This window comes from Ranitomeya imitator, chromosome 2, assembly GCF_032444005.1.
Source record: "Ranitomeya imitator isolate aRanImi1 chromosome 2, aRanImi1.pri, whole genome shotgun sequence".
Classification (NCBI taxonomy): Eukaryota; Metazoa; Chordata; class Amphibia; order Anura; family Dendrobatidae; genus Ranitomeya; species Ranitomeya imitator.
The window spans coordinates 534,059,906-534,123,705 of NC_091283.1; the positions used below are offsets into that span (position 1 = coordinate 534,059,906).

At 43.2% G+C, this 63,800-nt stretch overlaps 1 protein-coding gene across 2 annotated transcripts; it reads left to right on the forward strand.

Annotated features, from left to right (window-relative positions):
- Positions 1-10,583: 10,583 nt before the first annotated feature.
- LOC138664860 (amine oxidase [copper-containing] 3-like) lies at positions 10,584-57,308 on the forward strand. Of its 2 annotated transcripts, none has more exons than XM_069751869.1 (4): positions 10,584-12,250; positions 45,637-45,922; positions 53,074-53,203; positions 54,526-57,308. In XM_069751869.1, the coding sequence occupies exons 1-4, from the start codon at positions 10,669-10,671 to the stop codon at positions 54,811-54,813; spliced, it is 2,286 nt and encodes a 761-aa protein (XP_069607970.1). In that variant the 5' UTR covers positions 10,584-10,668; the 3' UTR covers positions 54,814-57,308. The 2 variants fall into 2 exon arrangements, with proteins under 2 accessions (XP_069607970.1, XP_069607969.1); XM_069751868.1 differs by lacking the exon at positions 10,584-12,250 and adding an exon at positions 37,353-38,962.
- Positions 57,309-63,800: the final 6,492 nt, after the last annotated feature.

Below are 63,800 nucleotides of genomic sequence, written 5' to 3' on the forward strand. Positions count from 1 at the left end.
ACAAACATATACAGTGAGGGATATAAGTATTTGATCCCTTTCTGATTTTGTAAGTTTGCCGACTGACAGACATGAACAGTCTATAATTTTAAGGGTAGGTTAATTTTAACATTGAGAGATAAAATATCAAAAATAAAATCCACATCTTTTTTTGTGAATTTAGCATTCCTGTGAATCACTGACCTAATATTTAGTTGTACACATATCACATATCTATGTTGCATAAAGTCAACCAACTTCTGGCACCTGTCAACTATTATTCCAGCGCAGGATACTTTGAATACATCTCACAATTTTTTCGCATTCGTTGGCTTTGGCTCAAAAACAGCATTTTTCATGTCCTCCCATAAGTGTTCTATCCGATTAAGGTCCTGGGATTAAGGTGGCGACTCCATAACCTCAATTTTGTTGGACTGGAACCAAGATTTTGCTTTCTTACTGATGTGTTTAGGGTCATTGTCTTGTTGAAACACTCAGTTCAAGGGCATATCCTCCCTCAGCATAAGGCAACATGAGTTCTTCAGGTAATTTAATATATGCAAAATGGTTCATGATCCCTGGCATGCGGTAAATAGGTCCGTAAGAGAAACATGCCCATGTTTCACGGTCTTCAGAGTGTACTGTGGCTTTAATGCAGCAGAGTTTGGGGGTTGTCTTAACGAACTGTCTGCCTTGGACCCAAAAAGAACAATTTTACTTTCATCAGTCCACAAAATGTTTCTCCATTTCTTCTTTGGCCAGTTGACGTGTTCTTTGGCAAATTGTATTCGCTTCAGTACGTTTTTGTTTTTTTTAACAGAGGGACATCTTGTTAAGAGATTAGCGTAACACAAGCGTCTTCTAAATGTCACAGTACTCACAGGTAACTTGAGACTGTCTTTGATCATCTTGGAGCTGATCATTGGCTGAGCCTTTGCCATTCTGGTTATTCTTCCATGTATTCGAATAGTAGTCTTCCGTTTTCTTCCGCGTCTCTCTGGTTTGGCTTTCCCTTTCAAAACATTGGAGATCATTTTAGCTGAACAGCCTATCATTGCCTACACTTCTTTATCAGTTTTACCTTCTCCGATCAACTTTTGAATCAAAGTACGCTGTTCTTCTGAACAATATTTTGAACGACCCATATTTCTCAAGCTTTCAATGAGAAACGCATGTACAACATGTCCTGGCTTCACCCTTAAATAAGGGCCACCTGATTCACATCTGTTTCATCACAGAATGATTGACCTCACTAATTGAACTGCACACTGTTATTATTTTGAACACCCCCTCTTTCAATTAATTATTCTAATACACAGACTGAAAATCATGCAGATCATGAATGCGAAGTCTGTTGGTTTTCTTAGAATATACTGCGCCAATTGGTAAATGTTTGACTTGTGGTAATATAATTTACACCAAAATCAGTGATTAATCTCGTAAGTCATATTAACCCCTTTCTGTCCGTGGACGGAATAGTACGTCCGAGGACAGAACCTCCGCTTTGATGCGGGCTCCGGTTGTGAGTTCTCTTTCCAGACAGATACCACCTGCTGTCTCAGAGTCCCCTCTTGCATCAAGATACATGCTTTCTACACCTGGCAGCCTGGATCCTGAGAGGCAGATCCTAAGCTCCCAAGGACTATCAGACAGGGTACTAACTATGCAGGCAAGCAGAAAGCCGGTAACTTCAGCCATCTATTCCAAGATATGGAAGAAATTCTGCTCATATGTAGGGAAATCCATTGCAGAATCATCCCATCCAGATATTTCTAAAATCCTAGAGTTCCTCCAGATAGGATTTGAGAAAGGACTAAGGCCTAGCATGCTAAGGGTACAGATCTTGGCCCTTAGCATCTTTCTAGACTTCCCTATAGCAGACCACCCATGGGTTATGAGGTTTATTAGAACTGTTACTAAGTTGAGACCCACAATCATGAAAACTGTTCCACCTTGGGACCTAAATCAAATGCTAGATTCCTTATGCAAACCTCCCTTTTAACACCAGGAAGAAGCTAGCATCAACTTTCTCTCCATGAAGACGGCGTTCTTGGTGGCATTCACCTCTGCAAAATGATTAGGGAAGATCCAGGCATTATCATTAAGGGATCCCTATCTGCAGATCCTAGAGCAGGGGTCCCCAACTCCAGTCCTCAAGGCCCACCAACATGTCATGTTTTCAGGATTTCCTTAGTCTTGCCCAGGTAATAATTGCATCACCTGTGCAATGCAAAGGAAATCCTGAAAACATGACCTGTTGGTGGGCCTTGAGGACTGGAGTTGGGGACCCCTGTCCTAGAGGACCAACTAATATTTAGGCTCGACACTTCTTTCCTGCCGAAGGTAGTATTAAAGGCAAATTAGAACCAGTAGATCTTTCTGCCATCTTTTTGTCAGCTCCCAAAGAACGAAAAGGAAAGATTATTCCACACGCTGGACATAAGAAGATCAGTGATGCATTACGCGGAAGTTACAAATTCCTTGATACAGTATGCAGGAAGGAATAATTACAAGAAAGCCTCAAAGGCGACCCTATCCAGATTGATTGCTTCAACCATTTTTCCGGCATATGAATCAGAAAAGAAAGAACCCCCACTTAACATTAAGGCTCACTCCAAATGTCATGAGAGACAACTTGGGAAAATAGGAATTAGTCCTACTTGTATTTGTATTTCCAGGCATCCATCATTCATGACAGCATCATTACATTCCCTCCCCTGAATTCTGAATGCTTATGTGAAGTTAACATTTCTTTGTAAGAATTCAATAAAATGGAGTTGCATCCATCCTAGTGTGGTAATTGGTAAAAACACTGAGGGTGAAGTGGTGGTGGTGGGCTTTTAACCTCTCAAATGTTTCCTATCTCTAGGGGGATGAGTAGGACTACCTCCTGCCGTGCGGTCACGATTTACTCCTGAAAATACAGTTACTGGAAGGATTAATTCCTATTTTTCAGTAGCATCTAGTCAACGTACTTAATTCTGATTATTAAGTGTATATCTTGATACCGTGTTAGCCAGTAGATAGAAAAATAACATTATGGACATGAAATTACTTGTGTTAAAGGGTAGCTTCAAATCTAAGAGAGACAGAAGAGTATGGGAATATAAACTGATGACGACCTTTGACTGTCTTAGTGCAGGAATGAATGTGTCGCATGGATTTATGTCTTTTTACATCAACTAAGGAACTTGCCCCTCAGACTATGAGGGGTCATCACAACAGAACCAGACCCCAATCAGAGGACAATAAAACATTCCTTATCTAAGAACTGGTCCAATATTTATGGACATAACTGTTTATCACTCATGGTAATTCTGCTTCATGTCACCTGTCTTATCCATGTTTTTTTTTCTGTGCTATGTTGTGCATAAATATGTAATTCTTCAGAATTTCTTTTAGTCTTTGCCTGATGAAGAGACCTGTGTTGTCTCGAAAGCTTGCAATTTGTTTCCATCTTTTCAGTTAGCCATTGAAAGGTATTATAACGGTCAGAGCAGGGGAAAGAGAGTGGACCCTCTGGACCGTGGAAAGACCTACCCCTGGGCGAGCGGACCTAATGATGATCCGACCCCTATACAGGGACCATCAGGGGCAGGCCCAAAGGTCACTTACCCATGGTGGAAGTACCAAGAAGGACGGCTCCAAAAAGGAAGGAAGGAGAGACAGAAGGCTTTGAGAGTAGGCTCCAACAGGGGACCCGGGTAGACTGAGGACTGACCGGAGAGCAAGAAAGCCAGAACGGAGTGAGGCTGTGGAAAACAAAAGGTGACGTTAGAAACAAGGAAAGGGAATAACAGAAAACTAGAGGGGGATCCTAAAGAGACTAAAAGGAACAAAAACGGAGGAAGCAAAGCCAAGCACAGAACCAGATGGAATTGAGTACAAAGCACTAGCACAGGAAGGAAGGGCCAGAAGCACTAGCAAAGCTATGACAATCAGGCACCTAGATGCAGGGCAGACTGCCTCTTATAGCAGAGGCAGAAGCAGGATTGGCTGCTGGAATTACTGACCTTGGTGACCCCAGGAAGAAGAATTAGAAAAGATGCGCCTGCGCCTTCTGGAGAATCCAGAGCGCCTGCGCAGACACAGCATTCCCCCAGGGGAGCAAGGCACCGGAAGTGAAGGGGAGGCATTGGCGCACCCGGACCCAGAAGTAGAGCGCCGGGAACGCGCCGCTGCAGGGAAGGAGAGAGCGGCGTGCGCAGACAACAGAGCGACTGGAGCGCGCAGCAGCGGCAGCAGACACCACAGCAGGGAAGTAGGAGCGGACGCGCCCGGGCCCAGCAGCAGGAAAGCGGCGACGCGCAGCAGCGGTAACAGTTATCAACCACTGAGGACTCTCGATTCTAAATATTTTAATATTAAGTGATAACAGTTAAAGGGGTTGACCAGGCTTAGCATAAAGTCTGCCTTCATTCTGTGACTGCAGACCAAGATCAAGCGATCATGCAACCGCAGGTATGTGATATGTATACTCCCAACTTCATTCCTACTAGACGTGCGCAGCCTCACTTGTATTGAGCAAGGATGCAAATGTCTAGTAGGAATGTGGTCCGAAGTATGCATATCGCATATTTGCAGTCACAAGACTGGACTCACTGCTGGTACCAGAGAATCCTCACAGTGTGCGCTGCGCACGATGAGAGAATTCACGAGTTTGCAGTCAAATAGTGATTATATACAGTACAGACCAAAAGTTTGGACACACCTTCTCATTTTAAAGATTTTTCTGTATTTTCATGACTATGAAAATTGTACATTCACACTGAAGGCATCAAAACTATGAATTAACACATGTGGAATTATATACTTAACAAAAAAAATGAAACAACCGAAAATATGTGTTATATTCTAGGTTCTGCAAAGTAGCCACCTTTTGCTTTGCACACTCTTGATGAGCTTCAAGAGGTAGTCCCTGGGATCAACAATCTTGAAGGAGTTTCCAGAGATGCTTAGCACTTGTTGGCCCTTTTGCCTTCACTCTGCGGTCCAGCTCACCCCAAACCATCTCGATTGGGTTCAGGTCTGGTGACTGTGGAGGCCAGGTCATCTGGCGTAGCACCCCATCACTCTCCTTCTTGGTCAAATAGCCCTTACACAGCCTGGATGTGTGTTTGGGGTCATTGTCCTGTTGAAAAATAAATGATGGTCCAACTAAACGCAAGCCGGATGGAATAGCATGCCGCTGCAAGATACTGTGGTAGCCATGCTGGTTCAGTATGCCTTCAATTTTGAATAAATCCCCAACAGTGTCACCAGCAAAGCACCCCCACACCATCACACTTCCTCCTCCATGCTTCACCTTTTCTGTGTCGCACTGGGAACCAAAGATCTTAAACTTGGACCATTATGTTATGCTGTAAGAATCAGGCTGCACTCGGATGTCACCCGAGTGCAGTCCTATAGTGAGTGTGACAATTCACAGGAGGAAAACGGGAAGTGGACCCTCTAGACCGCGACGACGAACCCCTCACGGACGAGCTGACCAGATGGACCGCCCCCTATACACGGAGAGTTAGGGGCAGGCCCGTGAGGGACTATCGCCATGGAAGCTGGAGGACCAGGACGGGAGAAGACCAAGAAGAGGCGGAGATAGTAGGACCACAGAGTTATGCTATAATAATCAGGCTGCACTCAGATGTCACCCGAGTGCAGTCCTATAGAGAGTACTGCAGAGACTCAGGACTGATGGGTACACTGCAGCAGTACAGGGACTGGCGGAGGAACTGAGGAAAACGCAGAGGCTAGCAGGATACAGGAGGAACACAGGATTGGCAGGACTCGGCAGGAACACAGGACTGGCAGGACACGGCAGGAACAAAGGACAGACAGGCTAAACCTAAAGTCAGAGGGGAAGCGAACTTCACAGAGACTAAGAGCGGCCAGGAACACCTGAAGGAAACAAATGATAACCAGGCACACAGGGACAGCAGGAAGCAGTTTAAATACCTATAGGCAGGGTAGCACTTCCAGGTAACAGACCTCCAGTACCATAGAGAGGACAATAAGGAGAACCGACCTGAGGGTATTAGTCCTCCAAGACCATAGAGTAGACAGAAGATCAGAAGTGCACACGCGCAGCACTGAACCTGGTATGCGCGCGCGCACGAGAAGCAGAGTCCGGGAGCGAGCGCGGAGAAAAAGACGCTGACTGGGGAGGCGGCAGCAACGGTATGACACATCCCTGTGTTCCCTGTGTTCTTTAGCCCAAACAAGTCTCTTCTGCTTGTTGCCTGTCCTTAGCAGTGGTTTCCTAGCAGCTATTTTACCATGAAGCCCTGCTACACAAAGTCTCCTCTTAACAGTTGTTGTAGAGATGTGTCTGCTGCTAGAACTCTGTGTGGCATTGACCTGGTCTCTAATCTGAGCTGCTGTTAACCTGCGATTTCTGAGGCTGGTGACTCGGATAAACTTATCCTCAGAAGCAGAGGTTACTCTTGGTCTTCCTTTCCTGGGGCGGTCCTCATGTGAGCCAGTTTCTTTGTAGCGCTTGATGGTTTTTGCCACTGCACTTAGGGACTCTTTCAAAGTTTGCCCAATTTTTCGGACTGACTGAACTTCATTTCTTAAAGTAATGATGACCACTCGTTTTTCTTTACTTAGCTGCTTTTTTCTTGCCATAATACAAATTCTAACAGTCTATTCAGTAGGACTATCAGCTGTGTATCCACCAGACTTCTGCACAACACAACTGATGGTCCCAACCCCATTTATAAGGCAAGAAATCCCACTTATTAAACCTGACAGGGCACACCTGTGAAGTAAAAACCATTTCCGGTGACTACCTCTTGAAGCTCATCAAGAGAATGCCAAGAGTGTACAAAGCAGTCATCAAAGCAAAAGGTGGCTACTTTGAAGAACCTAGAATATAAGACATATTTTCAGTTGTTTCACACTTTTTTGTTAAGTATATAATTCCACATGTATTAATTCATAATTTTGATGCCTTCAGTGTGAATGTACAACTTCCATAGTCATGAAAATACAGAAAAATCTTTAAATGAGGTGTGTCCAAACTTTTGGTCTGTACTGTATGTATATACCCAATAACCTGGGAGCAGTATATTGATCTGTATAAGAACATAGATTATAATGGGTGTGCGTGTATACGTGTCTCCGGTATGTGTGCAAATTGTCACCACACATACTGGAAACGCTGACATGTGAAGGGGGACCTTACTGTGCATCTGTGCAACCTCCGTGCCTGCTGCCATCAAATCTATTTGCAGGTCTTAAGGCAGCCGATGCTAACGTTTTTCTGCCATGACCCTGTTTTGTAGCCAATGTTCATTTTACTTGAGACGACCCATAAACTGTGTATGTGGCTCTATAGCTGCAGCATAGTATTGCTTAAACTTTGTGTCATTCATTACTGTTACCAGCAGGGGCAGTACAGTACCAAACAAAGTTGTAAAATTCAGCTCTCTATTGCATACAAGTCAGTATGATGAGAAATTTCATAGCAAGTTGTTCACATGTGGAGATAGGTCAAAGGTCTCATACATAATTAACTATCTCTCATAGCCAGAGATAAGTGATAATTACCGCTCTGTACTACTGCAAATAAGTAAATTACATAATTGTACAAGAAATTTGAGGTAAGCGCAGGGTTAGGCCTCATTAAAAGGTTTGTGGGGGCTTTTTTACAACTGAGAAATTATCTATTTTTTTCTTTTGTTCAATCCATATTTCACTTTTGTCTAGGGTTGAGCGAACCCAAATGTAAAGTTCAGGATTCGTGTCTGGTGCCAAGTTCTGAACACAGACTTTTCCCAGAAGTTCATTTTTCTGTTTGGGTTCAGTGTCAAATAAAGTTTGGCTGCACTTTAGCTTTTCAACAATAAACAAGATTTTAGGTTGTGGGTACTTCCCGAGCCACCACAGCAATGCCAAGTACTGGCATGGCTGTGATTGGCCGGCACAACATGTGACCTTGGCTGCATAAATCATGGGTGGCGGGTGCCATTGTGCTCTGACAAGCATAGGGACAGAGCGCTGCTCAATTGAGGGACAGTGTAAAATAGATTTAAAAAAATGATGTGGGGTCACCCCTATTTTTAATAACCAGCCAAAGAAAAGCAATATCTATAGACCTTCCCAGTCTATTAATATCATCCCTGAGCTGTTTGCTGTGCCTTCACTGGTCATTAAAATTTAGAGAGGACCCTAAAAACATGACATCAGAAAGCTGGGGACTGATATTAATAGATTGGGAAGATCCATGGATATTGGCCCCTTCCAACCCTCAGTCACCGCAGAAATGGCGCTGGAGAATAGCCTCGGCTCTTCTTGATTGCCCTGGTGTGGTGGCAATCAGGGTAATAGTTTTGAAGGTTGAGGTCTGCTGGAAGCCCAAGGGTTGGTAATGAAGAGATTTCTATCAGACACCACCAGTACCCTATATTTCAAAAAAAAACTTTTTACTGTGTGCTGATTTGAATAAATGCTCCCTGACATTCCCTGGTTCACCCATTTATTAAAAAAGAATCCCCTCAGCTCTGACATAATCCATTGTGGTCCCACAACGTCCAGCTATTCTCTGCTGCAACCTATTGAGCGTTGTCCTCAGAACGACGCTCCATAGGTCACTCCTGGTCATGTCTTACAGATGATGACTTTACTAATATCATCGCACATGAGACATGACCGAGAGTGACCTATGTAGCCTCATTCTCAGAATAATCCTCCATAGCTTGCAAAGGATAATCACTGGACGTCGTGGGAACTAAAATTGATTATCATGGAGCTGTGAGTATTTTTTTTTTCCGTGTGCTTTTTAACCCCTGGGCTTCATGCTAGTTGACATTACACAGTTGACATCAACCCCCAAAATGATTACCCTGATTGTCCTGGTGTGGTGGCAAAGTGCCAGAATTGGTGCATCTAATGGATACGCCATTTTTGGGGAGGCTGAGGGCTAGTCTTATTAGGCTGGGAAGAGGCTAATATCCATGGCCCTTCCCAGCCTACTAGTATCAGCCCCAAGCTGTCTGCTTTATCGTAGATGTGTGCTGGACTAAAGTTAGTCCGCAACCGACGAACCCAAACATCCATGAATCTGCTCATCTATAGTTTTGTCTTTTGCTTTTCTTATATGAAAAAACAAATCCAAACTTCTAACTATTGAACAGTAAGAAACAAACTTGTATGGTATCCGTTTGCTGTTCGTTTTTCGCCACTGTGGTCAAATACCACTAAGGATAACGTGCAAGAGTTTGTATGTTCTCCGTGTGTTTGTGTGGGTATCCGATTACACTTCAAAGACAAACTGATAGGGAATTTAGATAGTGAGCCCCAATGGGGACAGCGATTGTAACATAAGTGAGGGAAAAAAAATACATAAATATTGATTAGTTATATTACTTCCCTATGTATTTTCAGAGTGTATATTTTCCAGTGTTGCCACTAACAAGAAGATAGCTTCTCTTAAATATGTCTGAAAGGCCTTCTGTTCTTTCGAAAAACTTTACATAAATCAATAGTACAAGAGAGCATAAGAAACATTGAAATATAGCTAATCAGGTAAATATGATTCTTTCTCCACTTACGAGAGTCTTCTTTCCCTCCTCCTCCGCCATCCACACTCTTAAAAATAAAAACAGCTTAAATACATATTTCTAAAAGCAAAATCAACTGCTAGCACAGTGAGGTTCCAGGCTACACCTGCTATTATACTATATGGAGAGGAGTGAAGAGCACCCAGCACAGTGACAAACAGGCAGACTCATCCTATTGCATCTTCAAGTAACTGTTTAACTTCACTCCAGTGCTGCAGTCACAGCTACACAGCTAAGTACTGCTGTATAATGCTTTCAATGCTGCTGCTTCTCTCTGTGTGTTACAAAGGCAATGGGAACATTATAGCAGCTAGCCCCCGCCCACTTGCTGGGAAAAGCGGCTTAAAAAATGTAAGATACAAGTCAAATAATGGCCAGAAACCGTGTTCCTCATGAACTCACACAACACACCACAGCCTATTCTGAAAGGTTAGCTGAAACAACAGGTAAATTTGAAAGAGTTGTAAGAAAATGATAATTTAGTGGGAGCATAAAGTAAAACAGATTGTAAAAACGATTCCTTGTACTTGTTCGCTGCTCTCCTCACTTACATTCAGACAGTTTTTTATCCCCCCCTGCACTTGATGAGAGGCAGATGCAGAGAGTGTCATAAACATTGTTGGACATCAGGTTCTAAAGGATTTTGCACGACCATTCACAGAATTTATGGCAACAGCTGAATGAACAAAAGTAACTTTTAATATATTTCTTTATAAGCAGGGACATAGTTAAACTGGACTGACATGATATAATATGTATAACATTATGGATGCGGACTTTACACTAAAAATAAAAAGACATTTAACACTGTTTTAAAACAAAATTTATTTGTGAGTGATTTAATCCTAAGTACATTGTTGTATCCCTTAATGTTTCCTACATCTTCACGTTTCAAGACTGTATTTGTAAAGTCACGGCTGGATAGGTTACAGACTAGGGTTAATCAAAAAGGATAAAAACAAATCACATAATCTATTCTTCAGCATCTAGTTCCTTTCCTCCTCCCAGTTTTCTTGTAGGATCCAGCAAGTTAAATAGGCAGGATTGAGTGGTAGAAATTTCTTCTTAGCCAAGGCACGGAGTTCAAACCCTTACACTGGAGGACCCGATGGTTTAATGCAAGGCAAACATGAATGTTAAAATAGTCACTACGCTTCTGATCCTGGCAGTTGTCACAATTTTAGCTTTAGTTTCTGTACTTCTCTTTGGATCCAGATTGAAATCTTGTAATTCTGGGAATCAGAAAACATCTGTTTTCAAGCACAGTGATCAGAGTTTGGTGTTTGCAGACCTAACACCTGAAGAACTGGCCCAGGTAGTGGATTATCTTAAGAAGAGCATCAATGAGAATCTAGTGGACATCTCTAATGCTGACCCTTCTTCCAACTGCATATATTCGGTGGAACTACTGCCTCCCAGCAAGCAGGATGCTTTATCTTACCTGGACAAAGGAGGACCTAAACCCCGGAGAGAAGCAATGGCTGTTGTTTATTTTGGAAGTCATTCAGAACCTGAAATTAAGGAGTTTGTGGTGGGACCTCTTCCAAATCCTACATACAGGAATGATGTTACACTTCAGAGATATAAAAACAAACTACTTTATCATCGTAGACCAGTCATTGGCAGCGAGTACAATCAAATACGAAAGCACCTTCTTTTTAAAGAATACAGCAAGGCAAAAAGTTTCCTCAAGGAAGTATTGGGCCATAATGAATCCAACACTGAATCTCTCACTGCTTTGACTGGTGCTCCAAGAGGTTTTGTATCTGGAGAGCGGAAAACCTGGTTTGGTATCTTCTTTAACACACAAGGTAGTGGATATTTCCTGCATCCAACTGGGTTAGAAATTTTATTGAACCATAAGGACCTTAACTATAGTAAGTGGAGTGTGGAAAGAGTGTTTTATAATGGTGAGTACTTTGAGAGTTTGTCTAAATTAGAGGAGAAATATAAGAAGGGACATTTGAAGGTAGTGAAATTGAAAATGCCACATCTTGAGAATAACATCGCTTCTCTGAAATCCCCAAAAAGTTCAGTCTCTGATATTCCTAGGCAGTATGAACCACAAGGTGCTCGATATAGCGTGAAGAACAACCAGGTGCTCTTCCAACACTGGAGTTTTGCATTTGGGATTAATGTAAATAGAGGACTCAGGTTATATGATATCAAGTTTAAGGGGGAAAGGATAGTGTATGAGCTTAGCATCCAAGAAACTATCTCTGTGTATGGGTCAAATGCTCCTACTGGAATGACAACAAGGTACATGGATGGACACTTTGGCATTGGTCGTTCTTCCTTCCAGTTGGTTCGTGGCATTGACTGTCCCTATTTTGCTACATTCATAGATACCCATTACTTGCTTGACTCAGACAGCTCTGTTCTTAACAAAGGATCCATTTGCATATTTGAACTCAACTCCGGTATTCCTTTGAGACGGCATTTCTCAAGTCTTGGATCTTCTTACTATGGTGGATTGGCCAACACTGTTTTGATTATTAGAACCATTGCCTCTATTGGAAACTATGATTATGTGTTTGACTTTATGTTCTATCAAAATGGAGCTATTGAGTCAAAAGTTCATGCAACAGGATATATAAGTACAACTTTTTTCACGGATGCCGGGCTGCAACATGGAAATAGAGTGGGGCCTCATACTCTGGGGACCATCCATACACATTTTATAAACTATAAGGTGGACATGGATGTTGGAGGTAAGGAAACTTCTCTCTTTATATATTTAACCTCTTAATCCTTAATCTTTTAACAATCAGTAGATGCTTCACAACAACTTATCATCCAAACCGAAAGTAGAGCTTATTTTGGCTAAAGCTAAAAGGCAACACTTGTGCCAAAAGAAGATTAGTGTTTTCATATTGTGATCTTGCATCTAATGACTGTCAATCAATGCGGTTTCACTGTGACCCATGACCTACCACAACAGGATCATCTAACATGCTACATTGCCACAAGTGTCAAGGCAATTTGCCTGCGACTTATTATTTTTGTGCGACTTGATTGCAACTTGCCTGAATTTTACTGCCAAGTAGCAGCTCTAGAATATTTGCTCAGCAATAACTCACAGACCAGCTGCAAAAATATTCTTGGTTGGCAAGTTTCCTGAGATTTCCTGTCACAAAACCAGAGTTGTGGTTTAGTTCTAGCCTTACTGCATTGGCAGCAACATCAGGGTTAAACTTCAGTAATGAAATAGACAATATTATTGGTATCACAATTCCCCTGTATTCCCTACATGAGAGAGCAGCCAAGTGACCACAAGCTTCCGATTTATTGCCCACTCATGCTGGGAAAACAGGTGAATCGTGACCGTGTGCACATTGCACACAGTCACAATTTGGCAATCTGCAGTCACATAGAGTGACTGCAGATATTTGCCCACAGCCTGGGAAAATCTTTTAAATGTGCAAAATGAGAAAAGATACTGCTTTTAGCTTTCAACCTAAAGAGATATAGGAAGTTGGGACAGATATAAAGTGCAGATTCTGTACACTGGACAAGGCTTTTGGATGTAGGAGGAATCTAAAGAGGCATTATGATCCTGTCACCCAGCCAAAATAAGTGTTAATAAATATATAACTACTGTAAGGTAAGCAAAGTAAGTAAAGATGCCCCTATTACTACCAAGTAGATGAAGCCGAGAAACTTGTCGTTAGTCTGCAGTATATTTAACTTTTAAAGGTTTACCATTCATGACTTTCTGTTCTCTAAGAGCCTGCGCTTGATAAAAAATACTATCAGTGTTAGGCTATGTGCACACGTTCAGGTTTTTTCACGTTTTTTCATGATAAAAACGCTATAAAAACTCATTAAAAATGCATACATTATACATCCTATCATTTAGAATGCATTCTGCATGTTTTGTGCACATGATGCGTTTTTTTCCACGAAAAAACGCATCGCGGTAAAAAAAATCAGCATGTTCATTAATTTTGCGGATTTTCAGCGTTTTTCCCGCTATTCTATGCATTTGGGGAAAAACGCATCAAAAACGCGGAAAAAAACGCATGCGGATTTCTGGCAGAAATGTCCGGGTTTTGTCAGGAAAATTTCTGCAAGAAATCCTGACGTGTGCACATACCCTTACTCTCTCCCAGAGTCCAGCACTTCCTCTCTGTCACTGCGGCAGTATCTGCTTACTGGCTACAGTGGTGATGATATGACTACAGTGCACATCACTGCTGCAGCCAGTCACTAAGTATAGCACACATCAATGCAACAACTAATCACTAAGCTCTGCACATATTGTTGCAGCGATGCAGTTACTCATGAGCGATGACGTTACTGACATCATCGCTCATGAGTGGGAGTGACCTATGGAGCCTTGTTCTTAGAACAAATCTCCATAGCTTGCAGTAGAGAATCGCTGGATGTCATGGGAACCACAATGTATTATGCCAGATCTGTGGGGATTATTTTTTAATTATAAATGGTTGAACCAAGGAATGTGTCAGGGAGTCTTTATTCAAATAAACTTTTTTTTGTGTGTGTTTATTTTTAAATATGGATTTAGCAATGGGGGTTTCTGATAGACACCACTACATTGCTATCCCCTGGGCTTGATGCTACCTGACATTACATAGGTGACATCAACCCAAAAAACTATTACCCAGATTTCCATGGTGTGGTGGCAATCAGGAAGAGCCAAGGCTAAGTACCAGAATTGGTGCATCTAATGGATGCCTCATTTCTGGGGTGGCTGAGGGCTGGTCTTATTAGGCTGGGAAGGGGCCAATGTCCATGGCCCTTCCCAGCCTATTAGTATTAGTCCCAAGGTATCTGCTTTACCTTACTGGTTGTTAAAAGTAGGGGACCCCATGTCATTTTTTGGGAGTCCCCACATTTTTAATCAGTAAAGCAGACAACTGGAGGCTGATGTTAATAGGCTGGGAAGGGGACAATACCAATTCTAATAAGATAAGACCAGCTCACAGCTGTCTGCTGGACTAAAATTTGGATGAAACCAACGAACCCAAACATCCACGGCTCGGCTCATCTTGACTTTCGTTTTTGGATTTGTTTTTCATATAAGAAAAACAAAACTACCTATTGAACAGTCAGAAACAGATTGCACAAAAATAAAATGTTTATGGTATCCATTTGCTGTTCAGTTTTCACCACTGTGGTCCTGGGTTCAAATCCCAGCAAGGATAACATGTGCAAAAGTTTGTATGTAGTGATGAGCGAATATACTCGTTACTCGAGATTTCTCGAGCATGCTCAGGGGTCCTCCGAGTATTTTTTAGCGCTTGGAGATTTAGTTTTTCTTGCCGCAGCTGAATGATTTACATCTGTTAGCCAGCATAAGTACATGTGGGGATTCCCTAGCAACCAGGCAACCCCCACATGTACTTATGCTGGCTAACAGATGTAAATAATTTAGCTGCGGCAAGAAAAACTAAATCTCCGAGCACAAAAAAAATACTCGGAGGTCCCCCGAGCGTGCTCAAGAAATCTCAAGTAACGAGTATATTCGCTCATCACTGTTTGTATGTTCTCTTTGTGTTAGTGTGGGTATCCTTCCACACGTCAAAGACAAACTGATAGGGAATTAAGATAGTGAGTCGCAATGGTGACAGTGATGATAATATACATGAGTGAAATAAAAAAAAATACATAAATACTGATTGGTTGTATGACTTGCCTATGTATTTTCAGTTTGTACATTTGCCAGTGTCACCACATAGCATGTAACTAACGTCTCCTAAATATGTCTGCAAAGCTTTCTGTTCTTTCAGAAAACTTATACATAAATAGTACAAGTGAATAATGGAAACATTGAAATATATCTAATTAGAGAAATATGATTCTTTCTCCACTTATGAGAGACTTCATTCCCTCCTCCTCACTTCCTGAGCTCACCATTCCAGTCCCACTCAAAAAAAAAGGCATCCATATTGCTCAAAGCAAAATGATTTGCCAGCACAGTGAGGTAAGAGGCTACACCTGCTATTATGCCAGGGCAGGACTGGCAATTCTGGCAAATACCAGTAGGACCAATCCCTGTAGTGGGTCGCTTGATCAAGCAGCATGCATGTTAGGCATCATTAACTTGCCTTGCTGCACAGCTGAAACCAGCAGGACTAGGGGTGACGCGATATGTTGTTCCGTGCAGCCCCTTGGCACTGCTGATTTAATTTGTGCAGCGCTATCGTGTGTACAAGCAGCAGTTTTAAGCCTCCCAGCAGGCACCATTTAAAGAAGTTGGTCAAGTGCCGACCTGACCATGCCAGAATTGCAGATATGCCCACGCTGCAAGATGTGAGGGAGGGCATGTCTGCTAATCTCACGTCAACTGTCAGGCTGATTCCATGGAGAGGAGCTTCTTAAACAAGGTTAGCAGAGTGAGAGTGCCAGGGGGCTGGGGCAGGAGGTCTCTTAGGGTACCGTCACACTATAACATTTTGATCGCTACGACGGTACGATTCGTGACGTTCCAGCGATATCGTTACGATATCGCTGTGTCTGACACGCAGCAGCGATCAGGGATCCTGCTGAGAATCGTACGTCGTAGCAGATCGTATGGAACTTTCTTTCATCGCTGGATCTCCCGCTGTCATCGCTAGATCGGTGTGTGTGACACCGATCTAGCGATGCGATCCAGCAATGCGTTCGCTTGTAACCAGGGTAAACATCGGGTAACTAAGCGCAGGACCGCGCTTAGTTACCCGATGTTTACCCTGGTTACAAGCGTTAAACTAAAAAAAAACAAACAGCACATACTTACATTCTGGTGTCCGTCAGGTCCCTTGCCGTCTGCTTCCCGCACTGTGACTGCCGGCCGTAAAGTGAAAGCAGAGCACAGCGGCTGTGCTTTCACTTTCACTTTACGGCCGGCAGTCACTGAGTGCGGGAAGCAGACTGCAAGGGACCTGACGGACACCAGAATGTAAGTATGTGCTGTTTGTTTTTTTTTAGTTTAACACTTGTAACCAGGGTAAACATCGGGTAACTAAGCGCGGTCCTGCGCTTAGTTACCCGATGTTTACCCTGGTTACCCAGGGACCTCGGCATCGTTGGTCGCTGGAGAGCTGTCTGTGTGACAGCTCCCCAGCGACCACATTACGATTTACCTACGATCACGGCCAGGTCATATCGCTGGTCGTGATCGTAGGTAAATCGTATAGTGTGACGGTACCCTTAGGCTACTTTCACACATCAGGTTTTCAGTGTCAGGCTAAATCCGGCGAATGTTGGAAAAACTGGATCCGGCGCAGATTGTGAAAAACTGATGCGACGGATCCGTTTTTTTGACGGATCCGGCTAGCATATCTAGATTATTAGATAAAAAAAAAATTAGAGCATGCTCAGTTTAAAAAAAATGGATCAGGCCGCCGGGTCCGCCTTTTTCCGGATCCGGCACCTTCCGGCTCCCATAGGCTTCCATTCTAGCAAACAGCTGGAGGCGCCGGCACCGGCGCTTGAGGCTTTTTCACCGGAGACAAAAAACGTTGCTATGGACGTTTTTTCAAGAAACCGGAAGCGGCAGATTTGCCGGATCCGGCGAAAACCGGACGAAACGCAATGTCATCCGATGCAATCCGACACTAATGCAAGTCTATGGGAAAAAAACCTGATCCGGCGGCAACATTCGCCTGATCCGGTTTTTTGAAAATTAGCCGGATTTAGCCTGACACTGAAAACCTGATGTGTGAAAGTAGCCTTACAGGGACGGATCTTTCCTTGTCTGGTGTCTGTAGTTGCTCTGGGGCACTTATTGCTCAGCTTGAAACTTGACACAGATCCTGTTGCACTGCCAGGGGGAGTAATCAGCCCTAGTGTTACCCCATCTGTGTGTAAGTTCAAGCTGCCAGAGACATAGCTACGGTTTGGGTTCCAAGGGGGGGTGAAACTTCTGAGTGGGCCCCTAACCAGGTAACCTTGATTACAACTGAGTGATGCACCCTAATAGTAGATGTAGGCGAACCTCAGCAGATGACCGCGCAGTTGCTGAAAATAATCTTGATACAAAGACCAACATGGATATTACCACCATATGGTCAGTGTTAGATACCAGTCCTACAGAACATATAAGAGATCGCAGTAGAGTTATAGATAGTAATTTACAGTTGACGTTTTTTCTGATGGAATCATTCACTTTTCACGTCTTTTCCATTAAGCCCAGACTGACATTGCAACTTCTCCAACCAGGACTTGTCTGCAGAGATTACAACATAGACACATTTCACGTCTCATATTTCCAGCCCCATCACCATCTATTCCCAACCAGCACAAACTCATTATCCTGCTGATGCCCCAATACTGAGCCGCTGCTGCCTTATGTGTCCCTATTACTGCACCTGATACCGTAATACTGAGCCGCTGCTGCCATATGTGTCCCTATTACTACACCTGCTGTGTGGAACAGTGTGCCTCTGGCTAGTAAAACAAACTTCTAGAATATAGTAATGTCATGTGCAAGTGCCCTAGAAAATAGTGCCCACATTTTACCCCCTAGAAACGTAGAAAGTAATATTGCCCTCTGTGTGTCCCTTTGACAATCACAGTAACCTGAGTTCCCCTATAACAATAAGTGCCAATTTTACATTTAATAATGCCCCTAGTCTCCCCCCTGTACAGCTCCCCTCTACACAGTATAATGCCCCCTCACTGTATAGTACCACCCACACAGTATATTGACCACTTAGTTGCCCACAAGCTGTTTAATGGCTTCAACACTGTATGATGGCCCTCTAACTGTAATTTCCACACTGTATGATGGCCCACTAGCTAGCCTCCATATAGTATAATGCACCAGAGAGTTCTCAATATAGTATAATGCACTCCCCATAGGCAGACTCTATATTGTATAAAGTACTCCTTATAGACAGACTCCATATTGTATAATGCACCTCCATAGGCAGTAGGCAGACTCTATATTGTATAAGGCACTCTCCATAGGCAGACTCTATATTGTATAATGCACCTCCCATAGGCAGACTCTATATTGTGTAATGCACGCCCCAAAGGCAGACTCTATATAGTATAATGCAGTCCCATTGCAGACTCTATAGTATATTGCACCCCCATAGGAAGACTCTATATATTACTGTATATATACAGTAGTTCCATATATTATATTATGTATGCCCTGTAGCCAGGTTGAGAAGTGATCAGTCAGTGCATATATCATAGTATACACAGTGCACAAACTACAGTGTACAGGATAATATGTCACTCATATATCCTATATTAAATGCACAGACACCTGATATATACAGGATAAAACGTGATATAAAATCTGATGTCTGTGCACACAGTATAGTATATAACAACATGACATATTGTCTTATTGTATAAGATCTGATGTCTGTACACATATTGTAGTAGTATAGAACATGACATTATCCTGTATATAACATCTGAGGTCTGTACTAGTGATGAGCGAGTATACTCGTTGCTCCGGTTTTCCCTAGCATGCTCTGGTGGTCTCCGAGTATTTGTGAGTGCTCGGAGATTTAGTTTTTGTTCACGCAGCTGCATAATTTGCGGCTGCTAGACAGGCTGAATGCATGTGGGGATTCCCTAGCAACCAGGCAACCCCCACATGTACTCAGGCTAGCTAGCAGCTGTAAATCATGCAAAAACTAAATCTCCGAGCACTCACAAATAGTGTTGAGCGATACCGTCCGATACTTGAAAGTATCGGTATCGGATAGTATCGGCCGATACCCGAAAAGTATCGGATATCGCCGATACCGATATCAGATACCAATACAAGTCAATGGGACACCAAGTATCGGAAGGTATTCTGATGGTTCCCAGGGTCTGAAGGAGAGGAAACTCTCCTTCAGGCCCTGGGATCCATATTAATGTGTAAAATAAAGAATTAAAATAAAAAATATTGATATATTCACCTCTCCGGCGGCCCCTGGACATCACGCGGGTAACCGGCAGGCTTCTTTGTTTAAAATGAGCGCGTTTAGGACCTGCGGAATGACGTAGCGGCTTCTGATTGGTCGCGTGCCACCCATGTGACCGCCACGCGACCAATCAGAAGCCGCGACATCATTCCTTAGGTCCTAAATTCCTAGAATGAGGAGTTTAGTGCCTGAGAATGACGTCGCAGCTTCTGATTGGTCGCGTCGCGGTCACATGGGCGGCACGCGACCAATCAGAAGCCGCGACGTCATTCCTCAGGTCCTAAACGCGCTCATTCTAGGAATTTAGGGCCTGAGGAATGACGTCGCGGCTTCTGATTGGTCGCGTCGCGGTCACATGGGCGGCACGCGGCCAATCAGAAGCCGCGACGTCATCCCGCAGGTCCTAAACGCGCTCATTTTAAACAAAGAAGCCTGCCGGTTACCCGCGTGATGTCCAGGGGCCGCCGGAGAGGTGAATATATCAATATTTTTTATTTTAATTCTTTATTTTACACCTCACTATGGATCCGATACCGATACCCGATACCACAAAAGTATCGGATCTCGGTATCGGAATGCTCAACACTACTCACAAATACTCATAGACCACCCAAGCATGCTCTGGAAAACCCGAACAAAGAGTATACTCGCTCATCACTAGCCTGTACACATAGTATAGGATATAGGAGGGATATAATATGTTGTGTGCACAGACATCGGATGTTATATACAGGGTGATATGTGACTGATGTAATATCTGATGTCTGTAGTCACAGTATACGGTAGGGGGTAAAGTGGACGGTTACCCGTGCGCATATACACTTAAGCCCTGCGGTAGAGCAGAGAGACACGATCTTTCTGCACTACTGCGCTCTGTTCTATAGACCACACATCACTTTATGCCTGCGGTCTACAGATTAACTCAGACATCTACGCACGTACTGGACGTCAGAGTCCTGGCACGGTGACATCATCGCACTGCGACGCAACTCTGACATATGGTGTGTGCTTGGCGCTATGATGGCAAGTTGTCTTGCCGCAGGACTTGTCAGAATCCTTAATTTGGTGAGTACTGTATATGATTTTTTTTTACAGTAAATTAAAACCTGTGGTGTGATGTGGGGGCATCATAAACAATTGGGGATCCTTATACCTAGTGTGGGGGACTGTGAAAGAGTGTGGGGCCCTCATACACTACTTCAGCAGCCATTATGCTACTTGTGGACTAATGCAGGGGTCATTATACAGCTTGTTGACTAATGCGGGGGAATTATACAGATTGTGGTCTAAGGCTGGTTTCACACTTGCGTTTTAAAACGCATGCGTTTTAAAAAAAACGCATGGTGAAAAAACGTATGTAAATGCATGCAAACGCGTTTTTTGACGCATGCGTTTTTGCATGTGGTGAAAAAAACGCGGCGTTTTGATGCGTTTACATGCGTTTTTTCATGCGTTTGCGTTTTTTAAACGCATGCTGAGAAATGTGTGACAGCTGCCAATCATCAAAATAAAGTAAAAAACCCACTATAAACAGCAATAGGGTTAGGGGTAGGGATCATAACCCTAACCCTAAAGGGATCCTAAGCCTAAAGGGATCCTAACCCTAACCCTAAAGGGATTAGGGGTAGGGTTAGGGTAAAAAAAATGCAGCAAAAATTACTACATGTTGCATTTCTGCAACACAACGCATGCAGAGAAAAACGCATGCGTTGCAAAAACGCATGCAAAAAAACGCATGCTTTTTTTGCGTTTTTTACCGCAAAAACACAAAAAAAAACGCAAATGTGAAACCAGCCTAATGCAGTGTCCATTATACAGTTTTGAGACAAATGTGGGGGCCATTATACAGCTTGGAGACTAATGCAGGGGCATTACATAGCTTGGGGACTAATGAGGATGCCATTATACAGCTTGTGGACTAATTCTGGGGCCATTATACAGCTTGGGGACTAATATTGAGGCCATTATACGGCTTGTGGACAAATTCTGGGGCCATTATACAGCTTGTGAACTAGTGCGTGGGGCTATTATACAGCTGGTGGACTAATGCGGGGGCCATTATACAGTTGGTGGACTAAGGCAGGGGCCATTATACACCTTGGGGACTAATGCAGAGTCCGTTATATAGCTTGGGGACTAATGCGGGGGCCATTATACGGCTTCTGGATTAATGCAGGAACCATTATTCAGCTTGTGTACTAATGCAGTATCCATTATACAGTTTTGATACAAATGTGAGGGCCATTATTGTTATGACCTGGTGGTTAAGAGGCCACACTGAAATGACCTGGTGGCTAAAACGCAACATGGAACAGCTCTGAGAAGGTGGTATCTCTACTGACCGCAGTCCCTAATCCTAACAACACAACTAGAAATAGCCGTGGGATGTTCCTGATACTCCCTAGACCCCTCGTCACAGCCTCAGATATAACTACCCCTAAAGAAGGAAATGGAAAGCTATCTTACCTCAGAGAAACCCCCAAAAGGAAAGACAGCCCCCCACAAATATTGACTGTGAAAGGAGAGGGAAATGACAAACACAGAAATGAAATTAGATTTCAGCAAAGGGAGGCCAAAACTAAACTAGATAGACAGAGAGCAACGTATACTGTGCGGTCAGTAATAAAAACTACAAAATCCACGCAGAGTTTACAAAAATGAACTCCACACCGACTCACGGTGTGGAGGGGCAAATCTGCTTTCCCAGAGCTTCCAGCTAGCCTGAATAAGACATAGTGACAAGCTGGACAAAAGAGACAAAAAGCAAAGCAATAGAGTCCAAGCAAATGGACAAACAAAACTAGCAAAACTTATCTTTTGCAAACAAGGACTGGCCATAAGAGAAATCCAAGGGAAGAATCAAATCCAACCAAGAACATTGACATCAGGCATAGACTAAAGCCCAGAGCAGGTTTAAATAACAAACCCAGGCAAGGCGATTAGTGAAGGCAGCTGCCACAGCTACCTAACGGAGCAGCAGTTCCACTTGAAACCACCAGAGGGAGCCCAAGGGCAGAACTCGCAAAAATACCATTAGCAACCACAGGAGGGAGCTCCAGAACGGAACTCACAACAGTACCCCCCCTTGAGGAGGGGTCACCGAACCCTCTCCAGAGCTCCCAGGCCGATCAGGACGAGCCAAATGGAAAGCATGAACCAAATCAGGAGCATGAACATCGGAGGCAACAACCCAAGAATTATCCTCCTGGCCATAACCCTTCCACTTGACCAGATACTGAAGCTTCCGCCTCGAAAAACGAGAATCCAAAATCTTCTCTACCACATATTCCAATTCCCCCTCAACCAACACCGGAGCAGGAGGATCAACGGAGGGAACCATAGGTACCACATATCTCCGCAACAAGGATCTATGGAGCACATTATGAATGGAAAAGGAAGCTGGAAGGGCCAAACGAAAAGACACTGGATTGATAATTTCAGAAATCTTATAAGGCCCAATAAAGCGAGGCTTGAACTTAGGGGAAGAAACCTTCATAGGAACATGACGAGAAGACAACCAGACCAAATCCCCAACACGAAGCCGGGGACCAACACACCGACGACGGTTAGCAAAACGCTGAGCCTTCTCCTGAGACAACGTCAAATTGTCCACCACATGAGTCCAAATTTGCTGTAACCTGTCCACCACGGAATCCACACCAGGACAGTCAGAAGGCTCAAGCTGCCCTGAAGAAAAACGAGGATGAAAACCAAAGTTACAAAAAAAAGGTGAAACCAAGGTAGCCGAACTAGCCCGATTATTAAGGGCAAACTCGGCCAACGGCAAAAAGGTCACCCAATCATCCTGATCAGCAGACACGAAGCATCTCAAATAGGTTTCCAAGGTCTGATTGGTTCGCTCCGTTTGGCCATTTGTCTGAGGATGGAATGCAGAAGAAACAGACAAATCAATGCCCATTCTAGCACAAAAGGACCGCCAAAACCTAGAAACGAACTGGGAACCTCTGTCAGACACAATATTCTCCGGAATACCATGCAAAAGAACCACATGCTGAAAAAATAATGGAACCAAATCAGAAGAGGAAGGCAACTTAGGCAACGGCACCAAATGGACCATCTTAGAAAACCGGTCACAAACCACCCAGATGACAGACATCTTCTGAGAAACAGGAAGATCAGAAATAAAATCCATGGAAATATGCGTCCAGGGCCTCTCAGGAATAGGCAAAGGCAAAAGCAACCCGCTGGCACGGGAACAGCAAGGCTTAGCCCGAGCACAGGTCCCACAGGACTGCACAAACGAACGCACATCCCGCGACAAGGAAGGCCACCAAAAGGACCTAGCCACCAAATCTCTGGTACCGAAAATCCCAGGGTGACCAGCCAACACCGAACAATGAACCTCAGAAATTACCCTACTAGTCCATCTATCAGGAACAAACAATTTCCCCACAGGACAGCGGTCAGGTTTATCAGCCTGAAACTCCTGACGTACCCGCCGTAAATCAGGGAAGATGGCAGAAAGAATCACCCCCTCCTTGAGGATCCCAGCCAGCTCAAGGACTCTCGGAGAATCAGGCAAAAAACTCCTAGATAGGGCATCAGCCTTCACATTCTTAGATCCAGGAATATACGAGACCACAAAATCAAAACGTGAGAAAAACAAAGACCACCGAGCCTGTCTAGAATTCAACCGCTTAGCAGACTCGAGGTAAATCAGATTCTTGTGATCAGTCAAGACCACCACGCGATGCTTGGCTCCCTCAAGCCAATGTCGCCACTCCTCAAATGCCCACTTCATAGCCAACAACTCCCGATTGCCGACATCATAATTACGCTCAGAAGACGAAAATTTTCTGGAGAAGAAGGCACAAGGTTTCATCAAAGAGCCATCAGAATTTCTCTGAGACAAAACGGCCCCTGCCCCAATCTCAGAAGCATCAACCTCAACCTGAAAAGGGAGAGAAACATCTGGCTGACGCAACACAGGGGCAGAAGTAAAATGACGTTTAAGCTCCTGAAAGGCCTCAACAGCCGCAGAGGACCAATTCACCACATCAGCGCCCTTCCTCGTCAAATCGGTCAGAGGCTTCACCACACTAGAAAAATTAGCAATAAAGCGACGATAAAAATTGGCAAAGCCCAAAAATTTCTGAAGGCTCTTTAGAGATGTAGGTTGAGTCCAATCATGAATGGCCTGGACTTTAACAGGGTCCATTTCAATAGCCGAGGGAGAAAAAATGAAACCCAAAAAAGAAACCCTCTGAACTCCAAAGAGGCACTTAGACCCCTTCTCAAACAACGCATTAGTACGAAGGACCTGAAACACCATCCTAACCTGCTTCACATGAGACTCCCAATCATCGGAGAAAACCAAAATATCATCCAAATACACAATCATAAATTTATCCAGATAATTCCAGAAGATATCATGCATAAAGGACTGAAATACCGATGGAGCATTAGAGAGCCCGAATGGCATTACAAGATATTCAAAATGGCCTTCAGGCGTATTAAATGCTGTTTTCCATTCATCACCTTGTTTAATACGCACAAGATTATACGCCCCTCGGAGGTCGATTTTAGTAAACCAACTAGCACCCTTAATCCGAGCAAACAAATCAGAAAGCAAAGGTAACGGATACTGGAATTTGACAGTGATCTTATTGAGAAGGCGATAATCTATACAGGGTCTCAAGGAGCCATCCTTCTTGGCAACAAAAAAAAATCCCGCTCCCAACGGTGACGAAGACGGGCAAATATGCCCTTTCTCCAAGGACTCCTTTACATAACTCCGCATAGCGGCATGCTCTGGCACAGACAGATTGAAAAGTCGGCCCTTAGGGAACTTACAGCCAGGAATCAAATTAATGGCACAATCGCAGTCCCTATGAGGAGGCAGGGAACTGGACTTGGGCTCATCAAATACATCCTGGAAATCCGACAAAAACTCAGGAACTTCAGAAGAAGGGGACGAGGAAATGGACATCAAAGGAATATCACTATGTATCCCCTGACAACCCCAACCAGTCACAGACATAGATCTCCAATCCAGCACTGGATTATGTACCTGTAACCATGGAAAACCCAGCACAACAACATCATGCAAATTATGCAACACCAAAAAACGAATATTTTCCTGATGTGCTGGAGTCATGCACATGGTTAACTGTGTCCAGTACTGAGGTTTATTCTTGGCCAATGGCGTAGCATCAATCCCCTTTAAGGGAATAGGACTCTGCAAAGGTTCCAAGGAAAAACCACAGCGCTTGGCAAATTCTAAGTCCATTAAGTTCAGGGCAGCGCCAGAATCCACAAATGCCATAACAGAAAAGGACGACAATGAGCAAATCAGGGTAACAGACAAGAGAAATTTAGGCTGCACAGTACTAATGGTAACAGACCTAGGGACCCTCCTAGTACGCTTAGGGCAGTCAGAAATAGCATGAGCTGAATCACCACAGTAAAAACACAGGCCATTCTGACGTCTGAATTCCTGCCTTTCTGCTCTAGTCAAAATCCTATCACATTGCATAGGCTCAGGACTTTGCTCAGAGGACACTGCCATATGGTGCACCGCCTTGCGCTCACGCAAGCGCCGATCAATCTGAATAGCTAGAGACATAGATTCGCTCAAACCGGTAGGCGTAGGAAAGCCCACCATAACATCTTTAAGGGTTTCAGAAAGACCTTTTCTGAAAATAGCAGCCAGCGCCTCTTCATTCCACTTAGTGAGCACAGACCATTTTCTAAATTTCTGGCAATATAACTCTGCCGCTTCCTGACCCTGACACAGGGCCAACAGTGTTTTCTCAGCATGCTCTACAGAGTTAGGTTCGTCATACAACAATCCGAGCACCTGAAAGAATGCATCTACATTCAATAATGCCGGATTCCCTGTTTCAAGAGCAAATGCCCAGTCTTGAGGATCACCACGCAGTAAGGATATGATGATTTTCACTTGCTGAATGGGATCACCAGAAGAACGGGGTTTCAAAGCAAAAAACAATTTGCAGCTATTTTTAAAGTTCAAAAACTTGGATCTGTCCCCAAAAAACAAATCAGGAGTAGGAATTCTTGGCTCTAGAGCCGGAGTCTGAATAATATAATCTTGGATACTCTGGACTCTTGCAGTAAGTTGATCCACACGAGAAAACAAACCCTGAACCTCCATACCAGAGCATATATCCAGCACCACCCAGATATCAAGAGAAAAAAGAAGACAGAACAGAGCACAGAAAAAAAATGGTTCAGAACTCTTCTTTTTTCCTTCTTTTGAGATGCATTCAATTCATTCTTGGCCTGCTGTACTGTTATGACCTGGTGGTTAAGAGGCCACACTGAAATGACCTGGTGGCTAAAACGCAACATGGAACAGCTCTGAGAAGGTGGTATCTCTACTGACCGCAGTCCCTAATCCTAACAACACAACTAGAAATAGCCGTGGGATGTTCCTGACACTCCCTAGACACCTCGTCACAGCCTCAGATATAACTACCCCTAAAGAAGGAAATAGAAAGCTATCCTGCTTCAGAAAAACCCCCAAAAGGAAAGACAGCCCCCCACAAATATTGACTGTGAAAGGAGAGGGAAATGACGAACACAGAAATGAAATTAGATTTTAGCAAAGGGAGGCCAAAACTAAACTAGATAGACAGAGAGCAAAGGATACTGTGCGGTCAGTAATAAAAACTACAAAATCCATGCAGAGTTTACAAAAATGAACTCCACACCGACTCACGGTGTGGAGGGGCAAATCTGCTTTCCCAGAGCTTCCAGCTAGCCTGAATAAGACATAGTGACAAGCTGGACAAAAGAGACAAAAAGCAAAGCAATAGAGTCCAAGCAAATGGACAAACAAAACTAGCAAAACTTATCTTTTGCAAACAAGGACTGGCCATAAGAGAAATCCAAGGGAAGAATCAAATCCAACCAAGAACATTGACATCAGGCATAGACTAAAGCCCAGAGCAGGTTTAAATAACAAACCCAGGCAAGGCGATTAGTGAAGGCAGCTGCCACAGCTACCTAACGGAGCAGCAGTTCCACTTGAAACCACCAGAGGGAGCCCAAGGGCAGAACTCGCAAAAATACCATTAGCAACCACAGGAGGGAGCTCCAGAACGGAACTCACAACACATTATACAGTTTGGGGACTAATACGGGGGCCATTATACAGCTAGGAGACTAATGTGGGAGTCATTATACAGTTTAGGCACTGATGCAGGGGCCATTATATGAATTGTGGACTAATGCAGGGGCCATTATACAGCTTGGGGACTAATGTGGCAGAATTATACAGCTTGTGGACTAATGCGGGGTAATTATACAGCTTGTAGACTAATACAAGGGCCATTATACAGTTTGGGCACTGATGTGGGAGCCATTATATAGTTTGTAGACTAATGCTGGGGCCATTATACTGCTTGTAGGCTAAAGTTGGGGCCATTATACAGCTTGTAGGCTAATGCTAGGGCCATTATACAGCTTGTGGACTAATGCGGGATAAATATAAAGCTTTTAAACTAATGCAGAGGCAATTATACAGCTGGTGGACTAATGCGGGGGCCATTATGCAGTTGTAAACTAATGCGCCAGCCTTTATACTACTAGGGCACTAATGCTGTGGCTATTATACAGTAATGTTCAATCACCGCACACTCTTGATAGATACTTGTGAAGACTTTATTATACAGGTGTAGATGCAGCGATAACACAATTCATGAAAAAGAAATTGATGCAGGGATAGAGAAAATGGTGAGGTGACAAGAACATATAATTTCGACCCTCACAGGGTCTTATTCATATAGTCGTTGTTGGCAAAGTTCACTGAATGGTGTAAAGGATATCCTGCTTTCAAAAGGACACTTGGGTCCTGGGTAGGTCCGGCGCACCTGCGTCTTGGATTGTAGGCTGCAATGTCATTATACAGCTTGGGGACTAATGCGGGGAAATCATTTAGCTTGTTGACTAATGCAGTGGAATTATACAGCTGGTGGACTAATGGGCGGGAATTATACAGCTGGTGGACTAATGGGGGGAATTTTTCAGCTTGTTGACTAATGCGTGAGAATTATACAGCTTGGGAACTAATGAGCGGGACAATTTACAGCTTGTCGACTAATGCGGGGCCCATTATACAGCTTCTAGATTAATGCAGGGGCCATTATACAGCTTGTGGACTAATACAGGACCATTATACAGCTTGTGGACTAATGCGAGGGAATTATACAGCTTGTGAACTAATGCAGAGTCCATTATACAGTTTTGAGACAAATGTGGGGGCCATTATACAGTTTGGGGACTAATACGGGGGCCATTACACAACTTAGGGACTAATGAAGGTGCCATTATTCAGCTGGTGGATTAATGCTGGGGCCATTATACAGATTGGGGACTAATGTGGAAGCCATAATACAGCTTGGGGACTAATGTGAGGGGATTATACAGCTTGTGAACTACTGTGGGGAAATTATACAGCTTGTGGACAAATGCGGGGAATTTATATAGCTTGTGGACTAATACAAGGGCCATTATGTGGTTTGGGCACTAATGTGGGGACCATTATACAGTTTGAGCACTGATACAGGGGCCATTATACAGCTTGTAGACTAATGCTGGGGCCGTTATACGGTTTGGGCACTGATGTGGGAGCCATTATATAGTTTGTAGACTAATGCTGGGGCCATTATACTGCTTGTAGGCTAAAGTTGGGGCCATTATACAGCTTGTAGGCTAATGCTAGGGCCATTATACAGCTTGTGGACTAATGCGGGGTAAATATACAGCTTTTAAACTAATGAAGGGGCCACTATACAGCTGGTGGACTAATGCTGGGGCCATTATACAACTTGTGGCCTAATGCAGGGGGAACTATACAGCTCCTGAACTAATATTATATATATATATATATATATATACATATATATATATATATATTGAACTAGTACTACCATCATATATTTTTTTCTGGGTTCATCTGTTTAAACCCTTCATGGTATAGTGCAGTTTCGTTTTCTCTAGTCTGGTGGTTTAAACCCCCTCCCTCCCTTTTCTTTTTCCTTCCCCATGTTAAATGTCTTGTATTACTTTTAAACATTTTGTTTCAATAAATTTATTACTTTTTAATATCTTCTCTCTTCTCCTCACTTCTTTTTCTGTTGTGGTATCCCACAATGGAATATGTGATTTATTTGATTTTTTGAAGTGACTTATAGCCTTGTGTCTCTATAAGGACTATGGGAATATATATATAGTTTGTGGACTAATGCAGGGGCCATTATACAGTTTGTGTACTAACGCTAGGGCCATTATAGAGCTTATGGACTAATGTGAGGACCATTATACAGCTTGGGGACTAATGCAGGGGCCATTATACAGCTGGTGGACTAATGCAGGGGCCATTATACAGCTAAAAGACTAATGCCGGGGCCATTATACAGCAGGTGGACTAATGCGGGAGCTATTATACAGCTTGAGGACTAATGCAGGGGCCATTATACAGCTTGGGGACTAATGTGGGGCCATTATACAGCTTCTGTTCTAATGTAGAGGCCATTGTACAGCTGGTGGACTAATGCAGGGGCCATTATACAGTTTGGGGACTAATGTAGGGGCCCTTATATAGCTGGTGGATTAAAGCGGGGACCATTATACAGCTTGGCAACTAATGCAGAGGCAATTGTAGAGCTGGTGGATTAATGCAGAGGCCATTGTACAGCTGGCGGTCTAATGCGGGGGCCATTATACAGCTGGTGGACTAATGCGGGTGCCATTGTACAGTTTGGGCACTAATGTCGAGGCCATTACGCAGCCTGAGGGCTATTGTGGGATTCATTATACAGTATTTTTGTGGAGTAGTAGAGACATCATGCTATCTGCAAAGAAGCTGTGGGTCCATCATACTGTGCATAGCGGATCTGTGAGCTTATTATATTGTGCATAGGGGAGCTGTGGGCCCACCATACTGTGTATAGCGGAGCTGTGGCCCACCATACTTTGTATAGTGGAACACTGGGACCACCATACCTTGTAAGGTGAAACTGTGACACCAGCATAATTTATATAGCAGAGCTGTAGGACCACCATACTGTGGATAGCGGAGCTGTGGGCAGGGCCGGCGTTTGGCACAGGCAGACCAGGCAGACGCCTGGGGCCCCCACCTAGAAAGGGGGCCCCCTACCTCTGCAGCCCCTGTATGAAGTGCCCAGAGGGTGTACAGCAGTGGTGTCTCTCCCAAACCCCCCTTGAGACCCCCTCAGTGCTGTGATTTACTCATGTGCTCCCAGAGCTCTGTGCTGTTTGCTGTAGGATCAGGTTTCACAGTCACATACAGCAGCCATTGGCTCTGACCACAGTCACTGCTTGTAATCTGAAAGTGCGACCTGCTGTCACTACAGTCTGGATGACACAAGGCAGGAATATTGTCTGCTGAATCAGGGTATTTATTATATAGAAATAAATGAATTCCCATGTGAAATAATAAGGGTAAACCATACACATATAGTACAGGTGTGCATAGGAATCAGCGTTTTGGGTGCATTTTTTTTTTGCAGCCAAAGCCTACTCTCTTGGCAGTAAAAACACTGCTTTCAAAACACCCATTTTTTAGGGTATGTGCAGAGGATCCGGAAATGGCAGCACCTTGGACGCAGCGGACATGTGCTGCGTCCAATGTGCTGCCATCTTTTGAACACAGGTGATTCCGCGTGTGTTCATTGATCTGTGCGGAATCACCGCGTCCTATACATTGCACGGGTGAGATTTCTCTTGTGGAGACTCGTGTCTACGCCAGATAAATTGGCATGCTGAGGTCTGGAGAGACGCGCCCCATGTCCGTCTCCGCAGGTGAGGTGCGGGCGTCAGTGCACGCATAGTAGAGATGGAATTTCTTGAAATCCCATCCACTATACTGTAACATCTGGCCGCTGCGGGGTGGACGCTGCACAATACACAGCAGCTGACCCACAGCGTTTACTGATTGTGGGCACACACCCTTAGAGCTTTTGCTGTTTTTTTTTCTTTACAGTATGCATTTTGTCTACAGTACATGTTTAATAAAGTTAGTGTTATTCACAAAAAAACGCCGCAAAAAACAACATTGCAACATTTGCAGCATGTTTTAAACTTTTTCATTGCTTTCTACGGGTGAAAAAATTGCTGAAAGTGACACGCTGCAGATTTAAAAAAGGCTGCAGTTGTGAAATTCTGTCAGGGGAAATAAAAGGGTGTGCAGGAGATTTCTGAAAATCTCAGTTTTTGCTTGTGCTGTAAAATGCTGCAAACTTCTTATTTGCAGAAGAAAAAGCTGCAAAACTTCTGCATATGAACATGGCGAAAAGCTGCTTTATAAAGTGCCAGCAAAACATAGATTTCCGAAATCTCCTGCAGGCGCTTGTTTGTTTTCTGACTGGATTTCAGAACTGTAGCACTTTTTAAATCCCCTCAGCTTTACCTGCAGATTTACCGCAGATTTATCGTGGAATTACCGCAGTTTTTATGCAGTTTTCAACAGCGTTTTTACACCTGCGGATTCCTATTATGGAGAAGGTGTAAAACGCTGCGGAATCCGCCCGTGTGACGGATGCGCTGTGCTTTGGCGGACCGTCGGGAGCAAAAAACGCTACATGTAACGTTTTTTGCTCCTGACGGACTGCTTTTTCCGACCGCGCATGTGCGGCCGGAACTCCGCCCCCACCTCCCCGCACCTCACAATGGGGCAGCGGATGCGCCGGAGAAATGCATCCGCTGCCTCTGTTGTGCAGTGCGTTAAACGCTAGCGTCGGAATCTCTGCCCGACGCATTGCGACGGGGAGATTCCGACGCTAGTGTGAAAGTAGCCTAACTCACCTTCCGATGATAGCTCCGTGCTCCCAGCTCCTCGGTTGCGCTTCCTGTTTCCTGGGCATCCGATCATGTGACCTGGGCACACAGTGATGATATCACTGTGCTGTGCCGATCAGATGTCAGCACAGACACAAGAAGAGCCACAGGGGAACTGGGAACACTGAGCCATCATTGGAAAGTGAGTTAAGTGTTTGTTATTTTATCATGTGCGTGCCTTCAGGGGGGCATATAGTGACCGGGGGGCCATGTGCGTGCCAGCAGGGGGCATATAGAGTGACAGAGTGAGCATATTCATGACGGGAGGGGGGTGCAGGCACATCCAATATGCGCCACTCCCCTGTCAACCAACTCGACATGGCTTCAGCACCGAGGTGATGGTCAGCGGGTGCAGTGAATATTACATGAGGCTAATGAGTGGGAGCACGTGACCTCCCGCTGTCCCTGCAGCCCGCAGCCAGCCCACTCCAGCCCCCTGACACCACTCCAGAGCCGCAGCCCTTCCTCTACAGCACAGCACACAGATTCGGATTGTAAGACGCTTCCCCCACTTTCCCCAAAAATTTAGGGGAACAAAAGTGTGTCTTATAATCCGAAAAATTCTGTATATGTTTTGCAGGACTAATATCTACCACTATATGGTCACAATTTGACGGTAATATAGAGCTTGGTCTTTGGAGACATTTTTGGCGGCTCAGTGGTCTGCACTGCAGTCTTCCAGTGCTTGGGTCTTGGGTTCAAATCCCACCAAGGATAACATCTGCAAGGATGTATCTTATCCCTTGTGTTTGCATGGGTTTTCTCCGGGTTCTCCAGTTTCCTCCTACATTCCAAAGACATACTTATAGGAAATTAGATTGTGAGTCTCAATGAGGACAGTGCCAATAATGTCTGTAAAGTGCTGAAGAATAAATGGCACTATATAAGTGAGAGAAATAAATATTAGCTCAGTGGGTATCTGACTTTTTGCATCCCTGCCCATCAGCTTTAATGAAAATGCTGCAACGGTTCTATGCAGATCGCAGCATCCTAGTAGTGCAAACTGTAGGAAACTAAGAGCGCAAATAGGGTCTTATCCCATGTTATACAATGTGTAATTTGATCAAAAACTGCTCACCTGGTGGTGCAGAAACAAGGCTTGTATGTCAGCTGCTGCAGATCCACAGGTCGGCAAGCGACCTAATTGCAGCTATTATCCAGGAAGATAGTGGACTATATCCGCGCTGCCAGACAATTCAGAATGCAAAATATGGTTAAAGGATGATGGTGGTTTATTCTACGTGTTTCAAAGTCATCATGACTTCTTCAGGAAATAGCACAAAGACAGACTAAAAGTTATATAGTCGTGTTACACCACCTCACTTGTTGTAATATACAGCTGCACAAAGATATTACACATTCACCACAAGACTAGTGGGCCTGTGTACCTTCACATGCCAGGGCTGAATTTTAGTCTCAGTCCAGCCCTGTATTTTGCTATATGGAGAAGATCCATCCAGCATAGTGAGAAACAGGCAGACACATCTTGTTGCATCTTCAAGCAACTATTTAACTTCACTCCAGTGCTGCAGTCACAGCCACACAGCTCATGACTTTTGGATATGGGACAGACCCCACTCCATCTTAAAATAACCATAACTACAGTAAACCTAGACACTGGAATAAATACACAAAATGCATTATTTTGGTTGTCAAAATGGTCACAGCTTTTATTTAAATCACATGATCAAAACAATCACTTAGCAGTCAGGTGAAGAGCTAGTACATTGGGATTCACAAGTACTGTGAAATCCCCAGCTGTCTGACATACAGCACCAGGACAGACTGCCATAAAGGGGTGGCACGCACTGGATTGCCATTCAAGCAGAGCCAGTAAACTTTCAGGGCACCAATGATCCTATTATCCTCACTCCTGTGCTTTTAGTCACCGTGCCCACCCCTAATTGACATTACCATTATCACGTCCTTGAGCCTGGCCACCAAAGCCGAGCCTGTTCCCCACCATGAGGTTTTACATCCTCTATTAGTGAAAATGAGTCCACCTTAACTTGTCTGCAACTTCCACCTGACTCCTAAACCGCCAACAAAGAGGCCATTTGACACCTTAAATGGACTCGACCATCATCAGCCATGCCTAATAAAGCCATCACCCAGTTTTACATGCTATAGAAAGACTGTGCATACAAGTAACAAAAGTCCAGAGGTACGACTGTTAGGGCTAGCGGAACGCACTAAATAATAAGATAGATTAAGGTGCGTTCGCAGCCCAGGGTCCACCGTGCAGAGATGGAACCTGCTGCCGAGTAATGACGAACTATATGGCGGTACAATGTGAATGCACATACGGGTTAACTTCACCCTGTGTGAAGGAAGCGAACCCTGTTAAGTCACAGGGCCGTGGTACCGCACACAAGAGCGCAAGCAAGGAGACACCAAGCTCAGTCCCAAGACTTGGGATCCGAGTCCGACTAGACTACTTGACACCGCTAAGTGGGTGTCAGCATAACCAAAGTAATAATAACAGATGCACGAGAGTGCATGCGGTGCCGCACTGGCGGACGCCACTAACCACCCAGCCTTGGGTCAGAAAAGGTAAGTAAGTTGTAGCAGACACAGGAGGTAACATGGCGGCTGCTATCATCTGTAATGTGAGGTGATAGCCCCATTATTTTGCTCTCTGACATTGCAGATGCATGAGGGAACATGGCGGCTTCATGAATTTCTGAGGTAATATTGATCCCATATATGATGTAGGAGCTGATACTACACTAGCACACTAAGTCTGAGGTAAATCTGCTCCTATCATCTGTAATGTGAGGTGATAGCCCCAGTATTATACTTCCTGACACTGCAGACATGTTTCCTCCAGTTCGTCCGGTAAGAAAGAGGGAGAGAGACAGTTACCTTCTCTATATAAGCCCCACCCTCCTCACAGTAACATACCAGGCACAGACATACTGTGCTCCTTCCTCTTAACCTCTTAGTGACAGAGCCAATTTGGTACTTAATGACCAAGCCAATTTTTACAATTCTGACGAGCTGTCAAATTTATGAGATCATAGCTCTGGAATGTTTCAACGGATCCCACTGATTCTGACATTGTTTTTTTGTGACATATTGTGCTTCATGTTAGTGGTAACATTTCTTTGATAGAACTTGCGTTTATTTACTTAAAAAATGAAAATTTTGCAAAAATTTTGAACATTTTGCAATTTTCAAACTTTTAATTGTTGTACCCTTAAATCAGAGAGTGTTGTCACTTGTCACACAAAATAGTTAATAAATAACATTTCCCACATGTTTACTTTACTTTACATCAGCACAATTTTGGGAACATAATTTTTTTTGTCAGAACGTTAATAAGGGTTAAAATTGACCAGCGATTTTTCATTTTTCCAACAAAACTTACAAAACCATTTTTTTAGGGACCAACTCACATTTGAAGTAAGTTTGGGAGGTCAATATAACAGAAAATACCCAAAATTGACACCATTCTGAAAACTACACCCATCAAGGTGCGCAAAACCACATTCAAGAAGTTCACTAACCCTTCAGGTGCTTCACGAGAATTAAAGCAATGTGGAAGGAAAAAATGAACATTTTACTTTTTTCACAAAAAATTTAATTTGGAACAGCCTTTTTTATTTTCACAACGGTATCAAGAAAAAATGAACCACAAAATTTGGGCAATTTCTCCTGAGTTCGCCGATACCCCATATGTGGGAGAAAGCCACTGTTTGGGCTTATGGCAGGGCTCAGAAGGGAGGGAGCACCGTTTGACTTTTTGAACACAAAATGTGCTGGAATCAATGGTGGCACCATGTAGCGTTTGGAGACCCCTGATGTACCTAAACATTGGAACCCCCCAATTCTAACTCCAGCTCTAACCCCAACACAACCCCTAACTCTAATCCCAACCCTAACTATAACTCCAACCATAACCCCAACACACCCCTAACCTTAATCCCAACCCTAACCGTAACCCTAACCAAATCCTAACCCTAACACACCCCTAACCCTAATCTCAATCCTAATGATAATCCCAACCATAACCACAACCATAACCCTAAACAAAACCCTAACCCCAACTCTAGCCCCAAACCTAACCCTAGCCCCAACATGTGCTGGCTGGATCCAAAGCGCTGCCAATTATTGACTGTGGGGACGTAGCCTTATGCCACTTTGCATTAGTTCCTGAAAAGCACCTGAAGGGTTAATGAACTAGCTGAAAGCCATTTTGAATATGTTGAGGAGTGCTGCTTTTAAAATGGTATCATTTTGCGGGGTTTTGAAATATATAGGACTCCCAAAGACACTTCAAAACTTAATAGGTCCCTAAAAAAATAAGTTTAGCTAATTTCCTTGGAGAAATTAAAAATTACTGCTACAATTTTAAACCTTCTAAAATTCTAACAAAATAAAACAGCACAAACAAGATCTCAGGGTGCCACTGGGGTTAAAGAGGGATCTGTCAATTACAGAATGTCACACACCACAGCCTATTCTGAAAGGTTAGCTGAAACAACAGGTAAACTTGAAAGAGTTGTAAAAAAATGATTGTTTAGTGGGAGCATAAAGTAAAACAGATTGTAAAAACAAATTCCTGTACTTGTTTGCTGCTCTCCTCACTTACATTCAGACATTTTTTTATTCCCCCCCGGCACTTGATGAGAGACAGATGCAGGGAATGTAATAAACATTGCTGGACATCAGGTTCTAAAAGATTTTGCATGAATATTCACAAATAATTTATGGCCACAACAGAATTAACAAAAGTAACTTTTAATATATTTCTATATCAGCAGGGATGTAGTTAGACTGGGCTGACATGATATAATATGTATAACATTATGAATGAGGACTTTACACTTAAAATAAAAAGACATTCAGCACTTTCCTACATCTTCACATTGCAAGACTGTATCTGTAAAGTCACGGCTGGATAGGTTACAGGCTAGGGTTAGTCAAAAAGGATAAAAACAAATCGCATAATCAATTCTTCAGCATCTAGTTCCTTTCCTCCTCCCAGTTTTCTTATAGGATCCAGCAAGTTAAATAGGCAGGAATGAGTGGTAGAAATATCCTTGTGAGTCAAGGCACAGAGTTCAAACTTTTACACTGTAGGACCCGATGGATTAATGGATTAATGCAAGGCAAACATGAATGTTAAAATAGTCACTACGCTTCTGATCCTGGCAGTTGTCACAATTTTAGCTTTGGTTTCTGTACTTCTCTTTGGATCCAGATTGAAATCTTGTAATTCTGGTGATCAGAAAACATCTGTTTTCAAGCACAATGATCAGAGTTTGGTGTTTGCAGACCTAACACCTGAAGAACTGGCCCAGGTAGTGGATTATCTTAAGAAGAACATCAATGAGAATCTAGTGGACATCTCTAATGCTGACCCTTCTTCCAACTGCATATATTCGGTGGAACTACTGCCTCCCAGCAAGCAGGATGCTTTATCTTACCTGGACAAAGGAGGACCTAAACCCCGGAGAGAAGCAATGGCTGTTATTTATTTTGGAAGTCATTCAGAACCTGAAATTAAGGAGTTTGTGGTGGGACCTCTTCCAAATCCTACATACAGGAATGATGTTACACTTCAGAGATATAAAAGCAAACTACTTTATCATCGTAGACCAGTCATTGGCAGCGAGTATAATCAGATACGAAAGCACTTTCTTCTTAAAGAATACAGCAAGGCAAAAAGTTTCCTCAAGGAAGTACTGGGCCATAATGAATCCAACATTGAATTTTTTACTGCTTTGACTAGCGCTCCAAGAGGTTTTGCATCAGGAGAGCGAAAAACCTGGTTTGATCTCTTCTTTAACACACAAGGTAGTGGATATTTCCTGCATCCAACTGGGTTAGAAATTTTATTGAACCATAAGGACCTTAACTTTAGTAAGTGGAGTGTGGAAAGAGTGTTTTATAATGGTGAGTACTTTGAAAGTTTGTCTAAATTAGAGGAGAAATATAAGAAGGGACATTTGAAGGTAGTGAAATTGAAAATGCCACATCTTGAGAATAACATCGCTTCTCTGAAATCCCCCAAAAGTTCAGTCTCTGATAGTCCTAGGCAGTATGAACCACAAGGTGCTCGATATAGCGTAAAGAACAACCAGGTGCTCTTCCAACACTGGAGTTTTGCATTTGGGATTAATGTAAATAGAGGACTCAGGTTATATGATATCAAGTTTAAGGGGGAAAGGATAGTGTATGAGCTTAGCATCCAAGAAACTATCTCTGTGTATGGGTCAAATGCTCCTACTGGAATGTCAACAAGGTACATGGATGGACACTTTGGCATTGGTCGTTCTTCCTTCCAGTTGGTTCGTGGCATTGACTGTCCCTATTTTGCTACATTCATAGATACCCATTACTTGCTTGACTCAGACAGCTCTGTTCTTAACAAAGGATCCATTTGCATATTTGAACTCAACTCCGGTATTCCTTTGAGACGGCATTTCTCAAGTCTTGGATCTTCTTACTACGGTGGATTGGCCAACACTGTTTTGATTATTAGAACCATTGCCACCATTGGAAACTATGATTATGTGTTTGACTTTATGTTCTATCAAAATGGAGCTATTGAGTCAAAAGTTCATGCAACAGGATATATAAGTACAACTTTCTTCACGGATGCCGGGCTGCAACATGGAAATAGAGTGGGGCCTCATACTCTGGGGACCATCCATACACATTTTATAAACTATAAGGTGGACATGGATGTTGGAGGTAAGGAAACTTCTCTCGTTATATACTTAACCTCTTAATCCTTAATCTTTTTACAATCAGTAGATGCTTCACAACAACTTATCGTCCAAACCAAAAGTAGAGCTTATTTTTGCTAATGCTAAAAGGCAACACTTGTGCCAAAAGAAGATTAGTGTTTTCATATTGTGACCTTGCATCTAATGACTGTCAATCAATACGGTTTCACTGTGACCCATGACCTACCACAACAGGAACATCTACATTGCCACCATAAGTGTCAAGGCAATTTGCTTGCGACTTATTATTTTTGTGCGACTTGTTTGCAACTTGCCTGAATTTTACTGCCAAGTAGCAGCTCTGGAATATTTGCTCAGCAATAAGTCACAGACCAGCTGCAAAAAAATTCTTGGTTGCGTAAGTTTCCTGAGATTTCCTGTCACAAAACCAGAGTTGTGGTTTAGTTCTAGCCTTACTGCATTGGCAGCAACATCAGGGTTAAACTTCAGTAATTAAATTGACAACATTATTGGATTATTGGTATCACAATTCCCCTGTATTCCCTACATGAGAGAGCAGCCAAGTGACCACAAGCTTCCGATTTATTGCCCACTCATGCTGGGAAAACAGGTGAATCGTGACCGTGTGCACATTGCACACAGTCACAATTTGGCAATCTGCAGTCACATGGAGTGACTGCAGAAATTTGCCCACAGCCTGGAAAAACCTTTTAAATATGCAAAATGAGAAAAGATACTGCTTATAGCTTACAACCTAAAGAGATATAGGAAGTTGGGACAGATGTATAGTGCGGATTCTGTGCACTGGACAAGGCTTTTGGATGTAGGAGGAATCTAAAAAGGCATTATGATCCTATCACCCAGCCAAAATAAGTGTTAATCTATATATATAATTGTCTAAGGGTCACTTCCATCTGTCTGTCTGTCCTTCTGTCTGTCACGGATATTCATTGGTCGCGGCCTTTGTCAGTCATGGAAATCCAAGTCGCTGATTGGTCGTGGCAAAACAGCCACGACCAATCAGCGACGGACACAGTCCGGAAGAAAATGGCCGCTCCTTCCTTCCCGCAGTCAGTGCCCGGCGTCTGCATACTCCCCTCCGGTCAGCGCTCACACAGGGTTAATGGCAGCATTGACCACGGTGTAACGCACTCGGTTAACGCTGCTATTAACCCTGTGTGACCAACCTTTTACTATTCATGCTGCCTATGCAGCAAGAATAGTAAAAATATCTAATGTTAAAAATAATTTAAAAAAAATAAAAAATAGTTACATACTCACCCTCCGGGTGGACCCCGGATCGAAGCGGCCGGTTACGGATGCTCCTCGCGACGCCCCGGTGACCGCTGCATGCATTGCGTTCTCGCGAGATGATGATGACGTGTGGTCTCGCGAGACCGCTACGTCATCATTTCGCGAGACCACAATGCAAGCTTCAGACCGGAGCGAGTGACGAGCATCCGTAACCGGCCACTTCGATTCGGGGTCCACCCGGAGGGTGAGTATATAACTATTTTTTATTTTAATTCTTTTTTTTAACAGGGATATGGTGCATACTACGTGACTGGCCAATATACTACGTGACTGTGCTGTGTTATGATTAGGCAATTCTGTACCACAGTGAACATAGAGGTCAGAGCACATACAGTGATCTGACAATAATCCAAAAACATAGAACGAGCTCTGAGACGTGGGAACTCTGTTGACCGCAATCCCTAATCCTATCCAACAACACTAGAGGCAGCCGTGGATTGCGCCTAACGCTACCTATGCAACTCGGCACAGCCTGAGAAACTAGCTAGCCTGAAGATAGAAAATAAGGCTACCTTGCCTCAGAGAAATACCCCAAAGGAAAAGGCAGCCCCCCACATATAATGACTGTGAGTAAGATGAAAAGACAAACGTAGAGATGAAATAGATTTAGCAAAGTGAGGCCCGACTTTCTGAACAGAGCGAGGATAGGAAAGGTAACTTTGCGGTCAACACAAAACCCTAAAAACCACGCAAAGGGGGCAAAAAGACCCTCCATACCGAACTAACGGCACGGAGGTACACCCTCTGCGTCCCAGAGCTTCCAGCAAACAAATAGATAAGCTGGACAGAAGAAAAGCAAACAAAATAGCAAAGGAAAACTTAGCTATGCAGAGCAGCAGGCCACAGGAATGATCCAGGAGGAAAACAAGTCCAATACTGGAACATTGACAGGAAGCCAGGATCAAAGCACTAGGTGGAGTTAAGTAGAGCAGCACCTAACGACCTCACCACATCACCTGAGGGAGGAAACTCAGAAGCCGCAGTACCACTTCCCTCCACCAACGGAAGCTTACAGAGAGAATCAGCCGAAGTACCACTTGTGACCACAGGAGGGAGCTCTGCCACAGAATTCACAACAGTGCTGTATACTACGTGGCTCTGTGCTGTATACTACGTGGCTCTGTGCTGTATACTACGTGGCTCTGTGCTGTATACTACGTGGCTCTGTGCTGTATACAACGTGACTCTGTGCTGTATACTACGTGGCTCTGTGCTGTATACTATGTGACTGGGCAATATACTACGTAGCTGGGCAATCTACTACATGGCAGGGCAATATACTACGTGTCTGTGCTGTATACTACGTCGCTGTGCAATATACTATGTAGCTGGGCAATACAGCATACTACGTGTCGGGGCAATATTCTACGTGGCGGGGCAATATACTACGTGACTGGGCAATATACTACGTGGCTGGGCAATATACTACGTGGCTCTGTGCTGTATACTACGTGACTCTGTGCTGTATACTACGTGGCTCTGTGCTGTATACTACGTGGCTCTGTGCTGTATACTACGTGACTCTGTGCTGTATACTACGTGGCTCTGTGCTGTATACTATGTGACTGGGCAATATACTACGTAGCTGGGCAATATACTACATGGCGGGGCAATATACTACGTGTCTGTGCTGTATACTACGTCGCTGTGCAATATACTGTGTAGCTGGGCAATACAGTATACTACGTGTCGGGGCAATATTCTACGTGGCGGGGCAATATACTACGTGACTGGGCAATATACTACGTGGCTGGGCAATATACTACGTGGCTCTGTGTTGTATACTACGTCGCTGTGCAATATACTACGTAGCTGGGCAATATACTACGTAGCTGGGCAATATACTACGTGACTGGCCAATATACTACGTGACTGGGCAGTATGCTACGTGGCTCTGGGCTGTATACTACGTGACTCTGTGCTGTATACTATGTGGCTCTGTGCTGTACACTACATGACTCTTTGCTGTATACTACGTGGCTCTGTGCTGTATACTACGTGGCTCTGTGCTGTATACTATGTGACTGGGCAATATACTACGTGGCGGGGCAATATAATACGTGTCTGTGCTGTTGTGCTGTATACTATGTCGCAGTGCAATATACTACGTAGCTGGGCAATATACTATGTGGCGGGGCAATATACTACGTGACTGGGCAATATACTACGTGGCTGGGCAATATACTACGTGCTGGGCTGTATACTACGTCGCTGTGCAATATACTACATAGCTGGGCAATATACTACGTGGTGGGGCATATACTACGTGACTGGGCAATATACTACGTGACTGGGCAATATACTACGTGGCTGGGCAATATACTACGTGGCGGGGGCAATATACTACGTGACTGGGCAATATACTATGTGGCTGGGCAATATACTATGCGGCTGGGCAATATACTACGTGGCTGGGCAATATACTACGTGTCTGGGCAATATACTACGTGGCTGGGCAATATACTACGTGACTGGGCAATATACTACGTGGCTCTGTGCTGTATACCACGTTGCTGTGTAATATACAATGTAGCTGGGCAATATACTACGTGACTGGGCAATATACTACATGGCTCTGTGCTGTATACTACGTCGCTGTGCAATATACTATGCAGTTGGGCAATATACTACGCGGCTGGGCAATATACTATGTGGCTGGGCAATATACTACGTGGCTGGGCAATATACTACGTGGCTGGGCAATATACTACATAGCTGGGCAATATACTACGGGACTGGGCAATATACTACGTGGTTGGGCAATATACTATGTGGCTGGGCAATATACTACGTGGCTGGGCAATATACTACATAGCTGGGCAATATACTACGGGACTGGGCAATATACTACGTGGTTGGGCAATATACTATGTGGCTGGGCAATATACTACGTGCGCTGTGCAATATACTATGTGGACATGCATATTCTAGAATACCCGATACGTTAGAATCGGGCCACCATCTAGTAACGATATAACCAGGCTTGGACTGGCTCATAGGGGAATAGGGAAATCCCCACGGTGGGCCCCTGTGCAGACAGAGGCCCCCAACTCTATTATATGGAAAGTACTTGGCATAATTCACATGATTTACTCTGTACAAAAAAGCAGCATCTCATCATTCTGTGCTCGATAGAAATAATAACATCAGTGTTACTCTCTCCCAGAGTCCAACACTGCCTCTGTCGCTGCGGCAGTATGTGCTTACTGGCTGCAGTTTTGGTGACACTAATACAACACATATCAATGCTGCAGCCAATCACAAAGTATAGCACACATCAATGCTGCAGCCAATCATTAAGCTCAGCACACATCGCTGCTGCAGACTATCACTAAGCTCAGCACTCATCACTGCTGCAGCCTATCACCAAGCTTAGTGGTTCATTTCATCTACATAGCACAGCCACTGAGCTTAGTGATTGGCTGCAGCAGTGTTTTGTGCTGTAGTTATGACTTCACCGTTGCAGCCAGTAAACAAAGACCAGAGCAGCAAAGTAGAGGCAGCTCTGGACTCGGTGAAGGTGAGTAACATTGATTTTATAACTTTAACAAAACGCATGCCTCTGAAGGACAGGTTGCTGTAAATGGAAAACCCCTTTAATCTGGCCATACATTTAAGATAAATGTTATGGATGTTTTTCCAACCCCTCCATACACATGTGCATTTGCCGAGTCAAGCATGCAGGTGTTGTGTAGGCTGCTGGATCAGTTATGTTTAAATCCAACACCCTAATCTGTCACATACATTAATTGGTTAGCCAGTATTGCTGAATGTATCTAATGTACAATACCATGCAAAAAAAAAAAAATAATTGCAAAGTAAGAAAACTTTCAAAGATAGAATTATTAAAGGGTTATCCTGTATTGGACAACACCTGTGACCTGCATTATCATTTCAGTAGCCCAATCAATATAAAAACATTGTATACTCACTGTTCCAGTGTTGTCTGTGCCGCTGTTCCCTGTAGTGACACGTGCTGCCTGGAGCTAATGAGCGGCTGCTCGTCAGTTGCAGCCTATACTATTTTTTCAGAGTGGACATTCCCCTGAAGAAATATTGATGAACTGCAGCCAGACAGCCGCCATTGACTATCTGCAGCCTGCACGTGATACAACATTGTCCCGTCACCACTGGGGACAGCAGCATTTTAATGGGCAAACAGCAGCAACAGGAAATAGCTCTGGTTGCTGCTGTTACAGGTATGTTGAGGGCTCCTTAACCTACTCCATACATAACACCCGATATGTGGCATACTATTACATGTCGGCATGGGGTAAAATGCCCTGTTCTCGGAATCAGTTGGATCTGACTAGATGGGTGATAACTTTTGATGTTGGGAATAATCCTCTAACTCGCCGTTCACTGTAATAGATTTCATATAGATTAATATATATTGCCTATTTTCCATGTTGTGGGCCTTTACCGCTGGAAGTTCTCGATAACTACCATCTTCAGAAAATAAATCATGTTCAACTGATGGACCGGATATTCACTGCCAAAAATCTTTGCCCTCAGGGAGCACCTAGGAGACGGGAAGGCCATTCGTGAATGTAGCTCTCCCCATTATAAAGTTAAAGGGAGTCTGTTTAGAAATGACTGTCCAAACCATGTACAGGCGGTCAGTGCTCCCTTGGCTTCAGTCATTTATATACAGTACACCATACCATCTGCTTGATTTCCATCTATTTCTGCCCTTCTCTGGCTCTATGAAGCTGGAGCTGTCAAAGAAGAGGCAGAGATAAATTGAGGGCAAACAAGTGGGAGAAAAGGAGCACTTAAAATATTGGGCACCGCCATGAAGAACTGAGCACCAGTAGTTCTTGCTGGAATAATAAATACAGGTGCATCTCACAAAATTAGAATATCATCAAAAAGTTAATTTATTTCAGTTCTTCAATACGAAGAGTGAAACTCGTATATTAGATAGAGTCATTACAAATAGAGTGGTGTATTTCAAGTGTTTATTTCTGTTAATGTTGATGATTATGGCTTACAGCCAATGAAAACCCAAAAGTCATTATCTCAGTTAATTAGAATACTTTATAACACCAGCTTGAAAAAAATGATTTTAACATCCGAAATGCTGGCCTACTGAAATGACTTTGTGTCTCGTATTACAGCTTTTCTTCATTGAAGTGAATGGGTTGAGCTATAATACCACACAGTCTGTAGACAGGTAAGGCAATGCTTATGGGAGAACGTATCCATGTTTTTCTAATCCTTCACAATACTTTTGTAGAAAACTCGATAAGTACACAAGGAGACATTTGGAGCAGAAGAATAGTCACTTTTCTTTGATGTGTTTTCTGTCATTTATGATTATGCATGATATCTTATTAACCTTATGTGAATTTTTGCCTGTAGGAATAAATAATTCCCTGGTTGCTCATGATATGGAGTTTGAGGAACTGAAAGCTCCCTGGAGTCCAGAAAGGCAATTGCAACAAACTAAGCTTACTAAGAAAGTGCTTGTGTCTGAAGACCAGGCAGCATTTGAGCAGCAAGGCCACATGCCTCGTTACATGCAGTTTGCCAGCAAACAGAAGAATAAGTGGAATCATGAGCGTTCTTATAGGATCCAGATGGTCAGCTTTGCAGGAGATTATCTTCCAGAGAAAAGTTCTATACACAACTCGATGAACTGGGCCAAGTAAGTGCAATGTTGTAATGTCACGCAATATCTATCATCTCTGTACGCTAGAGAATCACAGGGGCTTCTTTAACACTTCTAATCAAGTGACACTTCTTATTACCAAGTGACCCTTCTAACAAGTGAGAACAAAACACAGAATCATTTTTACTATGAGTAATGTTGAAGGCCTTAATCTCAAAATTAAGTATTTTTGTGCCCTATACACCCTCTATCTCCATCAACTGAAGTTCTTTAACAGAAGTTGTGGTGGCGGAGACAGAAGCAGAGTGCCAGTGCTGCACTCACCTCTTCCACAGCGTCCTTCACCAGAGATCTATGACTCCTTCAGAGGGAGCAGCGATGCAAAAAACTAGTGTGTTACTGCATCGCTGTCCCCTGAGATAGCTTGTTCCAGGAGGGGCAGTGGATGCTACCGGGATTTAGCGCAGTGCCAGCCTCCTATGACGTCACATTTGAGACTCCTCTTAAATGAAACATCACAGGAAGTACAGTAAAAAAGCCACATTTGGAAATTAGCAAGATTGGGAAAGCTTTAGGGTACTGTGTAATAAAGCAAATTACAAAAGTGGTTACGGTGTAAGGATAGATATTTAGAAAATATATTTAGGTGGTGGATCACCCCTTTAAAGAGGATCTGTCACTTGCTAAAAACAAATTCAGTTAAATTCCTTGTCAAGCTCCCTGAGCTCCCTTGATTCTGCCATTATTTTTTTTTTTCGTTTTGAGCCGTGTCACTATACTGTAGAGTTATTCTCATACGTTGTTTTAGGAGTTCATTATGTGAAATCTTTGCTTGCAGTCCTACTAGGCATTTCTTCAGTGTCTTCTCTGGTGGCATTTGTTTCCACTCCTCCCTCCCTGCCATACACAGCTGATCTAGGAGTCTATCAGTCTCAGACTCTATCGAGCTGTGATTGGGAATGTCTTGGAAGGAGGAGTGAAATTGCATGTTTGAAGAGAAGAAACGCCAGGTTGCACTACAAGCAGAGATTTCACATAGTGGGGTCCAGATGAAACAAATGTGAATATGTCTGCATCGAGTAACTAGTCCTTTTTAACCACACAAAATGCCATATATGAGGTTTGCATAAAATGCTAGCTTCCTAATTTTTAGACACTAAAGCAAAACAGTGTTGTCAGTAATCTATCATTATTATTAATATTATTATTTATTATTATAGCGCCATTTATTCCATGGCGCTTTACATGTGAGGAGGGGTATACTTAATAAAAACAAGTACAATAATCTTAAACAATACAAGTCACAACTAGTCCAAATAAATAGAAAGAGTGGGTGGCACTGCTCGTCAACGGTAATATATCCACCAATCTCGGTTACGTGCTCATCAGATTCTGAATACTGCAGCTGTCGAAATCCTGACTAGGGTGCGCCTCTCAATCAGAATATAACATAGTCCACATACAAGAAAAAATGAGGGCACTCACCAATCTTCACAGGATTCGAAACTTTATTAGGAAAATCTTCACATAAAACTCATGACCGGAGCTGGCAGCGCCGCGGATGGTGTGAGCAGGGGAGAGCTGGGACGACGGCCGTTTCGCAGTTCCAGTGCTATGTTAGATATTGTGTGTGGTAACATGTTTTTAATTGTGCTTTTAACTTGTATTGCTTTTACAATTGGGAGGGTCAGGCAGCTGAATAGGGGAGGTGCAGTTGATTCGGCACTATATTTCCGCTGTCTCACCTGACCAGTGATGGACCCGTAGAAGCGCAAGCACAGCGCGAAACGGCCGTCGTCCCAGCTCTCCCCTGCTCACACCATCCGCGGCGCTGCCAGCTCCGGTCATGAGTTTTATGTGAAGATTTTCCTAATAAAGTTTCGAATCCTGTGAAGATTGGTGAGTGCCCTCATTTTTTCTTGTATGTGGACAAGTCACAACTAGTACAGGAGGAGAAAGGACCCTGCCCGCGAGGCTCACAATCTACAAGGGATGAGTGAGAATACAGTAGGCGAGGGTAGAGCTGGTCGTGCAGCGGTTTGGTCGATTGGTGGTTACTGTAGGTTGTAGGCTTGTCGGAAGAGGTAGGTCTTCAGGTTCTTTTTGAAGGTTTCGATGGTAGGCGAGAGTCTGATGTGTTGTGGTTGAGGGTTCTAGAGTAGGGATGATGCGCGAGAGAAATCTTGTATATGATTGTGGGAAGAGGAGATAAGAGGGGAATAGAGAAGGAGATCTTGTGAGGATCGGAGGTTGTGTGCAGGTAAGTACCGGGAGATGAGGTCACAGATGTATGGAGGAGACAGGTTGTAGATGGCTTTGTATGTCATGGTTAGGGTTTTGTACTGGAGTCTCTGGGCAATGGGGAGCCAGTGAAGGGATTCACAGAGGGGAGAGGCTGGGGAATAGTGGGGGGGACAGGTGGATTAGTCGGGCAGCAGAGTTTAGAATAGATTGGAGGGGTGCGAGTGTGTTCGAGGGGAGGCCACAGAGTGGGAAGTTGCAGTAGTCAAGGCGAGAGATGATCAGGGCATGGACTAGGGTTTTTGCAGATTCTTGGTTGAGGAATGTACGGATCCGTGAAATATTTTTGAGTTGAAGGTGGCAGGAAGTGGAAAGGGCTTGGATATGTGGTTTGAAGGAGAGATCAGTGTCAAGGATTACCCCGAGGCAGCAAGCTTGTGGGACTGGGGAGAGTGGGCACCCGTTTACTGTAATCGATAGGTTCATTGGGGGGGGGGGGTCACGTGAGATGGGGGAAAGATGATGAATTCTGTTTTGTCCATGTTAAGTTTCAGAAATCTAGCAGAGAAGAAGGATGAAATAGTGGACAGACATTGAGGGATTCTGGTTAGTAGGGAGGTGATATCTGGTCCAGACATGTAGATCTGTGTGTCATCAGCATAGAGATGATATTGAAAGCAGTGAGATTCTATGAGCTGTCCCAGGCCAAAGGTGTAAATAGAGAAGAGCAGGGGCCCTAGGACGGAACCTTGCGGGACTCCGACAGATAGGGGGCAAGGTGAGGAAGTGGTGTGTGAGTGGGAGACGCTGAATGTCCGGTCTGTTAGATATGACGAGATCCAGAATAGAGCCAAGACTGTTATGCCAAGGGATGAGAGGGTCTGTAGTAATAGGGAATGGTCCACTGCGTCAAAGGCAGAGGACAAGTCCAGGAGGAGGAAGACAGAGTAGTGTCGCTTGCTCTTGGCGGTTAATAGGTCATTGGTGACTTTAGTTAGGGCAGTTTCAGTGGAGTGGTGTGACCGGAAGCCACATTGTAAGCGGTCGAAGAGGGAGCAAGAAGAGAGATGGGAGGACAGTTCAAGATAGACGTGTTGTTCCCGTAGTTTGGAGGCATAGGGGAGAAGTGATATATAGGGCGATAGCTAGATACAGAGGATGGGTCAAGAGAGGGCTTTTTGAGGATAGGTGTGATTGAGGCATGTTTAAAGCTTGAGGGGAAAACACCAGTTGTTAGTGATAGGTTGAAGAGATGGGTTAGGGTTAGGATGAAGACTGTGGTGAGGTTTGGGATGAAGTGGGATGGGATCGGGTCAAGTGCACAGGTGGTGAGTTGCGATCTTGAGAGTAGAGTGAAGAGTCGATCTTCTGTAATGGTGAAGAAGTTGGTTTTGGAGGTGGAGGGCTGGGAAGTTGGGAGCAAGGGCTCTGGGGGTTGTTGACCAAAACTGTCTCTGATTTTATCAATCTTCTGCTTGAAAAATGAGGCAAAGTCTTCAGCTGAGATAAGTGGGGAGGGAGGAGGTGCTGGGGGACGGAGGAGAGAATTGAAGGTGTTGAATAACTGTTTAGGGTTGTGAGACAGGGAGGATATGAGAGATGAGAAGTAGGATTGTTTAGCTGTGGCGAGTGTGCCCTTGAAAGTAGTGAGGGACTGTTTGAATGCGATGAAGTGCTCGTTGGAGTGGGATCTTTTCCATCTCCGCTCAGCAGCCCTGGAAACTCGCCTCCGTTCTTTGGTCAGGCTGGTGTGCCAGGGCTGTCTGTTGATTTTACGAGTACGAGCTTTGGTATGTGTAAGAGGGGCAGCAGATTCCAAAACTACAGCTATTGTGGTGTTATATAGAGCGGCAGCGTCATACGCATGTCATGTCACTCTTCTCATCTCCTCCAGATTACAAGCAGGGTCCATTCATGTCTCATGTCAGTGAATGGTCATTTATCTTTTTATTATTTGTCCAAAGTTTTAACTATCGTAGGCTTTGGAGATGGTGTTGCTTATGCGCGCTAGAGTCTAGGGCAACCCAAAAGGTTCCTTTTGCCCATATGACAAAACTAGTACTATTGAAAAAACTATGATAGTTGGGGGCCCTGTTCTAGATTTTGTATTGGGACCATTAGCTTCAGGTTATGCCACTGTATTTGTATTTGGTTAGAAAGCACTCAGAGTCATATACGCTCCATATGCATATACATTAACATTAACTATGATGTTGACCGTTATGCATTCAAGCTCTTTCTATATGTAATGGGTGCCAAACTGGAAGCTTGAAGCTCCTAGGCCCTAGTGGAAAATATGAAAAATGACCTCTGCTTACAATGTGACATTTATAATACTGGTGTTTCCTTATGTGGCATAAAGCCTTCGGAGCCCCTCAGACACTAGACCCACTGGTGCAACAGTTCTCTTTGTAAACTTATAGCTATGCTCCTCATAGGGTTTACTGTGAAGGTGAATTTCTTGGACTTGAGCTACACTGTGTGCAGAATTATTAGGCAAGTTGTATTTTGATCACATGATACTTTTTATACATGTTGTCCTACTCCAAGCTGTTCAGGCTTGAGAACCAACTACCAATTAAGTAAATCAGGTGATGTGCATCTCTGTAATGAAGAGGGGTGTTGTCTAATGACATCAAAACCCTATATAAGGTGTGCTTAGTTATTAGGCAACTTCCTTTCCTTTGGCAAAATGGGTCAGAAGAGAGATTTAACGGGCTTTGAAAAGTCCAAGATTGTGAGATGTCTTGCAGAGGGATGCAGCAGTCTTGAAATTGCCAAATGTTTGAAGCATGATCACCGAACAATCAAGCGTTTCATGGCAAATAGCCAACAGGGTCGCAAGAAGCGTGTTGGGCAAAAAAGGCGCAAAATAACTGCCCATGAATTGAGGAAAATCAAGTGTGAAGCTGCCAAGATGCCATTTGCCACCAGTTTTGCCATATTTCAGAGCTGCAACGTTACTGGAGTAACAAAAAAGCACAAGGTGTGCGATACTCAGGGACATGGCCAAGGTAAGGAAGGCTGAAAAACGACCACCTTTGAACAAGAAACATAAGATAAAACGTCAAGACTGGGCCAAGAAATATATAAATAAACAATGACAGAACATAAAAAATGGCTTCATGTTACACAGCCTATCGAAGCATTTTCTATTGATGCACCAAAAAAATTGGAAAGCGATGCAACTGACAATTATTGACCATATACCTGAGTATTTAACAGACGGTTTGAGTAGTTTAATAAAAAAAAGAAAGCTTCTGGATTTTTAAGCTTGGTACACTGGCCCTTGAGGGTCTGAACCTCATGATTGAGAAAGTTGCTAACTAGACGTCCATTTGTATTTTTTTTTCCTTATTTTTTATGATAATTTTTTATTATTGCTTTGGTGATAATTTTTATTTTTTTTTCTTATTTTTCTTTCAATTGGTTTTTATTAGGCAATTTGTTGCTGCTAAAATCTTTTAGCAAATGATACATGCCCACTATTTGTATGTTATATTTGCTGCTTTGCTGCTAAAATGTTGTAATTAATGATACATGCCCACTTTTTGTATGTTACATTTGCATATGTAATTACTACTGTTCTGTGATTTGTCCTTGTAAGGTTAAATACTGCTTCCTTGCATATCATTAATAAATATCCACCAGAAGAAGACGGCGTGTGCCGTTGAAACGCGTTGTGGTTTACCCTAACTGGTGTCTGTGTTCTACTTCTGCACTCCTGAGACCGGCTATTCTGTTTCTGCTGCAAGAAATATGTTAAGACTGACTTTTCAAAGGTTTTATGGACTGATGAAATGAGAGTGACTCTTGATGGTCCAGATGGATTGGCCAGAGGCTGGATCAGTATAGGGCAGAGAGCTCCACTCCGACTCAGACGCCAGCAAGGTGGAGGTGGGGTACTGGTATGGGCTGGTATCATCAAAGATGAACTTGTGGGACCTTTTCGGGTTGAGGATGGAGTGAAGCTCAACTCCCAGACCTACTGCCAGTTTCTGGAAGACAACTTCTTCAAGCAGTGGTACAGGAAGAAGTCCGTATCGTTCAAGAAAAACATGATTTTCATGCAGGACAATGCTCCATCACATGCCTCCAACTACTCCACAGCGTGGCTGGCCAGTAAAGGTCTCAAAGAGGAGAAAATAATGACATGGCCCCTTGTTCACCTGATCTGAACCCCATAGAGAACCTGTGGTCCCTCATAAAATGTGAGATCTACAGGGAGGGAAAACAGTACACCTCTCGAAGCAGTGTCTGGGAGGCTGTGGTGGCTGCTGCACGCAATGATGATCGTAAACAGATCAAGCAACTGACAGAATCTATGGATGGAAGGCTGCTGAGTGTCATCATAAAGAAAGGTGGCTATATTGGTCACTAATTTTTGGAGGTTTTATTTTTGCATGTCAGGAATGTTTATTTCTAAATTTTGTGCAGTGATATTGATTTACCTGGTAAAATAAACAAGTGAGATGGAAATATACCGTATTTGGTTTTTATTAAGTTGTCTAATAATTCTGCACAGTAAGGCTGCCGTCACACTATCAGTATTTGGTCAGTATTTTACATCAGTATTTGTAAACCAAAACCAGGAGTGGAACAAATAGAGGAAAAGTATAATAGAAACATATGCACCACTTCTGCATTTATCACCCACTCCTGGTTTTGGCTTACAAATACTGATGTAAAATACTGACCAAATACTGCGAGTGTGACGGCAGCCTAATAGTTACCTGCACAAACAGATATCCTCCTAAGATAGCCAAATGTAAAAAAAAAAAAAAACACCCCAACTTCCAAAAATATTAAGCTTTGATATTTATGAGTCTTTTGGGTTGATTGAGAACGTAGTTGTTGATCAATAAAATAAAATAATCCTCTAAAGTACAACTTGCCTAATAATTCTGCACACAGTGTATTCCATTTTTTCCCCTTTGTTTTTCCAGATATAAGTTGGCTGTAACCAAACACAAAGAAGAAGAGCAAATGAGCAGCAGCATTTATAACCAAAATGATCCATGGTCACCTGCAGTTCAGTTCTCTACCTTTATTGACAATGAAAGTATTCAAGATGAGGTGAGTGTCTGGGAACCTTAGGCCACATCGGTTTCCTTAGCGGCCTTTACATAATGCCATGTACAGATTGCCTTTTGGGGTGTAGTGTAGAAATTTAACCCAGTAATCTGTTTGGGCAAAAACCACAACATAAATCGAAAGAAATGTGACTAAAACTTTATAATGATCATTCCTGGACGTGATCCCAGTCCAGCAAATGCTCTACATCTCACACACCTCAAATTGTGGACATGATCATTTAGACAAATTAAAACTTTATGTGGTGTAATTTTCTACCACTAACTATGCATACTATAGGTAGCCATACATGTTAGATAGAAATAGTTGATAGTTGAGCATTGTTTAACCCCAATTTTCATTTTGGTTTTTCCTTTCCCAAGAGTCATTACTTTTTTATTTTTCTATCAGTGTAGCTATTTTTTTCTTAGGGAAAAGTTCTAATTTTGAATGCCACCATTAATTTTTTTACATACAATATATTGGATAACAGGAAAAAAATAGTCCAAGTATAACGATTTGGTAAAAAGAAAAAATTGCTATTCCGCTTTAGATTTTTGGGTTCAGTTTTTGCGGTGCTCATGGTGCATTAAAAATAACCAGCTAAAAATTATGGCACCTGTGTGAGCTTTCTGCCAGCCCAATGGCTGTCATTTCAAACCACTGGTGACCTGTGATCATGTTGCGGTGAGGCGGATGGCGCCCAAACAGATTCACTACAGGATCACGTATCTTAAATGCCAATCTACTAAATAGCCTCTCATCTAGCCAAATTAGTTCTCGTGCTTCGCACTGACGAGGGCCAACAGCCCGAAACACCGTGTCTGCGAATTGAGATACTAATTTGGCTTTTATCCTAAGTCATATTGCACGACTCGTTAAAGGGTTGATTGTGACTTGTAGGATCGCTACTTCCAACAGGTGGCGCTATAGAGTTTAAGTCCTCTTTTTCTCTGAAGAGGCAATTTGCATATTATCTCCTAAATAGACAGTGACAGATGTTTGAGCAGCAGTGATAAAAGCTTAACTCTGATCGCTGCTGTTAGCACAGATGCTGACTGTGTAATACATCTGGGAGTGGTGCGGGCTCAGCTCTGGAACCCCCTCCATACACCTGTACCTAGCGTATGGCATACATATGTGTTACATATCAGGGCATTTATTAAAAAATTACATGGCGATCTCCATTTTTGCCAATGAATACATAAATATTTTAGTTGATATTTTGAGTTACTGTTGTTTTTCACAGTTGTTCAGGTTAGTAAGTAGGTTAATTCTTGGTCATTGAACTCATATTTAACACCGACCTTATGTTTTATTTATAGGATTTGGTGGCTTGGATAACCACTGGTTTCTTGCACATTCCCCATGCAGAAGATATCCCCAACACAGTGACTGCAGGAAATGGAGTAGGCTTTTACCTTAGACCATACAACTATTTCAATGAAGACCCTTCAGTGTTTTCGGAAGATGCTGTGTATTTCCAGCCTCATGAGGATCTCACGTCATGCAGTGTCAATCCTCTAGCTTGTCTGTCTCAAACAGCCTCGTGCGCTCCAAAAACACCTCCCTTTTCTTACAATGGCTTTGAAAACACATATATTGTACTCTAGCAAGCTTGATATCTCTGGGGCTTTAAACTTCATTTTAGGGTTTTTTTTGTTGTTTTTTTTTTAAATAAACCTTTTATGGTTTATTGATGAGTTCAAATAAAAGTTTTAGTACATTTCCAAACTTAATACCAGATTGCATAGGAATTCCACACTAATGTATCCATCATAGAAGACAGGCGCATATTGGTGGAGGTCTCATCAGCTCCAGAGGTTGGGTAGACAGATATCTGCCTGCTCTTGGACCACCCTGTGTAAATGGTGTGTTTAGATCACACTTTTTTTAAAAAAAAATAGTTAAGGATCAGTTCATCGTACAGCGATTTTCCAGGTTTTTGAAAATCATGGTGTGCTGGATAAAGTTCTTCTAAAAACTGAAAATCATTAGTATTCTGCCTCATTCATTGTATTTGGTTGGAATATCCACTGTTGTGTTGTCACATTATAGCCACATTTACTAACACATCTACACATAAAAAAAACTGTCTATTGAGCACAGTCTTTTGTAGCATGAATGGAGATATTGTCACATTTCTCACCTTCAGGGCTCGTTCACACTGGTGTATCGGAAGGCTGAGAGGCAAGCTGTGAGAGCATCCAATATTGGGCCATGAACACCTATAGAAGTTTACGGGTGTGTGTAAACCATCGGACAACATCGGATGTCATCAGAGTGCAGTCCGATGAACGCGCACAGAGACAATGGAGAAGATGGAGAAATTAAGTTCTCCATCTTTTCCACACCTGTGCTGCGATTGTCTCATGCGACAGAATCGGATCACATTAAGAGGACACTTGAATCAATCTCTGATGAGAGACTATACGGCAGTGTGAGTGAGCACTAAAGGAAAGCTGTGAACAACAGATATTTACTATTTAATCTGAGCACAGCATGATGGAATGGCAGAGATCCTGATTCTAGCCATGCACCACTTACTTTGCTGTGTGTTAATTATCATAAAGTCATTGTTTTATCAACAGGATATTATCACTACAGGACTCATCTCGTGCCTTGTACTTCTCTTGCTCTGTATAATCCTGGAACTACCACTCATTGGCAGATTTCTGCCTATGCACAGTGTACACAGACAGCTACCAATCAGTGGTGTAAGCGGGGTTATACAGAGCTCAGCATTCAGAGAACTGGTAGATCTGCAGCAGAGAAAACAGTGATTTTTATCAAAATTACAGCAAGCAACCCAGTACGTGACACATTGCTGGAATCAGGGTTTCTGTCCCAATATTATTTTGCTCTCAGGTTACAAAGCAAAACCCTGGTGACAGATTCCCTTTAAAAGCTCATTCAGATGTTAATTTTTCACACATGAGTTTTTTATTTTATTTTTGATATGAGAAAAACTGATTAAACTCTGATGGTAAAAACTGATTATCTAAACAGGCTGCCAATCACCTGACGGAAAACAAAGCACTTGTTGGTCAGGTGAAATGATTTTTAAGCTTGCTAATTGTCAATGTTCTCCTGTGTAAACAGGACACGTGCTGCCATGATAAATGATATGCTACATGCACAGAACTATGTATTTACGATCGTTCTGTGCGCATGGGGGTACGGTCGGCCTTTTTAAGCAGGTTAGGAAATGACCGCCAATTGGCTTGCATGTACAGCTCTGGCAAAAGTTAAGAGACCACTGCAAAATGTTCAGTTTGTCTAATTTTTCTCTTTATAGGTATATTTTTGAGTAACATGTAAATTGTTCTTTTATTCTATAAACTACTGACAACATGTCTCCGAATTTCCAAGCAATACATTTTGTATATATTTTCTGAAAATTAGAAATGGTCAAAATAACAAAAACCTGATTCCCATTAAAAACCTCTAGAATGTAATCAAGAGGATGATGGATAGTCACAAGCCATCAAACAAAGAACTGCTTACATTTTTGTACCAGGAGTGGCATAAGGTCACCCAAAAGCAGTGTGAAAGACTGGTGGAAAGCATGCCAAGACACATGAAAGCTGTGATTAAAAATCATGGTTATTCCACAAAATATTGATTTCTGAACTCTTCCTGAGTTAAAACATTAATATTGTTGTTTCTAAATGATTATGAACTTGTTTTTGTTTTATTGCATTATTTGAGGTCTGCAAGCAATGTATTTTTTTTGTTATTTTGACCATTTCTCATTTTTAGAAAATAAATACAAAATGCATTGCTTGGAACTTCGGATCTAATTTGTCAGAAGTTTATAGAATAAAAGAACAATTTATATTTTGCTCAAAAATATACCTATAAAGAGAGAAATCAGAAAAACTGAACATTTTGCAGTGGTCTTTTCATTTTTGCCAGAGCTGTAGGTGCCTTGCGATTTCCTGGCCAAGGCTCCAGTGAAAGACGATTGAATTGGAAAGGGCTGAAAGGGTTTTTTTTTCTTAAAAGTGAAGCAAATTATGAACTGAAAAACCAAACCATAAAGGATTCTGGACACTCTACGTTTGTGCATTTCTCCTTGCCAAATAAAAGAATATCTCAACAGAAATTCTAGCGCTGTATTTTTTTATTTGCTCAATGTTTTCAATTGATAAAATGTAAGTGTTCGTATTCCAGCCAATAACTAGAAATAAAGAGTCATTAATACTAGGAATGCCTGCCCTGTGCTACTCCTTGTCTTTTATCTTTCTGTGAAAGGTGGCACGGTTGGTCCAATTCCAGTCCATGACAAACCATGTGAATGCCCAGAAAAGTTAAACTGATGGAAGACAAAGTTCCTGGTACAGCAGAAACTTTTTATTACCACATCAGTTATACTTAGTGATTGATGATATACCCTAGAAAAATGGCACCAACAACTATGCTGAAATGTAGAGTGATACATAGAGATATTGTGCACATACCCTTATACAGCTGACACCTGCTGCTAACAGCAGCAACCGGAGAAAGCTCTGATTGACAGCGACTTTTAGGGTATGTGCACACGTTGCAGATTTGGCTGCAGATTCGCAGCTGTTTTCCATGCGGCGTACAGTACCATGTAAACCTATGGAAAACTAAATCCACTGTGCCCATGATGCGAAAAATACAGCGCGGAAACGCTGCGGTGTATTTTCTGCAGCATGTCAATTCTTTGTGTGGATTCCGCAGAGGTTTATACCTGCTCCTCAATAGGAATCCGCAGGTGTAAAATCGCAGGTGAAATCAGCACAAAAAATGCAGGAAATCCGCAGTTTTACCTGCGGATTATTCAAAAACGGTGCGGAAAAATCCTCACACGAATCCGCAACGTGGGCACATAGCCTTAGATGGTTAAACAGTAGCAATCTTTGACAGCAGTGGAGCAATCATTCTGACGCCCATCGTCTATCCCAACCCCTCAAGTGATATGACAAAATACTGATGATTTGCAATGCTGAAGGCTCCCGTTGCCGCTATCCACTATAATGGTGCCCCTGTGAAACTGGAGATCAGATTTCTCCCTGTACACTGCAATACTGTTGCATTGCAGTATATAAAAAGTAATCAAAGGTTCATGACCCTATGGGGATCAAAAAAAAAAAAATACAAAAAATAATATATATATATATATATATATATATATACAGTGGGGCAAAAAAGTATTTAGTCAGTCAGCAATAGAGCAAGTTCCACCACTTAAAAAGATGAGAGGCGTCTGTAATTTACATCATAGGTAGACCTCAACTATGGGAGACAAACTGAGAAAAAAAAATCACATTGTCTGTTTTTTTAACATTTTATTTGCATATTATGGTGGAAAATAAGTATTTGGTCAGAAACAAAATTTAATCTCAATACTTTGTAATATATCCTTTGTTGGCAATGACAGAGGTCAAACGTTTTCTGTAAGTCTTCACAAGGTTGCCACACACTGTTGTTGGTATGTTGGCCCATTCCTCCATGCAGATCTCCTCTAGAGCAGTGATGTTTTTGGCTTTTCGCTTGGCAACACGGACTTTCAACTCCCTCCAAAGGTTTTCTATAGGGTTGAGATCTGGAGACTGGCTAGGCCACTCCAGGACCTTGAAATGCTTCTTACGAAGCCACTCCTTCGTTGCCCTGGCGGTGTGCTTTGGATCATTGTCATGTTGAAAGACCCAGCCACGTTTCATCTTCAATGCCCTTGCTGATGGAAGGAGGTTTGCACTCAAAATCTCACGATACATGGCCCCATTCATTCTTTCATGTACCCGGATCAGTCGTCCTGGCCCCTTTGCAGAGAAACAGCCCCAAAGCATGATGTTTCCACCACCATGCTTTACAGTAGGTATGGTGTTTGATGGATGCAACTCAGTATTCTTTTTCCTCCAAACACGACAAGTTGTGTTTCTACCAAACAGTTCCAGTTTGGTTTCATCAGACCATAGGACATTCTCCCAAAACTCCTCTGGATCATCCCAATGCTCTCTAGCGAACTTCAGATGGGCCCGGACATGTACTGGCTTAAGCAGTGGGACACGTCTGGCACTGCAGGATCTGAGTCCATGGAGGTGTAGTGTGTTACTTATGGTAGGCCTTGTTACATTGGTCCCAGCTCTCTGCAGTTCATTCACTAGGTCCCCCCGCGTGGTTCTGGGATTTTTGCTCACCGTTCTTGTGATCATTCTGACCCCACGGGGTGGGATTTTGCGTGGAGCCCCAGATCGAGGGAGATTATCAGTGGTCTTGTATGTCCTCCATTTTCTAATTATTGCTCCCACTGTTGATTTCTTCACTCCAAGCTGGTTGGCTATTGCAGATTCAGTCCTCCCAGCCTGGTGCAGGGCTACAATTTTGTTTCTGGTGTCCTTTGACAGCTCTTTGGTCTTCACCATAGTGGAGTTTGGAGTTAGACTGTTTGAGGGTGTGCACAGGTGTCTTTTTATACTGATAACAAGTTTAAACAGGTGCCATTACTACAGGTAATGAGTGGAGGAAAGAGGAGACTCTTAAAGAAGAAGTTACAGGTCTGTGAGAGCCAGAAATCTTGATTGTTTGTTTCTGACCAAATACTTATTTTCCACCATAATATGCAAAAAAATGATTAAAAAAAAACAGACAATGTGATTTTCTGGATTTTTTTTTCTCAGTTTGTCTCCCATAGTTGGGGACTACCTATGATGTAAATTACAGACGCCTCTCATCTTTTTAAGTGGTGGAACTTGCACTATTGCTGACTGACTAAATACTTTTTTGCCCCACTGTATATATATATATATATACAGTATATGGATCGCCCCCAGACACAGGGCCACGGGTTCTCGGTACCGGGCCTCTCTGGTTCGGTGCTGAGGCTGTCACGGTGGCTAGGCCCGGTCCGTGACCCTGCTAAGGGGCGTCCAATGGAGGTGGTGGTACAGTCTGTCAGGGGTTCGTGACGCCACCTGTGGTGTTCGGTCAGGGTGACCGACGCTGCTGTGGGATCCGCTGGGGTGATGGAATGACAGCTGGATGGTATAACTTCCCACAGGTGAAGTTTGTCCCCAGGGCTTCCCAGTAAGGTGGATGGTGATGGTGTGAGGTGCAGGCAATAACGAGGACACAGGGTTGCAGTCTCTTTACCTCTTTACTGAAGACTTCAGGATCCTCAATCCAGAGCACGTTTAACAGGGCTATCAGAGACCGGCCGGTCCAATGGGCACATCCAGAGTTTCCTTCGCAGATGGAAATCGTTGACTACCACTAGCGCCTGTGTGTTGTAGTCCTACACTGCTGAGCATTTGGAATAGTCCTCACAACTGCTGTTCTCGTTTGTTCGTTCTCTACAGCTCTCTCTCTCTTTAGTTCCAGATGTTACTAGTTTCTCGTCCCCCAGTATGTTTTGGCTAGGACGCACCCGTATGACGGGAAGGCTTGGAGGTCTTCCGGGACCCTAGAGATGCCCCTCTCCCAATGTTGCCCCCTATGTCTTCTTAGGAAATATAAGGTAGACAGCTAACCTATAATTAACTGTCCGGCGGAGTTTGAAGTAAGGCTTGAAGTCAGTTACTCCTACGGTGTTCCGGCCACAGACTACGCGCCTCAGTAAGATGTTGCCTCTCTCTCTCTCTCTCTCTCGGCACAACTCTTACTGGCTCTCCTTTGTGCTTGATCTCGTTTACACTGTTCCACAATATCCTTCCCTTCGTGTCTCTCTCCTGGATACCACCGCAGGGTGTGCCGGCGCGGTTCCGTTACATTCTGTTCTGTTCGCTAGGCACCTGCCAGGTTCCCACGCCTGACAGGGACCCCCCTGTGTCTTCTCCCTGCAACACCCCTTGCCACGGGATGTTGCCTGGTTCCAACCCAGTCAGCTTCTCACAAACTTCCTCCCCAGCCCCTAGTTTTACCAGTGTGAGGCGTGGCCCAATAAATAAAGCCTTTTTCTCCCCTTAGTGGCCGGAGTGTGAAGTGTAATGTGTTCTGGTGATACCTGGTCAGGAGCACTCCTTAGTGCCATCAGACGTACCGCCACTCTCCTTAGCGGCAGAGTGCCATACTGCAATGACCAGGTCTCTGGGGTGCTGCATATACAGCATATATATTTGAAAAAAATAAACAAATTTATCATTGCGGTGTCTGTAAAAGTGCAGTCCATCAAATTATAAAATGAATTTAACTCAAAGGCTGCCGTCACACTAGCAGTATTTGGTCAGTATTTTACCTCAGTATTTGTAAGCCAAAACCAGGAGTGGGTGATAAATACAGAAGGGGTGACGTGTTTCTATTATACATTTCCTCTAATTGTTCCACTCCTGGTTTTGGCTTACAAATACTGATGTAAAATACTGACCAAACACTGCTGGTGTGACGGCAGCCAAATAAATAAATAAAAAGCACTTCCCATACAAAAAGAAATAAGAAGCGCTCAAAACATCATACAGTGATTTGCGTATTCACCCCCTTGGCTGTTTACCTTTTTTTTTTACATGACAACCTGTGTTTAAATATTCTTGCAATTCAGTTTGTCTGTGATGCATCAGCACTAAATGGTGTAAGTTGGTGAAGTGAGAAAAATATAGCCATAAATTAAATTTGTGGGATCAAATAACTAAAAATTGGCATGTATTCACCCCTTCTGCGATGAACCCCCTAAACAATTCTGGTGCAAGCAATTACCTTCATAAGCATTCCTTCGGAGGGCTCCAGTTCAGTGTACCAAGAGAGAAAGAGCAGGATATGGGCGCTTTCACTAATGTGATGGAGACTCCAGGTGATCGGAGGTATGAAAATTAATATTTTGAAAATGAATATTTTGTAAAGGATAAAAAATGGCAGAGCAATTGCTTTATTACTGGGTACTTATTGTGAATATTACTTTTTATAATCACAATAAATACCTTTTAAAAAAATCTGCCATTTTTTATCCTTTACAAAATATTCATTTTCAATCCTCGCACCACCTGTAGTCTCCATCACATCAGTTAAAGCGTCCATATCCTGCTCTTTCTCTCTTGTTACACTCAAAAATTGTAAGGCTTGTTTTGAGTTTGCCAAAAGACATGTGGGAGATTCCCCAAATGTATGGATGAAGATACTGTAGTCAGATGAGATCAAAATTTAACTTTTTGGCCACCGAGGTAAACTTTATGTCTGGCGCCAAACAAACACCCCAAGAATACCATCCACACAGTGAAATATGGTAGCGGCAGCATCATGCTGTGGGGATGTTTTTCAGCAGCAGGGACAATGAAAATGGTCCTAGTCAAGTTGAAGATGGATGTTGCGAAATACAGAGATATTCTTGAGCAAAACCTGTTTCAGTCTGTCAGTGAATTAAGACTGGGATTAAGGTTCGCCTTCCAATAAGACAATAACCCAAAGCAAACTGGTAAAGCAGCACTCGAGTGGTTTAAGGGAAAACATGTAAATGTTTTGGAGTGGCCTAGTCAAAGCCCAGACCTTAATCCAGTTGAGAATCTATGGTCAGACTCAGGGCCGGACTAGCAATGCTGGCAAATGCCAGAGGGGCCTGTCTGGTTGTGTGCTGCCAAAACACCCATATACTGTTAAGAGTTGTGACGGAGCACAAAGTTGCTGACTCCGTCACTTACCCCAGCAGGCTACGGGTATCATTAGAAATATTGGTCTTGTAGCAAATCTTGCTTTTCGCCATCCAGGGTAATATTATTAATATATTCCATCAGGTGCTTGGGGATGGGGGACAACATGGGCCTGTGTGATTTCAAATGCCAGAGCTGAATTTCAGCCCCAGTCTGTACCTGGCAGACTCCTATACAGAAAATAAATTCCAGAATAATAATCTTATATAGTCAATGAATACAACCAAAATATATAACCTCACAAAAAATTCATCAGACCAATTTAGATAATAAATAATATTTTATTTAACATAATCATAATATCACCATATATAAAAAATGGAAACTTTATTGATGTTGATATTACGAAATGTTTTCTTGTTATATTTATTATTAAAAATTAATAAAAAATATTAATAAAACATATTTAAAATAGATGTGACCGAATATGGGGGTCAACCACAAAACCTATGTATGCACAGGGCAGGGCATACTGAAACTGATTGGCACAAAATAAACTGGCAATCCGTGTACTTAATCAATGTGCATAATACCTGGTCAGACTTGACCATATAGGTGGAGCAGCATATTCATGACTGTAATGGGCGGCACCACGTGGCCGCTCATACAGGAGAAGGTGCGGCGAGGACAGGACGCTGCGAGGGAGCCGGGTGAGTATTTTAGTAACAGCGGGGGGGCGCACAGTGGGTGGGAGGGGGGTGGGGACAGGGATCTTTATTTTAAACACGGAAAAAAAAGGATTTTTCATATCTTCTAGCTAGCGAACGCTGCTGAAAAGAAGATATGAATGGCGGCTTCAGCACCAGATGCAGGGGACAGCGCTTACTTGTAGCGCTGTCTCCTGCACGGTCCGTGTGGTACCCAGTTGGCACACGGGTGGCACACGGCTGCCGCACGTGTGCCACACTGATGTTCACGGTAAGCACACGGACACACGGACACGGATAATTCCGGTACCGATATTTCCAGTACCGAAATTATCTGGACGTGTGAGACTG

Coding starts and splice junctions, on each gene's coding strand:
- LOC138664860 (XM_069751869.1), top strand. CDS start 10,669: ATGAATGTTAAAATAGTCACTACGCTTCTGATCCTGGCAGTTGTCACA. Junction 12,251..45,636: donor GGTGGACATGGATGTTGGAG/GTAAGGAAACTT, acceptor TTTTGCCTGTAG/GAATAAATAATTCCCTGGTT. Junction 53,204..54,525: donor ATGAAAGTATTCAAGATGAG/GTGAGTGTCTGG, acceptor TTTTATTTATAG/GATTTGGTGGCTTGGATAAC.